We start from the raw sequence: 72,089 nt of genomic DNA on the forward strand, positions 1-72,089 counted from the left end.
CAGCAAGTTGAGGTCCGCCTCCTTCATCTCGAAACCTGTATAAATCATTTACACATTTAGAGCCAGATTCAAAGCTGGTGTCAATCAGTGTAGGTCTACTGAAGTCAGGCTCCATTAGGTCAAGGGAAGTAGGCTGATTTACACCAGCTCAGGGTCTGGCACTTGACACTCCAGGGCATATAGTTAAAAGAACATCTTTTGCCCAAGGCTGCAAAGCTCACCTGAATTGCTGAAACCATGTGGTCTCTAGTTCACATTTCCCTAAAATGGAATATGGCAAACCTGTTAACTTTGCACCCTTCAAAATAGTACATGGATTTCTGAAGAGGCAGAAACAACACATTTAAGCCCTTGGGAGGACAGGATGCCTCATTATCACACCGAAACATATCCATAAATAAAAGTATGGACTGAAATCTCCCTTCTTAAGAGAACAAACAGTGAGCATTTAGCCTTGCTTTGTGTGAGCACAGCACCAGGGATGCCTTTTACACCTGGGCTGAATTTTGGCCAAGTGTCTCCTGGAGGAAAAAACCTCTCCATTGAGATAGAGGAGGCAATTCAGGAATTAAAACTCGCCCAGCTTTATGCCTGTTAGCTCCTCCTTAAAATCAGCTGGATTGAGTGAAGTACTGTGACACACAAAATCAGGAGTTTGCAAGCTGGGAAGCAATGAGCAATAAAGCAGTTCTTTGTTCTTTCTTAAATCTATTCACATTGCTATTCTGGATTCTCAGCTAATCCAAATGGAACTTGGTACTATTTCTCTGTGGCTTTTAGGATTTTAGAGCATGCCCAGAGAGAGTGGCCCAAATTCTGCTCCTAGCTGAAGTCTTGGGGTAAAGATGAGAGCAGAATTTGGCCCTTTAACCTCCAGTTGTTTGTGTGTTTGGACTGTTAGAGCTGTAGCCAGTTTGACCTCACAGGCCAAATTCTGCCCCCAGTCACACCAGTGCAGCCCGAATGAAGCCCAGGGCCATATGTTCATGTAAATGAGATCTGAAACTGGCCATACAACTCCAGTTTGCCCAGGCCTGTCAAACGCATAGTGCCTTGCTAACTGAGGCTTACTTACATTCAGGTAATCCAGTAGACCCAAGTGGTACCTTTATGGGAGTTGAAGCCTCAAGTCTGGATATTTAGATATATCCAAGGAAACATACATTTTTCTCCTTTTCAGACTGATACCATTGCTCATGCAGTACCAATTACAAATAGAGATAGATACCTGCATTTTTATAACAAATCCCTTGTCGAGTCTACTGTTCTCATTCCAGCACTCATAGTCAAATTCCTTCTGTTCCACTGCTACCTACTTCAAAACATTCTTATTTGGGGAAAAGGCACATTCTCACTGATTCTCAGTCCTCTCTCCATTTACTACATGCTACAACCTTTTCTTAAGCTAACATTCTAGAAGCAAACTAGTCTCCACTCTCAGATACATGCTAATAAGCAAGGCGGCACCATTTGCTGACAGTGAAAGTGACTGAAATCTGGGTCTTGTGCTTAATTAACCCTTGAGAGAATGTGATAAACACACCCCTTCCTAGGCATTTGTTTGGCTGGCAATCTGGAAAATGTCACAAACCTAGTAAATATGTTGGAGGGTGCGGGGCAGAAATCAACTAGCCATTTGCAATGGTCAACTTTTTCTAGCTCAAGCTATGGTTTCAGTTCTTGTATTTTTTCACTATTAGTACTGATGGTCAGATACGAATCTGTGCCCCTTGCTAGTGAGGAGAATGATATGGTAGATGGAAGATGTGAATTTGTAGCCTCAAATTTTCTAGGCACATCACACTAAGTGTGACTATTTAAAACTACCCTTCCTAAAGCAAATTCAGAGACTTTTAAAGCCAGAAGGGACCATTGTGAACATCTAGTCTGGCCTCCAGTATAACACAGGCCATAGATATTTCACCCCATAATTCTTGCATCAAGTCAAATAACTTCAGGATGAACTAGAGTATATCTTTTAGAAAGACATCCAATATTGAGAAAGATTTAAGTGATGAAGAATCCACCACCTCCCTTGGGAAAGTTGCTCTACTAGTAAACTACACTTACTATTAAAAATACCTGCCTTATTTCCAATCTGAATTTGTCTACATTATGCCTTTGTCTGCCAGATTCTGGTATTATTATTTATTTATTTATACAATCGCAGCACTTAGAAATCCCAATCATGGACCGGGACCCCACTGTGTTAGGCGCTGTATGTTTGCATCACATATGTATGTTTTCTTTGGGCAACTAGGTAATACTTTAATAAAGCAAACTAAAAGAGTTTGCATAATGCTCAAGAGAATTCTTTGGGGTTTTTACACATCTCAAGGTTTTCAGCTGAGTATGCGCATTCAACCCCATTTTGATGATCCTACCACTGTCAGCAAATTGGTAACCAGGCTAACTCCATCATAAAGGTACACATGACAATTCCCTTCCCTTCCCACCCTCTCCACTGTGCTAGTTGAGCTTGTTGCAGATCTCCAGAGCTTTCTTGTAGACCTGAGTCACATCATCCATGTCCGTGAGAAGGGAAAAACTGCTGTCCCCCAGCCGATTTCGATAACGTTTCAAATGCTGTGGGCGTGGGCGGTTCTGGAGTCCTTCAAAATCTTGGATCTGGAGGAAGTTTTCAGCAGAGACACAACTCCGTATCCTTTGCCTGTTTGGCCTGCTCTCTCGCAAATCTAGCAAGTCAAAGGAGTCACTGGACAAAATACTGTCATCACTAATCACACTAGAAGGGCGACTGTAACTTCGAGATAATCTATCCCCAGGCAGGTCCCCTTCTTCCATGGCTTCCACCATCGGTGTTTCAGGACTGACCAAAGCAGAGTCAATGCTGCTGGTGGAATACTTGCTGTTGTGTTTTAAGATGCCCTTACGTCTATAGGAATGGCTATGAGACCCAATTCTTGATGTTTCAGTGATGCCTGGGGATGTATCACTGTTTTCTGTCTCATCCTTATTGTCCAACAATTCAGAAGATTCACTTCGTTCTGGAGAAGAGTAGTAGCCAGACTCTCTCTGCTGAGTCTTCTTTAAGATTCCTTTTTTTGGCATGAGGGAAGATGCTTTAGTGCCGTATTTACTTGCTATCTCTCCCTCCATGGCACTCTTAATGACTACACCAGTCCTACACAGTTCTTGCTCTATCTTAAAAGTGGAGGGTAACGCTGGGTTGACCACTCCTTCAATGAATCCTGCACTGTGAGACCGATGCTCACTGTTGCTCCTTTTCTTCAAGATGCCCTTGGGCCTCTTGGAGGTTGGTTTGGATGCATTCTCAGCCCCTCCTTCCTGGATCGATTGCACAATGTCATTTTCCTTCTTTGATTTTTTCAGGGACCTCTGTCGCTCCAGCGTAACTTCAGAACCTTTGGGTTTAGAAAGGCACTTCATTTTGGTATCAGTCTCTGGCTGTAGACCTGTCGAACGGTGATGCCAATCAATAAACCTAGCCAGCAGCGGGGACTCTGAATCTTTCAAGACATCACAGTCACAAACGCTGCTCTTGTAGCCCCAATTAACCCACCAGTGATTGGCTATGTCTTCGATGGTTGCTCGTCGCTCAGGGTTCACCATCAGCATCCACCTGATCAGACCACGAGCATCTATGGTCAAAGAATGACATTTAAAATAGTCAAAATATAGACATGGAAATATGGGCAAGACAGATGAACAGATGCTTCTCAAAACAGGTGAAGTGAATGTGCTATGTGGGAAGACTTTGACCATCAAGTCAACTTCAGGAAATGAAATTAAGTGCTATTTCATATCTGAAGCCACATGATACATCCAAACAAATGTACCACTGGCTTGTCAAGTAGATGAGTATTTTTCCATATTAGTGAAGAAATCTGGTGTAGACACTGAACTTTACATCAACCAGATGTAAGCATATAAGCCTTAGAGGAAAACAAAAGGGCACTCAGGTATTTCAAATGATGTACATTATTAATTTTGCATCTTTGTTTTTTTTTAAAGAGGGGGAGAGAAAGTAAAATGCAATTATAATATAGTCTGTTATATATTTTTAAAGGTAAATTTCCACAAAGCAAATTAGGTAGGAATAACCAGGAGGGAGAATATGAAAAATGGTGGCAAACAAATGATGCAAAATAAATGACTAGTGAAATTTATTGATAGATTCATAGATTTCATGGCCAGGGACCATTATGATCATGTAGCTTGACTAGAATTCTTCAGTGCCTTTCTATCAGAGTTCTAATCACGGTGGCATCCCCTTGTGTAATAATAATTGTGAACATATTGGTATTGACTTCAGACTTCAGAATGGGTTCTTGGGCCAAGTGGTTGCTTCCCCATGACTATTCCTCTTCTTTCTGCTTTTGATATATATCGCACAATGTAGTAAGACTAGAAGACTGATCTGTATCAGGACCTTGTATCAATTTACAGCTTGTCTGAACAATTTCACTTGCAATAGCTAACAGACTTTCCACTGTCATAGATCTAGTTAAAAGACCCTGTTAAAGCTTCCACAAGGCAATAAAATCTATCTGCTGTAAAACTTTCATTTAAAAAGGGCTTTTGGTAAGGGCTCTATCCAGATGGAAACTGAGGGCAGATGATGTTTTGAGAGGGGATGGGAGATCCTTTTACTTGTCATTCTAAAGTGACACTCCAGAAAATGCTGGTAGAGGCCAAGTCAGCCAGCCGTTCTGAACTCCTGTCATCTCAACGCATTACACCAGCTCTTTTTTTTATACCTGAGGGCTGTGTTGGCTCACGATATTCTCCGCTGCTGATCTGCCTGATCAGATTTTTGTGATCAAAGCCATCAAAGGGCATCGTTCCATAAACCAGAGTGTAAAGCAATACACCAAGGGCCCAGCTGTCAACCTAAAAATACATAGACAAGAAGCGTAAAGGCTAGAAAAGCCGATTCCTGCAGTCTTCCAGACCATTAGCACCACAAAAGCAATGGAACATCCAGCTGTGCTTGGTTACCGGCATGCAGGTATTTAACAACTGACAAAATGTAAGCAAAGCAAATGAAAGTAACGGAAGGCAGCTTGAATACTTCCAACCTAGGAGAGGCCCAACATAGTCTATGTGTGAGATACTGTCAGGACAGAACTAATGTTCATGCTTATTATTACCAAGTACAGATCGTATACGTGCCACCAACATAAGATTAATTTTAATTTCACTTTCCTTCTCCCCTGTGTCCCCTTACCTCTGGGCCTCGATAGGGTCTTCCATTAACAATTTCTGGGGAAGCATACAGTGGGCTCCCACAAAAGGTCTGCAGAAACTTGTCTTTGTGATAGAGGTTGGAAAGACCAAAGTCTGCAATCTGTAAAGACAAAAGGGTTCTGTAGTACTGACATTTACCTTATGAAAAAATAGGGATGGAGTGAGATCTACTGGTTAAATCTTCAGGATTAGGCGCCAGGACTCTTGGTTTCTATTCACAGCTCAGTCTCTGGTTCCCTGGGCAGCCATCAGTAAGTCATTTAATCTTGGATACCTCACATATCTTTGCAAGGATAACTGGAAGAACCTGGACCTTACTGTCCTCTGGTTGCCCTGCACCATGGGTAGTCATTTACCCCAGTGCAAAGTGAGCATAAAGTGGTGGCACTGGTCTAAAAGCCTACACAAGGTGCAGGCAAACTGAGAGTCAGGCCCTTAGAACTCAACAGGAGAAGTGAGGCAGTGGTGTCCTGGGAACCCGGGGATAAGGTTCCAGAAGGAAGTGGCATCTGAAGTCACTTGGAGCCAATTATAGTAGGGAGAGAAAGAGAGTGATGCACTGTCTAACCTTTCCAGGTTCAATAGACTTTCATCAATTATGCCATTATGGATTTGAATGATCAACCAAATCCTGCATTCCTACATTTCCCAGCACAGACAAAATGCCCCTGGAGTTTGTTGGGACATTTATTTATTTCTTCTAGTCCAGCAGCTCTCAACCAGGGCTCTGAGGACCCCTGGGGGGCCACAAGCAGGTTTCAGGGGGTCCACCAAGCAGGGCCAGCGTTAGACTCACTGGAGCCCAGGGCAGAAAGCCGAAGCCCCGCTGTACAAAGCTGCAGCCCGGGGCCCTGAGCTCTGCCACCTGGGGCTGAAGTTGAAGTCTGAGTAACTTAGCTTTGCGGGGCCCGTTGTGGCGTGGGGCCCCAGGCAACTGCCCTGATTGCTACCCCCTAACACCAGCCCTGGCTTTTTTATCTGCAGAAAACCAGTGGTGGCAGCACAGGTGAGCCATGGAGTTTTTATACCATATTGGGGGGGCCTCAGGAAGAAAAGGGTTGAGAACCCCTGGTCTAGTCGCTGCTCTTGTTCTTATCAAACAAAAGTTGAGGATTTGTGACACTGTGGCTTAAAAACTCACATCCCTTACATTTTCATTGTTTCCCCAGAACAAGGCCACGTAGCTCACAATTTTATCTGGTTTTTGACCCAAATGTCTGTGTCACAGAGATCCACTTTTTTATTAACGTACACTATTGACACAAAAATGGACACAAAAATGCTGGCTCACAAAACTTAGAATTGGTGATATGCACAGTAGCTTTCTGTGCAGTTACCCCAGAAGTCCCCTGAGCCACACTGCAGCTGCGAGCACAGTCAAGCTATCCCTTCATGAGACAAATTCTGCTCACCTTATTATCGTGGCTTCACTGGGACTATCATGTGAGTCAGGGGTGTGGCTTCCTTTGAGAACCTGGCGGGGGGAGTAGTTGCCAACCCGTATGAGATTCTGTAGAGGCGGTGGATTACCATCTAGGATTATGTTGCTAGCAATTACATTGCTGGGGTTTTGCTGGGTTTAAATGTCTTGACATTTTTTCTTACTTAGTTGTTATTTAAATTACATTATAAAAATTAACCCAACATAGTAGCAGGGTAGCAGAAGCTGCTTCCTCTTCTCCTTCTGCAAATCTTTGGGAAATGGAGGCACAGAAGCTGAGCCTCCCACAATAGTAGAAAAATAGTATAGCAAAAAATGGGGCAAAGGGTTGGGACCATATAATGCAAAAGCCCGATCAGCCAGCAGGAGATGGTTTAGGGGAGCAGTGGAGTGGAGCTGATAAACACACACAACAATGGCTGCCAGTGCTGCAAGAAGGGTAGAAAGCATGCAGAGAAGACATGAGGCTAGTCTGACAACTTGTATCATGGTTCTTGCCATGATAATAGATGGCTTAAACAATATAATAGAGAAACAATAGATTGGGTTTGCCCGTTTTTGCTTCTTTATGATGTATACAGGAAGCTTCAAAAGTATTTTTCAGACCAAAACCAAAAAAACTAAAAAGGAAGGAGTTTTCTGTTGAGTTTTTTTTCCCCCACCTTATAAATGCAGGCCTTTTCTACCACAAAAAAATAGTGATATTATGACACCATAAAAGACAAAAAAGTAAAAGCAGAGTACTGTAATCAGAAGGCAAAGAGGATTTTTTTTACAGTGTTTAAAACGTTTTGTTGTTGTTTGCTATTGCAAATACCGACATAATGGCAATGTCTAATCAGCATTTAGGAAAAAGGATGTCCTTGTTAAACATTTTTGACACCCCTCACTCTTTTGCCTTTCTCCGAAACACTCCCCACCCCCAAATGTTCTGCAGCAAAACTAGGGAATGCCAGACTAAAAACCAAAAATAAGCAGCAGGGTGGGGGAGAACGTCCAGGTTTTCTTGATATATCATAAAGGAAAAAAATGGGGGGGTCATGTCCATTTTTTGCTTAAATCCTTGGTCACCTTTAAAATCATATCTATCCCATTTCAAGCTCCCACCTCTAATATTTTGCTGGGGTGTGTGTGTGTGTGAGAGAGAGAGAGAGCAAGAGTCCTGCAGATATTTGCAGCTCCTAAGGTAGTGCTGAAGGAGTAGCTGATTTCTGTTCATTAATAGTACTTTATCCCATTCCAATATAACGATCATTTGAATTTACTCAATATCCCAACTAGTGTATTATCCATCTGTTATAGCAAAATCAACCCTTAAATAAGTGTGTTTTGTAAAATCTTCATTGGGTGGCTGGAATACCATTGAATGGGGTGTACTACTGCAATCTGCAGACGTAGTCTCATGGCTCAAATTGCACTTAATTGTCCTAAATTCCACTTTCTTATCATGTCACCCTGACTGGCTTACAGGAAGTTGGTTTTAAGTCTTAAGAAGTGTGTCCTGTCAATCAGAAGAAGAGTGGAACCAATTCAGTGTTAAAACTTTCCTGCTAGTCCCTGAGCTTTGGTTTAGTTCAGGATACAGTTAAGACAGGGGCAGACACTGCACAGTATGCTTCCTTAAGAAAATACATTCCCTTAAGGCCATGGAATGTATAAAATGTGTGTATATGTGCATTGACATATATAGGATACACATACCACTTTTCACACCAAGGAACTCCTAGACTTGGGCATTCATGTTTTCATTTTGGCCATTCAGGAAAAGGGTATTTATATTACAATCCACTCCCATAGTCACAGACTGATATTTATCAGCTTTTCCCGTAAAAGCTGTAGTGCCCCCCAAAACAAGATTAATAGAAGCCAAGATTACTTCATGTTCTTGGCACTTAAATGGAGCTAAAACATTAAGTCAAAAAACCTTCAAAACTGGGAGGTGCTGGCAGCAGGCTTTTCTTCCCTTAGCTTCAGGAGGTGTGTGTTACATGTTTACTGTTAACTACAATAAGCTAGATGTAATTTATTGGTTGATTATAAGTATGGATTGTAAATTCCATGAAGTGTGCATTCATTTAAAGAACTTGGAACAGGTCTTCAGCAGGTATAAATTAGCATGGCTCCAACGACTTCAATGGAGCTATTCTGATTGACATCACATGAGGATCTGGCTCTTTGTATTTCAATGCAGACTAAAATATATTTGGTCCACTGAAGCAGATGAATGACCGAAGAATTTACATGCTAGGGGTGAAATTTTCAAGAATTACATGTATCTACTGTGAACAAACTGCCTGTTCTGCATATATGTAATCCCCATGGGTTACCAACACTTATTCTGACTTGTTTCCATTTTAAAGCCCAATAGAAGGTGCAGTTAGCAGCTTCTTGTCACTACTACACTTACATTTTTCTCTCCTGCTGTCACTCTGTGTCATTTTAAGTTTACCATATCAACAGGAGTTTTGGTCTTTTGGTGCTGCCTTAGCTCTACTGTCTTTCTAGACATTTATTGCACAGGCACATATGGGGGATGATTGTGAAAGAGGGTGACCCCCTCCCTATTGGTACAAAAGGCATTGGTGGGAGAGCTAAGGGGAGCAGCAGAAGGGGTAGCTGATTGGGAAGATCTATGTATACAGTAAAAAGAAAAGGAGTACTTGTGGCACCTTAGAGACTAACCAATTTATTTGAGCATGAGCTTTCGTGAGCTACAGCTCACTTCATCAGATGCATACCGTGGAAACTGCAGCAGACTTTATATATAAACAGAGAATATGAAACAATACCTCCTCCCACCCCACTGTCCTGCTGGGGACTGTTTACCAGCAGGACAGTGGGGTGGGAGGAGGTATTGTTTCATATTCTCTGTGTATATATAAAGTCTGCTGCAGTTTCCACGGTATGCATCTGATGAAGTGAGCTGTAGCTCACGAAAGCTCATGCTCAAATAAATTGGTTAGTCTCTAAGGTGCCACAAGTACTCCTTTTCTTTTTGTGAATACAGACTAACACGGCTGTTACCCTGAAACCTATGTATACAGTGTTATTGCAGCCATGTTGGTCCCAGGATGTTAGAGAGACAAAGTTGGTGAGGATTAATTGTTTATTGGACCAACTTCTGTTGGTGAGAGAGACAAATTTCGAGCTAGACAGAGCTGAAGAAGAGCTCTGTGTAGCTCAGAAGTTTATCTGACTCATCCACAGAAGTTGATCCAATAAAAGATAGATCCTCGCAAGGTGGGTGATGTCATATGACATACAGAGGCTCTCAGGTCCCAACATTCCACACAACGTTCAAATTAATGAGAGCTGGAGGAGCAGCAGTGAGAGGGAGGGAGCTCTGTTATTTGGACCAAGGTCTGAAGCCCAAAGTAGTAATAAAGTCATTTTAAAGTAAATTGTATTGCTAGCAGCTGGGAAGTGAGTCAGAACAGGGAGAGGCTAATATTTGTTGCACGAACTCACGCTTCATTACCACGTGACTTAAAGTGACTACTGCTTTATGTATATCACACGGTATACAATGCAATAAAGATTGTAAAATAATTTCAACATAGCAGACTGTGCTGACTTGGGAAGTCCTGGGTGGGATCAACTCATGGGATTCCACCCCATTTTTCTGCTCCAGGATGCAGATGGTCAATATCCTGGGAGAACCCTTTTTGAGCATGGACCTGTGACTCTGTTCCAGAGGCAGGGAAGTTCAGTGGTCAATTTGCTGGTAACACTTTGGTGAAATCTGACAGGTTTCATCATTATCAGTTTCCTTGCTTAGTTTATATATATATATATATATATATATATTTCCTGACATAACAGACTGTCCATATTTGTTATGATCATTTATTGGTACTGTGGTAGTGTCTAAGGGCCTCATTCATGGATCTGGACTGCCGCTGTGCTAGGCGATGTCAGCACCATTATTGACATGCAGAATAGTAACACTTTGGGTCCAAATAACACTGTGGTTCAGTTCAGAGGTCTTAGCATCATCATACTTCACAGAGTTATGTGATTTCTCCATGAGATTCTGTGGTAAGGCACAATTTACCAAGAAACTGATTATGCAGCCATTTGCTCCGAAAATGCAACATAATACTGACTGCAAAGGACATTAAGTACTAAGCTATAGGACTGCACTGGTCAGTTCTAAGACAAAACTAGTAAGGTTGTTTTTCTTTACTTCCAAAGGATCTGAGCACACAATCCTTCTCATGAGTGACTGAACCAAGACATTATTTATGATTTAATATGTATCAGCTCCCCCCATTTCAGGGAGTGTTCAAGAAATGGTTTTCAGGGAACACCACCACCTCAGAAAGTCCTTTGGTAATCTAACCACATAATTTAGACCAGAGGCCCCTACACACTCTGGTCTGTGGAACAGTGGGGATCTTCCCAACAGTCTGCACTCCAGTGATTTGTCAATCTTCAAACATTGATGCTTCCTGTTTGTTGTACTTCAGTCCACGACTCTTAAGTTTCCAGAGACTTTACTAGCTAATTAAACTCAAAAACCCAATTACCTCTATGCACACTGTTCATCTGCCTCATGACTTAAATTTAATCAGATCAAATTTAAGGATGGCTCCAAAGTTGGCAGCGTATCAAATGGAAAGGATAGAATAAAATAGCTAAGTGACTCCTTGAGCTCAGAGAGTAATTTCTAATAGATAAAATGTTCTTCACTTCCTGTCCTAAAAGCACTGTAGGGTGCTACTGTACATTGTTCTGGTTTCTTATAATGACATTTTATTAGATGTAAGCTGTTAACATAATGGATGAATAGGACGATTGTGTAATCTGCACTATATGTGTCACTAGTTATTTGAAAAGTTTATACTTTGCAACCCCGTGAACAAAGTGGTTCCTTTTTATATACATTTCTTACAACCAATTAGTAAAATTTGTGAAGTGCTTTGGGATCTACTGATGAAATAAAAAATATAAATATTAGTTCATGAGGATGGGCGTCTTAGAAAGACAGAAAACAGTAAGTCTCATCCCATTTTAGTAGACGTGTTTCCACTGAGCATCCAAAACCAGCTGCCCCTTCCTAAAGCCCCAAACTGCACATTTCTCTCTTTCTGCATAAATCATGTATAAATATTTTCAGAATCAGGGCCTGTTAGAGTGACTCAACTGAAAATAAATAATTTACAGCTCCAGATGTGTTTCCTTGCCAACAAACATTGTTTATGAAACAGAAAAAAAAGGGGAAATAAAACCCTGTGTCACTAACATAGAAACCACAATAACAAATTCTAACCCCAAAGTATCAAAGCAAATAGCAACTGTCTGTTTTACATCAAGTACTGGAAGTAGTTTTCAATGTGGTAGGTAAGGTACAAAAAACCCTCCCTCAGAGGAATCCAAATTCAAACACCATTGATAGTGGGATTGTGAAATATAAACCGTTTCCAAATCCCAATCCTTAAACCTCAAGAGCTTCTTTGTTTAAATATAGGCACCATGAGAAAGCAAGACAGCTTATAGCCACCTGTGTGTATAATCATGCCCATGCATATTTGCACATATAGAGATGTGCATTACTTTTAGCAAAGGAATGAGTGAGGAAGAACTGAAAATATGCAAAAGGCACACAGATGGTAGGCTAAACAGAATCTAATCCAACAAAGGGGGTCCTTGAGAAAACAGGCTATGAATACCCCAAGTTGTTCTTTACTGGGAGCTGTAGGAAATTATTAAAAGATTCATCAGCTACTAACATTTCTTCAGGTATTCTATGAACACAAGATTTATGTTAAAGCACCACTGCGGTATTTGACATGTCTGGAGCCCCAGCGTGAAATCCTGGCCACAAGTTTTTCCACTGACACTAGTGGGGCTAGGATTTCACCCCCACCCTGCAAACTCTTGCTCACAAGAGCAGCCCTGACTCATACCCATCAAAGTCAACAGGATGATTCATGTCAGTGAGGACTTGCAGGATCAGGCCCCTATTTACTTTCTGACTAGCATCTATCCAGCTTCCAAAAATAGCATCAACCACTGTAGTATCTGAGGAAAAAAATCTGTGATTTTGAAGTGCTTTGATCACACTGAGTTTGGGTATTATTCACCTCTCACTGGGGTGTAAATCAGGATTAAGTCTCTTGAAATCAGAAGAGTTGAAGTGGTATAAAACAGACATAAAGAGAGAATCAGGCCTTTTGTCTTGATGCAATTTCCTACAGACTTGAGAAAATGACTGTTTTGTATGGGATGAACCCAGCCCACCCCATTTAACAAATTCCCCAAATTCTTCTTCTCTCTCAAAAAATCAGTGATGAGCTGGGAAGATAGTTTGGTACGTAATGCTGAAAGAGAGGCCATCCTGCATGCAGAAGCCTGGACCACATGCAATGTCCTAGAAAGGCTATTTTTTGTTTTCAGTACTATTAAAAGGGGTGGTGGGGCTGCCAGCATTGGGGACACTATTGGTGCATAATGGGACAGACTGACTCGAGCACGACAACCCTGATGTTAACAACAAACGTTCAAGTGTTGCATAGGACGTGCCCTCTGTAAAATACTATTTTTAGAAACTGCATATTTATGTGTCTTTAATCCACCCGTTGATCCAAGGTAGCTTCTGTCATCAGTTTTACACAGATGGTAACTACCATATGTTATTGTCTATTTCCATTTCCATTGTGCATACATTTAAACTGAATAGGGTCTCTTCAGTATGATGCACAAAAGGCAGAGCAGGGAGCACAGTGACAATCAGTAGAGAGACAGGACAGAGAACTGACGAAGACAAAACTTGAGCTGTTGGGATAGTAGGCTGTGTAGATGGCTTCCTGATTGCTTCATTTTGTTAATTAAGCCATAAGGCACAACAGCCAGTGGGCAGTATCTATCATCTGCCTCTCTGTTTGTCCATAGATCTATACACCTAACCAATCTATGCTGCATCAGGAGAGGACGGTGACTGTATGCCTCATGCATGTGAACTGACACCAAGCTGAAGGTGAAACAGGTTCACCATCTGGGAACTTCGCTAATCTCTCAGAACTGCATTACTTATCTTGTCTTATGGCTATTATTAAAAAGAAGAAGAAAGGAAAGAAGGTCATTCCCATGCTTTCACTGGGGATTATTGACATGGATATGACATCACTGGTCGCCAGTCAAAAAGCTACATTTGTGTCTGGAGTTCTAAGACCATTTCCTAATGAAGCACATGTGCTTTACTAGGTTTATTTTGAAACTCTTATTTGCTTATTTTCCAGACGTGATCAAAAGGACATTCGGAGTGTTCTGTAGGAGGTACTTGAACCCTCTAGGCTAAGAAAGTTTTTTCGAGCCTTAGCAGCAGCCAGCAATAATACCATTTGTAATGTAAACTGTACTGCTTTAAACACTCTGCCGTCTTCCACTGGCAAATTAATATTGCTTTGGGAACTGAGCCCCTTGAGTGGCAAGAAGGGTTTCTCCGCAAAATTATCCAAAACTCCATTTAGCACTTCAGGCTAACCATACACAGTACTCTCTCTCCTCAACCTCCCATCTGCTCAGTTACTTGCCAGTTGCTGTTGCTATAATACTGGACTCTATCACACCTTGGATAAAAATTGCTATGGAACTTGCAAATCCATTCAGAGAAGAGGACAGAAAGAACCTTACCTTAATGTTAAAATTGTCATCAAGAAGGATGTTTTCCAGTTTTAAATCCCTATGGACAACACCGTTCTGAAATGAAGAACAAAAAAAAAAAAAAAAAGGGTTGGGGGGAGAGAATATTGGACAGGTTAAAGAACTGAATCATCAGGGTGGTCTTTGTATCTACAATTCAGGGCTGAGTTTGCTGTCATAACACTCACGGCCCAGTGACTAGTGACAGGAGATGTATTAGTCACTTGCTGTGTGGTTAAGAGAAGAATGACTGGAATCTGTCCTCCCACAAAGCCTGTAAAACAGCAGGGGGATTCTTTTCGGAACTTAATTCCAACTCCTATCCTACCCCCACTGTGTGAAAGAAATATATTCTTCCCAGGCACCAGAAAAAAGAATCTGTCAATGACATTAGTCCTTAGAAAAGCTCTAATTCCTCCAGTGTGCAGCCATTTGGGCAAGGGGAGTTATAACCCTCTGAATGCATCCGATGAAGTGAGCTGTAGCTCACGAAAGCTTACGCTCAAATACATTTGTTAGTCTTTAAGGTGCCACAAGTCTTTAAGGTGCCTCCTTTTCTTTTTGCGAATCCTCAAAGACTGCTACTGCCTGCAAATGTTAGGGATGGAAATTAACAAAAAGGATTTAAGTCACAGCATCTTATTCCTAAAGTTCTAAAAACTAACCATGCACAAAAGGCTTCAATGTATTTTCTGTGCTGTATAATGTGGATTTTGCAAACCTCCCTTACTTAGCAGAATTCAAAGGGAGATTAAAATGTTTTAAAATTCTAACAAAAAGGCTACACTAACTGCTTGTTGGCTTTAGTATGGTGCATATTTTGGCTCTACACCTCCAAGGCCCACAGGAGGAAGGATGGTCCCATGGTTGGGGCACTGGCCTAGGAGACCCAAGTTCAATTCCTTGTTCTGCTACGCATCTCCTGTGTGACCTTGGGCAAGTCACTTAACCTCTCTGTGCCTCAGTTCCCCATCTGTAAAAATGGGGGTGATAATGCTTCCCTGCCTCAGTAGGTTCCGGAGAGGAGATGGGCACTGCTGAGATAAAAGCAACACCCGCTGAAATGTCATGAACATAACATCCTTATGACTGTATCAGTCACAGGGTATGTGGACAACCAGGGCCTGTAAGGGAAGATGAAGGGCCCATGAAGTTAATCAGCCTGATGCTTGTTTTCATGGCTTAAATTGTCCTTCAGAGGCATGCCATGAAGGATAAAGGCAAGAACAAAGGGAATCCTTCTGATGCTCCTGTTATATCTGGAGCAGTTACTTTTGGGTAACTTAAATGACTCCATGACAGGTATTCTCACTTTCTTCCCCTCTCAAAAGAGTTTCCTTGTTCTGAAGTTGCACATTTACACCTCTGCTCTGCGTTTGTTTGTTTTTTTAATTGTATATATTGTACCTTATTCTTCTGTCAAAAATTGTTCTGAATTCAATTTACAGGAAAACTATCCATCCTTTTCTATGAGCTGTGTCACTAAGTGGTCTTTCTTCTACAGAAAGCTAGTGGAGTATTCTGTTACCTAAGGAGAAAATCTTCAAAAGCGCCAATGGGAGTTAGGCTTGGTGTAAGGGAGTTAGCTGGTGGAAATGGACCTAGGTGCGGATATGGCCTTTAGTCTCTAAACATGTGTGGTGAACTAGTGAAATATTTACACTTGTGATATCTTTTGCTGTACACATAAAATACCTGCTGCTGGACTCTCCCACTTCAGCAGCTGAACATTTTTACCTCACTGGTCCTTTTAAGCATGAGAGTCACTGTTAAAGCCTCAAATAGTTACGTTAACACCAAATGCTGTGCTCACCTTGTGACAGTAATGTACAGCAGAGACAATCTGCCGGAAGAAGTGTCTTGTCTCCCTCTCACTCAGCCTCCGCCTCTCGCTGATGTAATCATACAACTCCCCTTTGCTTGCATACTCCATGATTATCACAATCTTATCTTTATTTTCAAACACTGCAGAGGCAATAAAAAAGACAATAAACTGTTCATTTGATAGATTTAAAATTGACACTTAAAAGGGGGAAGAGAATACAAATGATCTGGGGTATCTGATGCACCGTCACTGGAGCATGGAGAGGTTTCCAATATACTGCCACCAACATGCTTGGCAAAGGTATGGACTAGTCAAGTGCATTGGTTCTCAACTTGGAGGTCACAATCCTGAGGGGATCATGAACAGGTCAAGGGAAGGAGGGTTGTAACTACCCTCACTGTCTCTACAGCTAGATGGGAGGAGGATCCTGACACTGTAATATGGGGTATGAACAAGACCACTAGGCTCTATCAGTCTGAGCAAAGTATTAGAGCCAGCAACTCCTGACTTCTAATCCCAGGTTTGACAATGACATTCTGTATCCATGTGAAACACACTTAACCCATTTGCAAGATTGGTATTGCACATCTTTTGAAGAACCCAAATTATGTGGCATGCTAGAGAAACAAGGCAGAACTGAAATGCAAGTGATGAGCCCACAGAACTACCTTCATGCCCGGACATCTTCCGTGAGCCAACACTGCACCAGATTCAACCCTTGCCTAAATTATCTTTTCAAATGCTTACCCAAACAAATCATGTAACTCCAGGAGCTGCCTAGGGAGAGAGGCTGGTTCACAGGGCTAGGAGTCAGGAATTCCTGGCATTAGAGTCCCAGCTCTGACCATAAGTCTCACTGTGGCCCTGAGCATTTGCTTAGGGACAAATAATTCTCAACTCACTGGCACTGATGTAAATCCCAGAATAACTCCACTAAAGACAGAAACAATACCCACCTCAGAGGGGTGTCATAAAGATTAGTTACTGCTTGTAGAGATACAGTGTAAATCACTCATCATTACTATGATTATTCAAAAATACAGATCACTTAAGACACATATATTAAGTATTAGTTAAACAACAAGAAAGATTAGGTCTGAGCTGTTTGCTGCAGGCATAATTAAAGGACCTGTGATAAAGGCAAAGGCACTTAATGTTCTACACTTGTTCATCTTATAAATCATTACTGCTACTAGGTATCATTTTGTTCAGTTAAAGCAAGCTTTTTCCCTACTATTACTATTGTGTACTAACAGTGCCATTGAATAGCACATAAAGATAAAAGGGCCTGATTCTGTTTCCCTGCACCATGTGTCATCAATTACAGCAATGCAAAATGAGTGAGTGTAAAGCCATTCCAGTTTGGCAGTGAAGAATCAGGCCCAAAGAGTTCTAGGAGTCATATCTTTAACCAAAAAGAGTTCTGCAAACAGGTTTCTATTTATTTCCAGTAGTAATACAGTCCAGACCCCTCAGTCACACTATCAATCTGTTGCTTTCCTGGTCTGAAAGAAGTCTTTTGTAACCATGACTCATAATATGCTTAGAGACTATTGGATATGTGATTTTATAAATCAAACAATACATAAATAACCAGTTAGGTCTTAAATGTGTCAAATTCATGAAAAATTATTTTACTGCCTCTATTTACCATAAATATTTCATATGTTTGATGTTTTTCATTAGAATTGAAAACAGCCACGCTAGCACACATTTAAAGGCCACTTCAAAGGGGTTTTGAAGTTATACTGTTAACTTTTATTAGATACATTACAGTAGTGAGCCAGGGCCGCATTGCACTAGGTGCTGTACAAACACAGACAGACAAAGACCTGGCTCTTGTCCTAAAGAGCTCACAGTCACAAAGAAACATGCCCTCCTCCACTTGTTTAAATTGGTGAAATCAATGGACCAATGCCAGTTTCCATCAGCTGAAGCTCTGGCCTTAAGGGTTTATGTATAATGTAGAAATATTTTTGTTTAACAATTGTATTACATATTTAGCATACAGGGGGAGTCTGGGATGTCTGCAGGAGGGGTTCATTTCCTTACTGTTGCCTGTCCTTCTCCCAGGAAGAGGCTATGCCTGTGACTGACTTTACTATCACAATTCTAGGTTTTGTTAATTATTACTTAATTGCATGTGTGCACTATTCTGAACTTCAGTGGGAGGGCTGGCTGCTCAGCACCTACAGCTCTCACACATACAGCATGCGTATGTGTGTGTGTGGGGGGGAGGTTGGCTATCAAATATTTGTGACTGCCTTGAAACTCAACATTCTGTAAAGGCAAATGCATGGCCACTGATAAGAACTCCAGAAAGCTTATCTTCATGGACATAAAAGTTTACAAAGGACTAGATTGTGCCTTTAGTGATCAGCTCTGTACTGGGTGTGAGTTAGGAGCTGCCACACAGCCCTGGAAGGGATTCTGGCTGACTCAGCTAGGACATCTCCTGGGGCCTTGGGGAAGGTGAAAATAGGAGCTCTGCCACCCTTTGAAAGCTCTGCCATCCTGTGTGCACTTCTCTCTAGGCCCATCCAGCTCCTTTGGCTGGTACGGAACAGGCACATGGCTACGGTTCTGCTTTCACCCATTCTTCCCTGCCTCCTCTGTGTGAATGCCACCGGCACTAGCCTCAAGCAATGCCTGTGCTCACCATCCTGCAAGTCGGGTTTGTGCCACCTTTGTCTCTTGTGCACCTGTGCAGGGCCAACTGCAGTCTGGCCCACAGTGTATACTATCACACCTGTATGTTCACTGTAGTATGTGACATGACTGCTCCTTCAGAGCTCAATCCTGTAAGGTCCTGTGCTGTGTGCCATCGACTGCCACTGACTCCACTGAGAGTTCATGAAAACTAAACATTTAAACTAACAAAACAGGCCGTGACTAGTTTCAAATTGCCACACTGCTTTGGCTGATACATAAAATTTCCTCTGACTCTGACAATCTACTGTACACGCAGGAAACACTGTATCTGGCCTAGATAACCACAGTTCACTTTAGAAGGTATTGAATTTCCTTTTATATCATACTATGGGGCAAGACCACGCTGGCAGTGAAACTTCCTCCAAAGTAACGAGGTTACAGGGGGTCTTCCAAACCAATGCTATTCTGGACCCGTACAACTCAAATGTTGTCTTCCAACATGGCCATTAGTATTTTAAGGAAGAGACTTCAGCTTTTGCAGCTCAGTGTGAAGCTGCAGCTCCCAACACACAGATAGTTTTTATTCTTGGGCTTTGTCTCTTGTCCCCTCACACCTTGTCATTAAATTCTACAAGCCAAAACCTCTCTGCAGTTCTTTCTAAATCCCCCTAGACTTCAGCCAAATGGCTCTGATAAAAGGGAAAGGGAACTGCCAGATAAAATTGGCCACTGACTTGTCTGCTGGCCTTACAGTACCCTGAAGCATAGACTCCTGCCAGTGATTACATCCTACATGCATCCTCATTAACAATAACCTTCGGAAACTAGAAGAGCTGTCTCTGGATGGATTATACTACAATATCCTCTCCAAGAATGACAGACTGATAGTCTCTGGAAAGGACCCAACATAATATGTGTTCTATACAAAAGCATTCTGACGTGTTATTGATACAGCATTAATGAGTGCACCCATATCTCTAAGCACAGAGACAGTTGCTAACTAATCACTATTCAGCCCAGGAAGGGAGAAAAGAATCATCCTTTACGCTTAGATAATACACTAAAAATACATGAATTCAACATTTTGAATCAGAAGTCAGTTCACAAACGGCTATTGAACAATGTACCAGGCTTTACTGTGTACTACATGTACAATTAGACTGGCCAAATTCACCACTGATATAAGTGGGCCAAGATCCACTGATCTCCATGGAGTTTCACTCAAAACAAGAGTGAATTCTGCCCATGAATGTGCAAGCATACAATGAGGCTTGATTAATCCCAATGGGTTTGCAACTTTTTTCTGACTAATAATATTGAATCGAACAGATTGTTGTGCATACATGCTGCTTGAGGGCTAGCAGCTCTGAGTAGGGGGTGGTTTGTAGCTGTACTGCCTCCAGGAAGCATTGTGGGCACCCCTTTGTGAGCAGCCAGCTAGCATGTGTCTGAGGGGCATGCACTCCAAGGGAATTAGCAGGCAGAACACTGAGCCCAGGAGAATGTTAACCATGGCACAGGGGCATAAGTGGAAAGACTCCTTTTGCCTTGGGACACCCTCCACTGTGACTCAGGATGTCACAAATGCGGTTTGATGCCACTAAACATGGTAACTTCCTGGTGTCTCATGGCTGATCTTTTGATACATGGATTTATTGAAGTTGTGCCTTAGCAACTTGACCATTTAAGTTTTGTCAAATTTTCCTTTACATTCAGGTTTCAGATATTTCTAATTCCATGACCAAATTTCCCTCTCAACTAAAATTTGACATCCAGTTTGAGTCTTGGTCCAAGAATATTTCCCTGTAATTACACAGAAGCACATATAGACGGTCTTTGGTTTGAGAAAGGCACATTATTATTTATATAACATTTTAAATGCTTTTTATTCTTCTCTAGCAAGCAGAGCTTATATTTTAAAAGCTAAATTTGGGAAATACTAAATCTCTACTATGAATTTCTGCCTTGGGAGGAAAAACATATTGGATTCAATCTATATATGAGCATTTCAATACCTAGCATCCTGGATTCACTGCACTGTCTTCTGAAGGATGTGTTGATGCATATCATTTATCTCCATGAAGGAGACTTTTCATAGGGACATAACCCTTTGACTTACATTGACACTGTAGAAGCTCTCTCAACAAAACCAAAACGGAATAAGCACAGAATAGGCAGCAGTACCTCTCTGCACCGTGGCATCAGTACATCAAGGACTCTCCACTGCAACACAGAGGAAACCTTTCAAGCACAGATTCCTTGGCATACAGACCTTTCCATCCCACCTGGGACATCCCTGCATGCATCCTTGCCCCCCCCCCCCCATGCATCCTTGGCCTCCACATCTTTACTCACACCTTGGCCCTCACATCCTTATTCTCCCCCTGCATTCAGATTTCAATGCTCTAATTTCTACATAAAAAATTATTACCAGTTTAGAACAATCACCAACACATATCACCCATTTGCATAAGTTCTCCTGAACGTTACAGAGAAGCATAGCACCTTCTTGGCCCCATGCTCCATTTGCAGTCTGCCACTGTACTTTATTGCTTACATACACCAATACACAGTCCTATACAGTGTAATGAAAGCCACACCTACCCTACATTAATCACCAAAACACCTGAGCACATACCCAATAAACAGGAGTGTACAATGGTAGCTCTGGATGAGGGTGGAGATGGTGGGAGAAAGGACATAGCTAGATTGAGAAGGGGAAGTAATCAGTGGAACGGAAATGCATGGCTTTGTTACTTATTTCCTTACTTTCTAGGGTTCACATGAGTGCGATATGCAATCTGAACTCAGAGATAAAGAGTCCAACATTAAACATTCTCTGAAAGTAGTGTTTGTATGGGAATATCTATCTAGATATTTACATGTATCTTCATACATGATACAACATTGGGTGTGTGGGTGTGTGCACGCACATGCACCAAATGTAGTTTTAGAAATATATGCCCCAAGAAAATAATGTGATTGTGAGTTGGGGGAAGGGAGGAGGGCATTAACTAAATGCAGGATTTATTTACTGCAAATAATAATGAGGTAATAAATATGCTACCCTGTTAACACCTGGGCTGTGACTTGCAAGCTGATGGACTGATTGCCTCTGCATAGCTCCTGTGAATGTTTGGTGCACAATGTGTTTTCACTGTGTTTGATTTATTATCTGCCATCCTCTGCCATTCTGAAGCTCACTCCACTTCTGAAGTGCTTCTGCACTTGTGCTGCAGCTGGCAATTTCAGGGAAGCGGGTTTAGCTAGGACAGATTGCTCCAGGAATGCTCCATGGATTGCTATTGAGGAGGAGGCCCGTTCATGAAAGGCTGCCCTGGACTGCTCCTCAACTGCTGATGAGGGTCACGGAGCATGAAAGGTTATTTATTCATAACAGCAGTGGGACAGCTACGCATAAGTTCTTTGAAGGAAACAATGCAAGCAGTGCAAGTTAATCAAGAGCAAAAAACGGAGAATTGTCAATATCAACAGGTGGACTGGGGAGATAAGTTGTCAATAAGAAACCAAGAGACATGATTTGTGTAGAGAGAAGCGAGGGGCCCCGTTGTTATAGGACAGAAGGAAGAAATACTTGTTAGAACCTGTTTGTCATTTTTATTTTTGAGTCACTGACTTTGCATTTATTTAGTTCCAACACCTTGTAGGCTGGGTGATGTTGGGGGGGAGGGATAGTTCAGTGGTTTGAGCATTGGCCTGCTAAACCCAGGGTTGTGAGTTCAATCCTTGAGGGGGCCATTTAGGGAACTGGGGCAAAAATTGGGGATTGGTCCTGCTTTGAGCAGGGGGTTGGACTAGATGACCTCCTGAGGTCCCTTCCAACCCTGATATTCTATGTTGGGAGAGATGTAGCAAGGCCTCAGGAAATGGTGGAGAGAGCGCCACAGTAGGTAGGGGAAAGGGCCACAGTAACGTATCGGTAGGTGGAGGGAGCACTGCAGTAACATATAAGGAGGGCGGGGGGGAAGTTCTACAGTAATGTATCAGGAGGGGGCAGGAGCACTGGAGTAACACGCCAGGAGGGACAAGCTATGTATCGGGAGGTGGAGGGAGCGCTGCAGTAATGTATCAGGAGGTGAGAAGAATTATTTTTCACTGAGCTATACATTTGTTTCAGTCTTCCCACTCCAAAGAGCCTTTCCTAAAAGTAAGAGCGGAATTGTGCACAACGAGCAAAAAGTGCTTAAGTTCAAATATTCAAATATGTGTTGCAGCTTCTCGTTCTCTCTTCTTTAATTTTCCTGTTAATTCTAAGGGAAAGGTTTGTTTGCTAAAAAGAAAGCTCCATGTTTCTGGGCAGATAATTGAAACCAAATCCCTTGGCTTGGGAGCTCACTGAAGAATACAAACGTAAAACTGGACATATACTTAACTTCTCAATACCAAAGATATATTTGAGCTGAAATACATTTTGTAACAACAACAATCGTTCTCCATCACACTCTGTACTACTATAGCAATAATTCCTGGACGTAATCTCTCTACTTAGGGCTTGAAATGATGACCTCAGCTTCTATTCAGAGCTTTACAACTCCCAGATAGGACTGGCAGTGCAGAGACCTCTCTCTGCTCAGAGCACTGGGAGTCTATTACACCCAAAGTGATCAATATTCCCCTCTAGGAACACAAGAGTTACATTTCTACAGAAACCCTATGGGCCAAATTCTATTGGATGAACACAATTCACTATTCATTTAAAGAAATGGGAGTTACACAAAATTCTACCTGAGTGTAGAATTTAGCCCTAGATATGTGAAACATAAGAATATGCCTTTGCAAAGACTGGTCAAAAGGACTCAGTGACGTTGTGGACATTTTTTTATTAGGATAGTTTTCCTTGGACTTGTTTGACTAATTTAAAAAAAAACCTTGATCCCTTTGTTCCTGTGTTTACCGAATGCTAATTCAGGCTCAGCAGGAGTTTGTTTGTTTGTTTGTTTTAAATGGACTACCTCCTCATGGGCTGATTCCTTTTGTTTTATATGTAACCTTGGGGTAAGATTTTTAGTTTGTTGGTTTAAGAGGGGCAGCCAATCTCCCTTCCACTGGAACCATTTGAATTCTCCTCATGCCTTTGCTCTCTATCAGAGCAATCTCCTAAATTAGTTCCAGTATGTTGACATTCCTTCCATCTGGTGTCTTTCCATTCCACGGTATTTTTATTACTCTCCTAACAGCCGCAGACAGAAGTACCTTTCCTCTGCTACAAAGTGCTCTTTTATTAAAGGTCAGCCAAATCAAAAGAACAAGCAAGTTTATCTTTAATTTTAGGCACATGGGCTGAAATAACCTTTCATTCAATAAAATCATTTAAAGTCCAATTGGTACACTCATGTTATAAAGGACAAATTATTCCTCAGAAAGACACCTGAATAATGGGAAATAACTTCTAAGAATTATAGCCTAACATATCTCATCAGTTCATGACTATTTGGAAAAACAATGTGTAGCTCTTTGTTCTAAAGCCCCAAATCAGTATCTTCAAGATTCAGAGTAGCAGCCGTGTTAGTCTGTATTCGCAAAAAGAAAAGGAGTACTTGTGGCACCTTAGAGATTAACAAATTTATTTGAGCGTAAGCTTTCGTGAGCTGTAGCTCACGAAAGCTTATGCTCAAATTTGTTAGTCTCTAAGGTGTTAGAAGTACTCCTTTTCTTTTTATCTTCAAGATGTTATTTATTAGTTTATTGCTATATAATTTTTAAAAATAAAGAACATGGTGGGCTTGGGTAGCCTTCCTCTTTCAGGGTCCAATTCAGCGAAGTATTTATGCACATGTTTAACTTTAAACATAAGCTTAATTACCATTGAAGTCAATGGGATTTAAAGCATATGCTTTAAAGTTAAGCATGTTCTAAACTGCTTTTCTAAATCACAGCTGTATACAGTGGAAATGCAATGCATTTCTTCTTAAATTAAAGGAATGTAGTTAAGATCCTGTGATAATCGTTTTAAATCAGTCTGTGGGTTAAAAATTAATCCCCACTGAGTGGATTAAATCAAAATGAGAAACATACGCCTTGCTGATATCAATTGTATGTATACATGGATGAAGAAACATAGAATTTGATGTTTCACCATTTAAAAAGAAGCGGAGAAAAATGTGAGAATCACTAAATCAGCCATAACGTTTAAGCTCTCTGTTACACTATTTTATCCCAATTTTGCCTGAGTGAAGAAGAGACTTGCTAATTACATTTTTAAATTATGATCGCTTTGTAACCTCAGACAAGCAAGCATATGCCATGAGGTGGCAGTTAGAAATTTGTTTTTATTTTTTAAACATAATGTAGCCTGAGACCATGTTAGAATGTGATTTGAAATTGCCAGTGTTCTCAGGAACCTGAGGGTTCATCTCACAAGTGGTGGTGTTTAGGTGTTAAACCATACTCAATGCAAGGAAATTCATGTGGGTGGAGTATGATAACCTAGGAGTTAAGTTTGTTTATACTTGTTTCATTACTAATCACTAGACTATAGAAAAATCACTTTATATTCTTGGATGTTATCAAAAGAAAACAATGGAAATAATATACTTGAAGGTCAAAAAGCTATATAAATAGAGGAAGCCAATTAGCAATGTGGTTAAATGGTGTCACCGTTGAAATACTTTCCTTGGTTAAATTTTAAAAATCTCAGCTTTCTAGCTTTTATCATTCATGTTAAGCGCCCAGTCCCACGTGTGCTTCACGCTACAGGACACCTATTGACTTCACTGAATTCTCCACACAGAGGCTCACATGATCTTGCACTCAGTTCCATTTTGATTCTGTCTGTAAAAATGCAAGGTGGAATTGACTGGCAATGACTGAAAACTAACCGATCATGTCCTGTTACTGTTGCAGAGGCATGATATGAAATGTTAGATTTAACATGTATTTGTAAATAAGACAACTATTATAACTAGGCAACATACACCATCTTTGTAAATATATGTTAGATTTAAAAGGTTTTACATTGAAGTTAAAAGGTTTAAAAGAACTAAACTTATTTCGTGATTAGCAAAGGTAGGAAACCTAATTCAAGTCAGTTTCCATTTGTAACTTACACTTTGTGGAGATGTGGGAAGAATCTTTTTATTCATCAATAAAATGCAATTGCAAAGAACTAAGGAAGTGTGTTTTTTAAGGGAAATGCAATTTTAGTACTCTGATGTTTTAAAGGAGCTTGACTCTTCAAGGTGCTGAGTGCCTTGGCCCCAACCCAGCAAAGCACTTAATACATGCTTTACTTTACGTACAGGAGTAACCAATGCTATTGACTTCAATGGGCTTTGCATTGGGTTCATAATCTTATATTTCAGTAGGGAAAATCTTTGTTAAATAATTTCCCCGGTGTTTGCAAACAATGTGTTTACTTTTTTTAAAGTAACCTGTCCTTTTCATAAATGGAGGAACTTCTCTGTTTGTATTTACTGAAACCCGGGACAACACCCGGGACACGCAATGGAAACTCTTACACAAACACCGTACATCACCATGTAGAGACCCATGGGCCTGATCCTGTGCATAACGTTACCCCCATGAACAGTTTTACACATGTGTAAGTGTTTACAGGATTGGGCCCTATACGCTCCCCATGTTTTAACTTTTATAAAATAAAGTATTGCCAGATGGGATTTTTTTTTCACTCAGGCTACCCATGGAATAATATGTTTGCTCTCAAAGGCTTTAGATACCAAGTCCTGGAGTTTGCAAGGGGGAGAAAAGGGGGTGGAGGGCGCTTTGCTTTCTGAGTTAAAATTTATGCCCTGAAATCAGAACACTTCTGGCAAAGTCAGCTTCATCTATTCAGTCCTTTTCAAGGAATTTAAAGTCACTCAAAAGAACACTTCCCTTCCAGCTGCACTCTAAAGATTGCCAATTACAGTCCTGCTTGAGAGGATGGAATTTCTTCTGACTCAGAACTGGAGGTCTACCTCTTGCAAATAGCACATGAGATAAATTCATTTTGATTTGGGTACAAAATGTATCATTAAACCAGAAAGCCTGTTTACATGCATTTGGATTTGCTTAGCATTAAAAACCAATGGCTCATGTTTATATTGAGTTGACAAATTCAGAGGTTAATCACCTTTAGCCAACAAGGTCAAAAGGATACCAAAACATGGATCCCATTTCAGGAAAACATGTGTTTTTGTAAGTACAATTCAAAGATCTTTTAAAGATCTTCCAGACAGACAGAGCAGTACTCATTCTAGCCAGACTCCGTGCAGCCCTGCACCTCTGTTTATGGATTTTAGGGCGTTTGATGGCAGTTCAAATCGCTTCTTGAATACACACAGCAAAAGAGAAATTATAAATAGACAACATAGAACTAAAACTAACCTTTATATATATAACAATATAACTATAATCACTTTTATGGCTTATTCATGAAGATGGCTTTGTAATCTAGGCCCTGATACAGCAAGCTACAGTACCAGCCTAATCTCGAACATGGAAGTAGTCCCATTAACTTCATTGGAACCACCTCTTATTCTTAAAGTGAGACACATGAAGAGGTACCTTTCTGACTTGGGATCCTAATTATTCTGCAGTATGTAACTATTCCCCTGGTGAATATGGCTATGTCTCAGCTGGTCTGCCCTGCACTTCAGTACCCATGGTATGATGTCAGGTGTTGGAGAATATTTATTTTGGCCTCCTGGAGTTTGTGAGGCTACAGCTGCCATGCCTCTGTTCCCAGTGCCACATGATTGATTTTATAATGGATAGGATCACACTGTCCATCTGAATTCCCATTGCCCATCTCCACAGGCCATGACTGAAATACAGAGGGTCATGCCAGACTGCTTTAGTTTCTCAATAATTATTTTGTTTCAATAACAGAGTAGCTATTTCACCACGAATAGAAGCAAATGGTAATGGAATGAACACCTTGAAAACCTATAAAGACGAGAGGAAAGCTGCCTCCAGCTTCCATGTAGAAAAGAGTCACTCATGCTTAAGGAATCACAACAGAATAAACAGCATGGGATCTCACTGAGGGTAACACTGTCATGTGCCATATGCACTTTCACTGGGAAGGAAGGGGTGAAAAACCCTGAACTAAAAACCTGTCTTGGTTCTGCTGTGGGAAGAGATCATCTTCAGCTAGAGCCAAGGAACTGAGGGTTGTAGGGGAAGGTTTTGCTTCAAGGTAACTTTAAGTTATTTTCTACTTTTTAAAATCTTTCTAACTCTTTAAAATGTTTTAACTCAGTAAAATTATTTAAAGCAGAGCAGGGGACATAAGAAGGCCACTTGGTCAAAGCACTGTAGCATACCTAATTTTTTTTAGTTCCAGTGCACACTGGAAATAACTTTTGCTCCATTTGCAACCCACATGCTGACACAGCATCCCTCCCCTTTTCTGTTCCCAGATCCTGTTACGAGTTTATTCCATAAAAAGACAGATGAATTCATCTCCTTTCAAGTAAAAGAACATGCTTTTGAATAACTCAATATGTGATATTGTAACATTATTCCAAGCCGGACCTTGTTTTAATCAGTCAGATCAACTCTCAGAATGGAGTTGCCATATACCTATCATCACCTAGCCTGTACAGCGGGTGTGTAGAGTTAATACTTAGGGCCAAATTCAGGTGCCTCTTCCCAATATAAGCATGTGAGAAAAGAAGAGTGACTAAGTGGGGCAAAGCTCCCTCAACACATTTGGAGTTTGCACTCTACAGGTCCTCTGCGGCTCAATTCCTACTCAGGACCAGACAGCATGTACACTTCCGAACCTGTTTAGCTCTGGCCAGGACGTCACAGCCGAAGGAAGGAAGGAAGGAGGAGCTTCCACTAGAGGCCACTATTCTAGGCTGCCTTTTACTTCCAGCTCCTCCCCAGAGTCAGTAGCAGCCCTGGAGCCAGGAACCATAAGCTGGAGAAAGCTACCAGCCCCATTGCCATATGCTGCAGGGAAAGGAGCTAGGGAGCAGGAATGCAGAGCCAAGGGAAGGAGTTGGGACTGGACTGGGAGACAGGAGTGATGAGCTAGTGACTGGGTTGGGAGCAAGGCTTGAGAAGTCAGGGGGAAGGTGAACCTTGGATTCAGGGAGGAACGGGGCCTGGGAAGATAGCCGTCAAGAGGGGCTGGCAGCAATGAAGGAAACGGTGTGAGGAGACTAAGAATGACCAGGTGGGCTCCAAGGAAGTTAAAGCAATGAACTATGTGGGGAATGGTTGGGGGTTTCAAAGAGTTTAAGACCAGAAAGGATGATCAGATCATCTAGTTTGACTTTCTATGTGGTTGAGGGGCATGAACTGAAATTGATTTTATTTTGTTGGGGGGAGGAAATGAATTGGAGTGGGAGGGGGGAAATGAAATTGATTTTCTGGTTTGGGACAGGGAAAATTGGATGGTTTGTGTGACAGCTCTCCTCACACTTAGACAGAAGCATTTCAGCCACACATTAACAACTTCCCCCACGCAAGGAATTCCTGTGGTTGCTAGAGAGGTGGTGTACATTTGCAAAGTGGAATACGATTTGAAGGGGAATTGGTGCACAAAACTAAGAGATGGCATAAGACCTAACCTAAAAGCATATGAAAACTAGGTCTGAGACAACAAACAGTACAGATGGTGAAAAGAATCGCAGTCACTAACCTTCAAATATAGTGATGATATGAGGATGGCTGAGGGATGACATGATTTCAATCTCCCGTCTGATATGAACCATATCTTGTTCATCCTTAATTTTGTCCTTACGAATGGATTTTATTGCAACCTATAAATTCAGGAAATCGAGCATTACTCTTGGAACTGAACAGATGCAAATAATCTATTAGGAGAGTTCTGAAAATAAATACAGATGTCAGATGCTGGCCGAATGTGGAATGACCAAAACAAAGTTTTAAAATACATACCCCATGCCCCCTCCACTTCATTACAACGCGTACACTCTCATTACTGCAGTGAATCACATTAAGTTTTGAGACTTTTATTTGTACAGCTTTATCCTTCAAAAAAGGGTGGGGTTTTCAAAAGGACTCAGCATTGGCCTAAATCTGAAGTCAATGGTAAAGCCCCCCATTGATTTCAATGAGAACAGCATTTGGTCAGAGTTGATTGTTTTTGACAATCTCACACAAAAGCTTTAGCCCATTCCCCTTACAAATCCTATTAGTTTTTCAGAGAAACTTTAGGGTACCGATATTTTAGGGTACTGATAACAAAATATATTGGGCCAAGCTCACACAATAAGCACGATATTAATACAAGTTATTACATGATGAGCTACAATACAAGTCCTAAGTCCTGAGCAGGCCTAAGTAAAAAATAAAGAAATCCTTAATATTTGCAGCCACTGCCTTGAAAATCGCTCTTGTATAAATCCTGTACTTTCATGTCCTATACAGCACTTATGCAATCACTCCAAAACCATATCCTTCCTGCATCCTTCCTCAATCAGCTACCTTTCACAAGCACATCGTGTGACTGGGTATCTTTCCAAAAAGCTGGGTGGGAACAGAGGAAGTGATAGGTGAACTTGCAGCACAAATTCAGATTCAAAAAGCCCTAGCAAGTGTGTGAGTTGCCTGTGAAAGAGAGGATTTATATGAGCAAGCTCATAAATAATTGCTGAGGTCAGATCATGCTACAGAAAAAAAGCATAAATCAACAATGGGAAGACCCTGATAGGGGGAATATGCATTTTGAATAACAGCAAATGGCAACACTGACTTTATGATCACAGATACTTACCCCAAATGGTTTTTTTTATTTAAAGCCAGGGCACAAGGAATACATTATCAGCTAGTTTAAAATCAAACATTAGCCTTTTGTCTAACATCATTATTCTCCAGTGCTCCTCCAATGACCTTGTTCCTACTATGGAGACCACCCTTTTGTGGGTGAATAACACTTTTGTTATTCCACAAGCTTATTATAACATGGAACTTTCCTGAGAAAGCATTTTGCCTTGCGAAGAAGTATTTAGGTTTACAGTGCTCCAGTCTACTGTGAAACACTGTTTGCATGTATCAATAATTGGGAATGGCATTATTGGTGCCTTTTTAATTATTATGTGTAGCATCAAGGACATTGGAGGGAAAGGGAAAAATATTAAAGAATATTAACATGAACTGTGCTTAAATGGGAACTACAGAGTCCCCAAATTGGGAAGGCATCCCTATTCAGCAAAAACTTAAGCACATGCTTAATTTTAAGCATGATCCTAAATCCCTCTGAAGTCAATGGGACTTAAACTCATGCTCAACTTTAAGCATGTGCTTACATGCTATCCTGATTCAGGGCCTGAGTGAACAACAGAACACAGCAGGCAGTAAAGGATGAGGGGAGTCATATCTAAAAGCTAAACAATTCTTTTCTGCTGCTTGACCCAAACATTTGGGATCGAAGTTCGAAAAGTAACAGTGCAAAGCAACGTTTTCATCTCGGATTCACACCTTTCCAGTAAAGGTAAGAAGAAAAAGTCCTCATCAAAGATATTCCAAGCAGAGGGCTAAAGCGGCTAACACTAGCAGACATTGCATGATTTTTCTCTCTTTCAATTTTTCTGCACTTGGGCAGGCTGTAAGTGCATACCTTGTTTACAAGGAGGATGTGGGTGGCTCTTGGAGCAGCACACGCATTCCTGAAAGTAAATTTAGACACGGGTAGAAACATGCCTTTTATCAGTGGTTCTCAAACCAGGGCCGCCGCTTGTTCAGGGAGAGCCCCTGGTGGGCCGGGCTCCCACTGGCTGCGGTTCGCCGCTCCAGGCCAATGGGCGCCGCGGGAAGGGCGGCCAGCACATCCTTCAGCCTGCGCCGCTTCCCGCAGCCCCCATTGGCCTGGAGAGGCAAACCGCAGCCAGTGGGAGCCACGATCGGCCGAACTTGCAGACGCGGCAGGTAAACAAACCGGCCCGGCCCGCCAGAGGCTTTCCCTAAACAAGCGGCAGGCCTAGTTTGAGAACCATTGCCTTTTATTATAAGACAGTCTTGCACTTGGCTCTCAAGAAGAATTTAAGAAGGATTTTATTGTCAAGCATATAACAGGTAGCAAATTCTTCATGGGATGATGATTTAATTGAGGATTGGTCCTGCTTTGAGCAGGGGGTTGGACTAGATGACCGCCTGAGGTCCCTTCCAACCCTCATATTCTATGATTCTTCACCATTCTGGGTCAGGAAAGGAATAATGGCATCCAGGAGAGCATGACAGCCTGCCAGCATCCTAACTCTATACTTGACAAACAGTAAAATTAACTCTCATAATTAGTTTCTATTTTAAACATGGAAGTATATGCTTTTTATATGAAAAATACACAACAGTGGTTCAAATTATAAAATCATCGGACTGGAAGGGACTGCGAGGGGTCATCTAGTCCAGTCCCCTGCATTCATGGCAGGACTAAGTATTATGGTTGCATATAGACATTAAAATGTATCTTTGAACTTGCCTTGGAATACAGTGAGATGTGCTTCCTGTGGCTAAATTTTTCAAAAGCACGTAAGTGACTTAGAATCCTAAATCCAATTTCCAAAAGAGTCTTAGGCACTTAGGAGCCTATCTCACTGACTATCACTTTCTTTCCTAAGTGCTTGTCACTTTTGAAAATGGGAATTGGGGTCCTAAGGCTTAGGCTCTCTTGAAAATTTTACCCTGTATGTTTAAGTCTTAGACCCATTGAAGTCAATGGGAGTTTTGCCACTGACTTCTTAGGTCCAGGAGTTCACCCCATATGAGGGAAGAAACATCTCTTATGCAAATCAGTAACACAGACTTTGACTTCTTCACCTGTCCCTCAGGCTCTTTTGGTCTCAGTGACTGATACTCAGGAATACAGGGACAGCTCCTCAGCTGGTATAAATTGTTATTGCTCCACTGAAGTCAGCTGATGATCTTTTCTCAGAGTATTTATGCACATTTTGGGTCATATTCTGCAATTATTAAAGTGAGCATTAGCTTATTGGATACTACCTGTGGAGTGAGGTACTTCCCCTTAATGGGACTCTATGCATATTCCGGTACTATTCAGTGTGAGTGAGGGTGGCAGAATCTAGACTCTTATGCTAAGTAGGAATAATATTGATTAGAATTTACATATCACTTTACATGTTCAAAGTGCTGTGCAGATATTACCTAGTTAAGCCTCATAACACTCCTGAGAGATAAGAGGGTAAGATTTATTTTCCCCATTTTAACATATAATGAAACTGAGACTGAAAGGTGGCGTGCCTCTCCCAAGAACAGGTACTCCACAATGTGGATCATGACACTCATTCTGTCTCAGACATGGAAGTCTACTTTCCCGCCCAAACTGCTGTGTTAAGAGGAATGGATTGCTCAGGGAATTGGGGGATTATTAGATTCTGACACCCTCACCCACTGTGAGTTTCACTTTCCTCCATGAGGAGCTCCGCTGAGATGAATAGGGCTACTCTACATGAGTAAAGGCGTCAAAACCTGGCTCTAATAGAATAAGGAACATTTCACTTGTAGGTCATTGGATCAAATACAGCCTAGGTTGATAATGATTGAATACTGTTGCCATCTGACAGGTTTCAGAGTAACACCCGTGTTAGTCTGTATTCGCAAAAAGAAAAGGAGTACTTGTGGCACCTTAGAGACTAACCAATTTATTTGAGCATAAGCTTTCGTGAGCTACAGCTCCACAGTATGCATCCGATGAAGTGAGCTGTAGCTCACGAAAGCTTATGCTCAAATAAATTGGTTAGTCTCTAAGGTGCCACAAGTACTCCTTTTCTTGTTACCATCTGATGTCTGTTTGGTGTCCTATACAAGTATGGTTGTCTGCCCAATTCCAAGTGGATAGACTCAATATCACAAAGACTAGCAATCTTGTCAGCAATCTCATCTTAAAGACCAAGTATTGACTGGGCGTGGACACGGATCTTTCCCCCACAGAGGCAGTATCCCAAGTCGAGACTGCACACTTCAGACTTACAGTGTTCAGAAGGTTATATTGACATCCATGGCGTTGCTTTTTTGTGGATAGAGAAAACTTCAGTCTCCAAAACTGTCACTTTCACCAGCACCAAATTCACACAGATAGGATCAGATCGTCAGCTGGTATGAACTGGCACAGTTCCACTGACTTGAAAGAATCAACACAGATGAGGATCTGGCCCAATATCTTTCAGTTCTATTGTTTTTGAAGTATTTCATTGCAACATGTTCAATGGTTTCTCTTAAGTGCCATGATGGCATTTTAGGAAATTATAGTATATGTCACTGTTTTGGTCTCAGTGAACAAAACAAGATCTCTATCTGCTTGTTACAGTATCAAAATGTAAAACATGTCTTTTCTAAGCACTCTAAATGCTGCTAACGGATTTCTGTTTATGAAATTTATTTTACACAAAAATACGTTCAGGAAAAAAGCAGCTTTTCTAAAATGTGTTTATTCTTTTAGCATTAGAGGTATTGTAGGCTGCATTTGTCAGAATCTTAATTATAGGACTGATGCCAGAGACTGTACATGAAGAACCTGAAAAACTTAGGCCTAAGAAGTTATTATCTTAATTGAAAAATACATTTTAAAAAGCACTTATTTGTTCATCCTGCAGATGCCTTTCTTTGAAAGCAACAGATCTATTCTGTTCATCATCACAACATGTTAAGTGTCAAAGTACATGAAATTTGGCAGGATAAAATACAATATGCATTTTATGCCAACCTTATCAACAGGACAACCCAGTTCTAGTTCTGACTGCAGAAGTGTGATTAGCCCCTATGGTAATCCCAGAAAACGGTACATGATTCTTACCACACTTTTTGTTTGTGTTTTGCTGATTTTAAAACATTTCTAGCTTTATAGCTCAGGATATGTAATTATGGTATTTTTGGTAACTTTACTATCAGAGCAGTTTAATTTTTCCCAGCCTCCTGAACTGATGAGATGTGTTGGGTAACTAAGAACCCTAGTTGCAGACACAATAACATATCTGGTTTGTAATAGAGAGATACAAAGTCTTTCATTCCTATGTCACAGGTTCAAGATCAATAGAGACAAAGGCCCTGATCTTGCAAACACTTAAGCACATGGTCAGGGCCGTCCCTAGGGGAGTACGGGGCCCGGGAAGGAAGTGACGAATCTGTCACTTCCGGGGCTGACCCGGCACTTCTGGGACCGACTGCGCCAGCCAATCGCACCAGCCCGTGGGGCCCCCCAAAGCGCAGAGTCGGAGCAGTCACCTCAATTCGCCATACACAAGGGACAGCTCTGCATATGGCTATCTTTATGCACGTAAGTGCTCCCACTGACTTCAGTGGAACTATTCACAAGTGCAAAGTTAAGCATGTGCATTTCCAGAACTGGGTCCAAAAGCAGTTGCCACAAGATGGCTTTTTTGGGGACCACAGTAGGATGATTTGGTCTTAGTTCATTTCCTAGAGGACAGGTGTCCGTTGCACATATGCACACAAAAGGATCACAAGTAGCACTAACTAGAATCTTTGTTAGTCACACACTGAGGCCAAGGATTATATGAGCATAGAATCTGAACTTTCCTTTCAGTCCTACAATTGGTCAGGATTGAGTTCATTTGTGGGGAGGAGCTGGAAAAATCCCCCCCCCCCCCCCCCGCATTCTGAGGATAGCCAGAAGTAAACAGAATAAATCCTGCACTCTTCAGAAACACAAAGTAACAACAGAGACAAAAACATCTAACCAACGGTGAACCTTTTTTCAGGGAAGTAGCTAACTCCAATTTTAAGTGTTAATAATTTGCCCACTCTTTGCTGATCTACTGACAGGAAAAGAAAATGTATCTAAAAGTATAACTTTAAAGTAGAAACTTCTGCACTGTGGCGGTCTACAAGATAACCCCGCATTTGGAAATGAAGCTTTCAATTATAAAAATACCACAACACCCCACTTTACTGTTTAAACATTTTGGGTTAGATTGTCACTAACCCCCACATGGCCCTGCAAGGAAATACAGTCCCCTCAACAGTCTGGTGCAATTGTGCCACCAGCGATCACATCATGACACTGGGTCCTGTCACCGATTGTTCCCTCTCCAATAAACAAGAAGGCAAAGATGGGGCAGAGCCATGGCAGCACTCCTCCAAGCAATGGCTAGCAAAGTTGGATGGGCATGAAGTGTGGGGAAGAAAGTTACTCCCTTTGCAGGCCTACAATAAATTACCTGTCTGAGTTTGCTGGAAAGAGGATTTATACTCACTCTCTGGGCCTGCCTGGAGGGATGATGGAGAATTTCCCAAGTATGTTTCATACTTATTTGGCTTTTGTTTGTTGCAAATACTTTGTATCGAGTTATATTTCATAGATGGTTCATGATAGTTACAAAGGTTTCTGTACGTTCAGTGCTATCTTCATGAGAAATGTTTCACTTTTTCCAGACTTCTGGGCAAAGCAAAATGGATGGAATTTTCCATAAAGATACAGTAAAAGCGTTGTGCACAGCAAAATATGACATATTATAAACACTTGGTAAAGAGTACAAGTAGGTAGTAGGTGTCCACCTCCTGGGCACTCATTGGTTTGTGGGACCAATCTGGCCATCAGGTTATTGGCAGGTGAGGGTGGAGAAAAAGCTGTAGAGACTTAATCTTGAACAATAAAGCTATATTTTCCTGAAAGAATCAAACATTTCCTTTTGGCTGTTTCTAACTGATTTTTAAAGACAATGTGCCAAATTCTGACACATTCCCCATTGGGATTGCAAGAATGTAAACAGAGGCAGAATTTGCCCTATGGCATAGATTTATAAATTTTTAAGGCCAGCAGGAGCCATTATGATTATGTAGCCTGTCCTCCTTCATAACAGGCCATAGAATCTCCCCCCGTAATTTCTGTAGATAATATGTGTTTTCTTATCAGCCAAACTTATCTTCTATTCTGTAGAATATTTTTGTGTTTGAAAAATAAACAAAGAAAGATCCATCTGTGTGCTCACAAGCTGTTCCATTTCATTGTGGAGGCTGGGAATTTTAAGCTGATTCAACCTCTTAGGCGTCCCAGTTAGGCTGTGGAGCAAATTCCAATTTATTACTGCAACAGCATTCTAAGAGTGCAGGGGAAATGACATCAGGGAGAGAATGCAATCCCCTGAGGGAGGAAGACCAACTACTGTCACTAGGAAATATGTTAAAAATGCAGCTTAAAAGGGTTATTTAAAGCAGAATAGGGTTTGCTTCTTTTTTGGGGTCTGTGGGTGGGTGGGCGGTGTTTTAAAGTATACACTGGCCACCACTTCCTCAAATCTGTGATCAGAGGGGGATCATCACTGTGTGATGGGAAGTAGTCAGGTCCAGCCAGTTCTGTGGCTCTGTTTCCCCTCCTCTGGACTTCATGGAAGATGTAGGTCAAGAGCCAGTGCTGACTGCCAGATGCTGGGACTGGGTGACAGGGGATGGATCACTTGATGATTGCCCTGTTCTGTTCATTCCCTTGGAAGCCCCTGGCATTGACCACTGTCAGATGCCAGGATACTGGGCTAGTTTACTTCTGGGGGAATTCTGTGCTACTGCGCGTGTGCATAATTAATGAGCTATGCATATTTTTAAGTTTTTGCGCACAAAAAAGCTTCTGCCGAAATGTTGCTGCAGTTCTGCCTTTTGCCCACCAGAGGTGATACACCGCAGCAGCAGCTCCCAGCCAGCTAGGGAAGAGAAAAGGCCTGCCCTCTACTCAGCTCCTGTCAGGCCAGGCCAGGAGACAGGGGCTACTGGGTGACAGACAGTGTGGGGCTGCTGGGGGGTCGGACAGGGGCTCATAAGGGCTAGTGGGGGAGGACAAACTGGGACAGGAGCTGAAAGGGAATGGAGGCACAGGGCCACAGTGGGGAGGGAGGTGCAGGGCCACATGGTGATTGGGGAGAGGGTTCAGAGCTACACAGGGACAGAAGGTGTCTGAGCGGGGGCACAGAAACTCATGGGGACAGGGAGAAGGGGGACAGGGACACATAGGGACAGGGGAGTGGCTGGGTGGGAGTACTAAGTTGGACCATTGGTCTGACCCAGCATGGCCGTTCTTATGTTCTGTGTGTGGAGTTATAGATTGGGTGGACCAAATGCAAGGAGGTGGACCAGGAGCAGAGCCAGTGTGTGTGGGAGGGGGAGGGAGGAGGAGACATGTTCCTCCCCCAGCCCCCTGGAGCTTAGTCAGAAAAAATAATAAAGGTTGGGACTGTATTATATTTTTCATGGAGCCTCCCCCCGCTCCCCCCCAGGGAAGCTGCAGTCGATTGGGGTGGAAGGGGCCCTTGCAAGTGTGATTCCATTGGAGTTGCTCTGCCAGGGTCCAGGGAGGCACCAGGGATCAGAGCTAGGTAAAGGGCTTTTTTGGATCTGCTAGGTTTGGGGGCAGATCCCTTGGGTTATTCCATGGGGAAGGTGAACAATCAGGAAAGAACTCCACAAGGGCATCCTTGTGGAGATCTCCTCTCCTAGAGCCCCCTCCTGTGTGTCTTCCCAAACTCCTGGGCCATACTCCTGCTCTTAGCCAGAGATGCAGAAGTACAGCTCTCTTGGCAATCTGACTTCAAGCCATATTCAATATAAACGAAAAACTGTTTTACAAGAGGCTTCTGCAGAGACACAGAAACCATTTCATGTGCTGAGTGGAAAGTCGGATAAAAAGACATTATATGATTTGCTGTAAAATTAGTGCCTGGCCTTGTACGTTGGACAGATACATCTCCGAGTGTTCTCCTTTTGCAGGGCAGAGAGAGTGAGGCCATCACAGTACCATCATCTTGGAGTCTGTTACTTTTCAGATCCTGCAAGCTAAATCATCTCCATGGAGATTACCGCCTGGGAGACAATCATGCAGCAAAATCCTAATTAATTATTTATAAGCTACCCAACTCTATTGTTTAGCAGATTGGCAAACTGTGTCATAATCAGGGAAGTTGCTTAAATTCTTTCCTCTAAGCAAGCAATGGTGCAATCTGTACCCAATGGAACCCTGCTGATTTAAACCTCAGGGCTTTTGCTTTTTTTTTTTTTTTTTTTATTTGCGTGTTTGTTCATGTCATTACATGGATGTTTCCAAAGACGAATGCTGTTGTTTGAGAGCCAGCAGCTGCATCAACAATCCCAGAAGGGCAAGCATGCACGTGCCAATCAAAGGTTATGTAGGCACCTTTGATTTCTCTCTCTTAAAAGGTGAGGTAACTTTTACAGAAACCTCATTCAGTATGGTAAAAACAGAACATCTGTAACCATCTGCTTCAATCTTCTACATCCCAATGTGTCATATAAAAAGATTCTATTTTCCAAATCTGAAGCTGATTTACGGCTACCATATCTCCGCCTGTCGAGAAACTCTCTCTTGCTCAGGCACTGGAAGTCCTGGGTCTAGATGATAAATGTCAAATCAAAATTTTTTTTGCATAAGATGAGACATTGTGTGCCTGTGCCTTTAGAGAGAGCCAGGATACTTTTATCTGTGTTTTACTTCTTCGTTTCCAATTTTGTTGGCTGTAAATGCCATTATCATATCATGAGTGGTGACTCAGCAATAGAAGAGGAATTGTGACTCACAAATATTAGGTTGATTTTCATTGCCTTTATCATGCCTCTTTTATTCACAGACTCAAAAAACTGCCTGTGTAAGTAACCAGGTATACTGAACACTAGAAGCAATCAGACCAAGAGATTTATGCTATACATTTACAAAGTGGGTGACAGGAGGCATATTGTGCAACACCCTTCCTCCCCTTCTGCCCTCATCCTTGTCCATGGTACATGTTAACAGGATTTATGTGCGTATTTCCTGAGTAATGCCCTGCTGGAAAATTTACATCCCTTCATTGTTTGGTACCTGTTGTCCTCAGTCTGCTGTGTAAATGCTGCTTGGCATATTTTTACTGTGCATTCTCGAATAAAATTCCCTGGACAGACCCATTCTTTTGGCATTCGGAAGGAGCCCTGCCTTGTCTTTTCATTATTTCTAACTGGAAATGACAGCTCTGCATCAACCATTTCAAGATTGATTTACCCTCAGAAATAAAAGGCAATTCATCTGGTCTGGCATAAATCTTCTTCCCAACAGGACTTAAAATATGGGTTAGCAGTTTGATTACTCGTGTTCCATCCCTATGTAGTGGATCTTGGAAAAGGGTGTCCGGAGGGCTCAGTCAACAAGCAGTAAAACCTTCTATTTCTAGATTATTGCTGGTTCAAATCCAGCCTAAATCAGTTACCATCTGATAGCTCTTAAATTTGGTAGTCTCAATCCAGTTGCCACAGAAGACTTCACATCCCAAAACCAACATATAAATTGATGGACCTTACAACTCTAAAGAAAGCCACCTTCCCCCAAAAAGTATTATTTTAAATATGGCAATAATACACTTCTATATTGTAGTAGTTATGTTCAAAAGAAAGAATAAATATATCATAAACATTCTTAGGACTGAAGTGTTATCCAATTTTTCAAATGTTGGATCAACATTAATCCGTCCTCTCGATATCCACCCATGTTATATCAGTTATAGTATACCACTGCAGTTCCAGAAACACTCCACTCTGGCACAGTCAACAGTGAAGCAAGTTTGCCGTGGTACCTACAGAAGACACAGTTCCTGCCATTTTCCTTTTTTTCCCTTGAACTCTGTAATACCCATCCCACCTCATTCACAAAGACTCCGTCTCCCCAAGAGGGAGTGGTGGAGAGCAATGACAGTTCAGGAACTGGGGAAGTTACTTTCTCTAAGTGTAATTGTGTGGGGAGCTACTGAAGAGCAGAGATCCAACATTACCTGTGCCGTCTTTAGTGAGGAAGGTGTGAGCTGACAGGGGCGATAACTCAAGGTAGGTGCCCTGGAGCTGATGACTGTAAGATGAATTCTGAAGCCTAGTTTCCTAATAAAAACGGCTGGATTTTTTTTTTTAAATGAATTCTTACATTAGCTGGAATGAAACCTGTACCTGTTGCCAAGACCTGTCAGAACATCCAAAAATGCTACTTCTAATACCTAAAACCTTGTGCACTCCAGCCTGAAAAAAAGTCATATGCTATACTTCCTAAGGAGATTAGTTTAAAAAAAATGAGTTTGAAGTTTTATATCCAGTTGTTTTTAGGCTGAGAATGGACAAAATAACAGAACAATTTCTAAAAAGTGAATAACCACCTCATTTCCATAGTCTCATAACTCAAAAACATCCTGTTCAACTACCTTCAAACTTTCAAAGAAAGTTCACCTCTGGACACGTGAAAGCCTTGTAAAAAAGATGGGGGGAGAGGGTTTGGTTTTTTTTTCTGGTAAGCACCATAGGTCCGTAATTGGAATTAAAATAAAAACTGTCTTACAACCTTAATGACACAGTCACTACTCCTTAAGAAATGTTAACCAATACTGAATGCCATTTTCATTGAAAGGATAAAAACTGCATTTATATTAACTTCTGGTGAAGTTGCCAAGCAAATGTTTATTTTTGGCTTCCACATTTACTAAAGCCAAACGCAACAAGGAATTGGGATTCCACAATGTCTAACTGCTTTCCTTCCAGGTTACAATTTTGTTGGAACAAAAAAAAGCTGACTTTACTTATAAGTAGGAAAAAAACCTAGTAGCATCTGTTTCAATGTCTGTTTATATCATAGTTTGAATAAGGTTACAATTGTGAAATCTTTGTTATTGATCAGCTTCCAAACACAGCACAGCACCATCCAGAACATGTGCAAGGGAGGAAAACTTACTTCAAGTGTCTCATGTGCCAGTCCTTTAAGGTCTGCAAGTCCACGTGCAGAATGTTTATTACTAATTTAAAATACTGGCAAATCAGGGAAAAGGGGAGTGAAATAATTCACAAGTCCCATGATCACTGTGCTCAGTTTTGCATGGTTACTAAAGATTCCTCCTCCAAATACTGGAAGACAGTTTTCAAATTAATTTTGAGGCTTGATTTTTCAGCTACCATAGCCAATGATACAATGAAAAATGCCAAACTGAAGCAGTAGAAAGGATCTTTAGTGATTCAGGAGGCAACATCTTCATTGTGAATTGGTCTTGAAGCATAGTGTTAGAGGGCACTCTCCCTTTGGAGGTGCTGATTTGGGATGAAATGTAAAAGCAAGATGCTGGTCACTTGTGGTCATTAAAAAAATCCCTTCACTTTTTTCAAGCACAAGGGTCCTAGTCTTGGTGTTTTGGCAAAACTCCAGTTTGAGTATATTCTCCTTGTCTACTACTCATCCCCCCTCCGCCTCACCCCATAATTTAAACGCAAATATTGTTCACATCCTCTTAGAAACTTGCATCCTGTTGTTGTGTGTGTTAAACAGTTGCAACAATGCACTCCATCAGTTAGCAATGTCTGTAACATACGTTGGCTTATGTTTAGGTGAAAGACGCTGGATAAATGACACACAAAACGAGAAGCGTTTTGGATGATTTTAAAACTCTTTCTTACAATTAACTAGAATCTTCCAAGGACCTAGCTGCAGGTACATTTTCCTTTCAACCATAAGGTCCAGTTGATGATGATGATATGGATCAACAAGTTTAACACTGCTTACATTAAGGGAACTCTTCACCCTGTTTTCTCTTTCTACTGTATACTGCCACTAAGATCATTAAACCTATCTTAATAATAAGGCCCATTACATGGGCATGGGCATGATGATAAAAATACTTGGCTTTCTGTGACAGAACGATAACAAAGGAGTAATCTACAAAGCATTCTCTCAGAATAAAGACAGCAGGGGAGAAGCACTGAATGCTCCTCTAAACAATCAAAATCTAGCTCCCATTGAAGTCAGTAGGAGTTTTGCCCTTGACTTCAATGGGAGCAGGACCACTGAGAGGAAAAACATACTCCCTGAAGACACTACTAAGAGAAGAGGTCTGCCATCCTCCCCTCAGTATGTCACAAAGAGGGAAACGTGTCTATTGGCCACACCCCTAATGCACTAAAGAGGGCCTGCAGCAGCCTAAGGTTTACCATAAGGCCCCACAGCAGGTAGAATGGCGTGAGAAGATAATGGACCCAAGGCCCTTTTTGGGGCATGTCATGGGGTGTATAGACCCCATGCTGGCCTGGCAACGAATGAGTTAATGCAGGAACTACCAGCCAATGCTGATTGGCAGCCTCACAGCAGCTGGGAGAAGAAAAGAGCTGAGAAGCACAGGGGTGGGGTGGCTGCCAGAGGAGGCTGTAGACCAGAGAAAGTAGGTCCTGCTAGCAAGCTGGTGAGAAGCTGTCCCAGAGGGACAACACCCTAGAGAAGAGATGACCACAGGCTGCAGAAACCGATAGAACCAAGGTAGGATGGAGCTCAGGGTACAGGAGAAGAATTGTTGAGGGTTGATTCTGCCTGCCAGGGCTGAGGGCCCTGAGCTGGAACCCAATTGAGTGGGTGAGCTTGGGTTTTCCAACCTATCCCTCCACAGAAACTTAAGAACCAAAGGGGATTCCAGTCCTCTTGAGGACAAGGACCAGCTAACCCCTGCCAAACATAAGGGGAAACCCATACACTCCAGTGAGACAGAATTTAATGTCTTTGCCTGCGGGGTAGGACTATAGAGATTCAGACAAGAAGGGTGGACTGATTGCCCCGCTGAACTGAACAGACTACGTGCAACACTCCATCTGACCAAAAGGAGGTGCTGGTGCAATAGGGCACCAGTTCACAGGGCCTCTATAGCTTCAGAGAAGCATCAGGACTGCTGTATGCTCATCAAACCACAGACTTTTGGGGGTTCTCTTCTCCACCATTAATGAGAGGTAATTTTACAGTATAAATGCCAAGGGGTGGTTATGTGCTCATGCATACACTTTTACAATGCTCATCCTGGGTTTTATATGGATTTTGTTTTATTCCCCCGGCACTGTTCTTCTTAGAAGCAGGATGAGAATTAATTAAGAGGGAAAAGAGATTAATATTTCAGTCTGAGCGCCACAGCATGGAGAAGTTTTCTTTGGAAAGTTTATTTTTAAAGAATCCATATTCCTGGGATATGATTGTGCTAATCAAGGCCCAGACCTATATTTCGTGAGCATCTAAAATTTCCAGTTAGGTCAATAGGAGTTTTGGATGTGCAGGAAATTCAGGCTTTAGGATTGCCAATTGTGGGTAGCAATTATGATACAAAGGGTGTACAGGGAATATAATATAAGGTACACAAAGGTATGTAATGGAGAGGGAGGGGTAGGGGCTTCAGTTTATCACACAGGAGTATCAACTCTGAGGCCCTGATGGCTAAATTATTATAATTTTCTAAAATAATCTAAAATGGACCAGGCTGCAGATACAATCCTCTATTGGGGGCCTAGTAACCCACAGTCCCCCATCCTGTTTGGAGAACTGACCCTGGAAAATATTTTCAAATGTTGGCAACTTTGTCAGTTAAACCTCACCCAGTTTCCTTTTGTTTTAGGTCTGCAGATCATTCTGTAATATTAAACTCCCCTCTTGTTTTTGTAATAATTCTACTTTGGTTTCATCTTGTTCAGCCTGAATGGTATTAATTTAATTGCCCTTTTTGGTTATGGACCATCCTGGAAATTATTACAGAGTTCCATGGAATTATTACAGAGGGAGGAAGGGAATTGCTAACATTTTTTTCCATCCTTCTCTGATTTCTAAGAAATATCTGTATCCCTGAAAGCAGAGGGACCTGCTGCTGCTCCTTTCTATTTATCAAAAGTAAATAAGAGGGGCCACCTAATGGCTCGGTGGGAAGGGTAATACAGAAACAACCAAGCTCAGGTTTTCCTGGAACAGTAGAACTGGAGTGGACAAAGATGTGACAGGGAGGGTGAAGAATGAATTGTTCTTTCACAAGATCTAGCAGCTGGTTACCAAGCAATTTTACAGCCACAGAGAAGGGTACCTATTCTCCCTGTTCAGAAATCAAGGTGGTTGTTCTGAACAGTTCGGGGAGAATGAAATTTGAAAAAGAGGCAACCCAGAACAAAGGAACGGGTAAAAAAGCCTTTGGCAATGTAGTCACTCGGACTGTGTAATCTCACTCAGACTGTAGCCCCCACCCCCATCACACGCACACCCCCTTTTCTTGGCAGCTGCCTTAGCCAGAGTCAATTGAACAAGGGAGAGTCCGTACTCAGATTTCTGGAATCCTTTTGCCAAAAAGTTAGGTAGAGCACCAGCAGCAACGCAGGCTTCCCACTTCACCCTGCCAGTGACCTTAACACAGACTTGGATGTACCACGGTCCCCAGAGTGGAGAACAATTCCCTCTCATTCTACTTGGTCCAGAATTTCATCTCAGCAAATACCACAAATCATGTCATACTGTGTAGAACTATTTAAGTGGTGCTGTGCAATGTGAATTGCTGTCCATGAGGGACTGAGCTAGCCACTGCCTAACCCATTTTATTTAACTTTTTACTTAAACTTCCCTGAAGGAGGAGGTTGCATTTTGCTACTCTGGAGCTCAGAACTGCTTTCATCTCATTTGAGCCAGGCATTCCTTTGCTAAGTGGCAGAAATAATTTAATTTTTAAAACAGATCCTAAATAAAAACATTTGTGACATTTTCTGCATAAATTATTGGCTCCATGTCCTAGAAATATACTAATCCTGATTTAGCTAAAATAAAACCAAATACATTACATTCACTGGAATTACACCAGCAATTAAGTCCATTTTTTTAGCCCCTGGATAAAACCATGCATTGTATTAAATTATGTGTTTTCCTAGTTTTGCATTTTTACATTCCTAAAAACAAGAATGCACATGGCTACCACTATAATACTGATAACTTCCAGCTCAATCCTATATTAACTTGTGCAAGAACAGCATTAACCTCTCAATTGCATCAGATAATCCATGACAAGGATTAACAGAGCTGCCTTGTTGAAAATGAAGCAATTTTAGCCCTCCTTTTACTGTGACTGCTTTCTGAAGTGTGCTTTAATGTGCATGCCATAGTTCAGAATGAGCCAACATTTAAATTAGCTTATATAATAGGCTGTTAAAGTGTCATAGAGGGCTTTGTTGGGCAGATAATGAGAAGAATTTGGGTGTACAGTGAAACAAAGACACAGCTGCCTGTGCCAAACATTCAGTTTATGGCAATACTTCATACAAATTATTCCCTATAACAACTGAACTGTCATATCCTACAACCACATCCCAGGCAACCTCCCAACTGAGCTTGCTAAGGCTGCAGTCTGATGTGCTGTACACACAAACACCAGTAATACCCAGATGTTCTCTATGTAAAACATTTGGTTTGAAACACATAGCACTTCTTTCCAAAAAGCCATTACATTTGTTTAATGGACTCATACAGCTCAACTAAAATATCCTGGAGCAGACATTTGACTGCAATTCTACTCTATAAGCCCCATCTGCAAAAAAGAGAAAAAGCAAATGAGAATGCTTTACATGATTTATGCTGCCTTTATGATCAGCCAGTTCATAAAACACAAGCTCTGCTCTACAGACAATAACACAGATTTCTTTCAAGTGTGTCATTTAGCCCTTGCCTGCATTAAACAAATACATCAACTGAAAAAAAGGGCCAAAATTCTTCAGCTTACGAGTGTAACCAAGGGCAGAATTTGGCCCAAAGCTGTCTCGAGGAATGTGATTTTCTGTTTTACATTCAGGGAGAGGGAATAATGATAACTGGTAACATTCATAACTACATAGTTTTCTTTGCATCGGAGGAAGGCTGGAAGGAGGGAGGTTAAAGTACATAATGAAATTCTTTTCTCTAATGAATTCCTCTATGGTAATATTCACTCCACAATGAAGCATTTCATGGTCCTGTTAGAACACATTTTTATAATGAAATGCTAGACAGGATGAACTGAGACGATACTTATGTCACTGACATAAAGAGACGCATAGAAAACTCTTGGATCATACTCAGAATAAGACTGTTGCTGAAAAAGAGGGCCAGCCAATCACTTGGCTGCCAATATGTTGTACAACTTTTTTTGCTGAAGGCCCCTTGTTCATTACGAGTCTTAACAACTTAAGCAGATAATGGGGTAGGGTGTGGGCATGAAGAAGAGGAGACAGTCCGTGAGTGGAAGAAAAGCTAACATCTGCAGTGCTCAGGGGATACAACTACAGCCTCAAAGGAAGATACTCACTTTTCCTTGTCACAGAGGAAGTGCAGCCTTTTCCTAGGATGTACGAAGCTGCCACATACAGTCAAGTAGAAGAAGGCTAAGCTCATGATTAAGGCACTGGAGTGGCACTTGGGAGTTTGGGCTTCTGTTTCTTGCTCTGCCACAAATTTCTCATGTGACCTTGGGCAAGTCACTTAATCTCTCACTGCCTGCAGCCTTGTCTTCACTAGAAAGGGTTTGTCAGTATACCTAAACCAGTATCGCTATACCATCAAACCCTCCTATGGAGACGCAGCTTATGCCAGCAAAAAAAAACCTCTTGACAGTATGGCTCAGTCCAGTTCCCCCAAATGAAATAAGCTATACCAGCAAACAGACTTTTTTTGCTAGTATAACTGTGTTTACTGTAGGGCTTTTGCTGGCATAGCAGTGTGAATTAAGGGTATGTTTTTATTTTTTCATACTGCTAACTGATAGAGCTGTGCTGGCAAAACTTTTCAGTACAAACCAGACCTCATTTCCCCTTCTGTAACACAGGGGAAATAATCCTTCCTATCTCAAAGGGATGTAGCAAGGCTATGTTAATGGTTGTGGGGTGCTCCGACATTATGGTGATGACAAGCACCACAGAAAAAGCCCATACATAAAAATGAAGGAAGAAAAGTTGGGTTATATAAAGAAAAGGCTGCTCAGGAAAACGCAATGGAGACAAGGTTCAAATATTCTTTGCTTGTGGGAGGGAGGAGAGTACCCCCCTCATGTACACCCTTATCTGGGTTAATTAAGGCCAACTAAAGCTCATTCTCAGATGACTGGGACCAACGAACCATAAAAATAGCCCAGACGTCAAACAAACAAATGTTTAGCTAACCACTGCTATCACAATAGAGTTATCAAATGTTTTTACCCATTGGTGTAGGTCCAACTGTACTGCTTTCTAATGTATTTTAAATACTCTTGTGGTAAGGTAGTAGTACTGTATTTTAGCTGGTATTTTTACAGGCTATAATATTTCATATCGGTATGCAACTACTTCAAGCCTCAGGGAGTGTAGTGTTAGTCAATCTACCCTCCTGCTGAGCATTCAGCTACCAAGGAGGTTTCACTCTTCAGTATTCTCCCAATGGTCACTTTTTCCTATGCCAAAATGTTCCACTTGGAACAACAAACCGCAGAACACTGCTAAGGTGATTATGAGGTATGTCTTCATTTCAGATTTAACTACAGATGCAAGGGTTCTAAATTCCAGGACTACACTATTTACGCTATTTTAAGCATGTCATTCCTTGTGACAAACATAATTAAAAACCCCAATATGGAACCAAAACACATTATGACTTTATTTCTGCAAAGCCCAACAAAAACAAAACAAATTCCAAATGTGTATGATAGTGGGTTGTTTTTTTTAAACAAATGATGCATGGTCATTTTTCTTTTATCTTTTGCTTAAATAGGGATAATCATTTGCATCAATAACAAACAAAACAGTTCTTTTCAATTATTATCATTAGCAAACACTAATCCTAAAGTTCATGCTGCCTTGCAGAGATGTTTTTATCTAAACTCATTGCTAGATTATGAAGTAGGTGCTACAAGGAAAATATTCAGACTCATTTTTAAATTAAACAAATCTCTTCCAAATACAGTGAATATTATGGAGGTGTCTCTAGAATGTCCACCATTAGGATTGTGTCAAGATTGGTAGTTATATTAGGGATTAGATCCCTTTTCTGTGTATGGGAAATATAGTCTGGAGGTGTCAGTAGCAACTCCATTGTCAAAACTGCACTGTGATTTCCACCTAAAGCAGGACCAAAATCTCTCTGCTCTATATCTTAATGACTGAATTTAGTCTCCAACTTTGGCACAATAATCCTTTGTAGGACAAACAAATGTTCTATTTTTTTCAGTCAAGTATGTACAAATCACTGTGTCTGTGCCAAGGCATTGGTGCTTAAAGACACCCTGCCCTCTTCCCCCCCCACCCCCCCCAAACACTGCTGACTCAGCTCTCCAACACACTGAAGCACTCGCACCATGGGGAGTCTTTCAAGCACCAGTGCCTCAGCTCAGGCACTTGGCTCCTCCAGTACTACTGCCTGAGCTCTCCAGTATGCCAGCAGCAGTGCCAAGGTCACTACAGGCCTCTATGCCAAAATACCAGCACATCAAGGGCTTACCCAGTGCTGCTGACTTGGTCTACCAGGTAGCCAAGGTAACAGGCCTGAGGGAGCCCTTGAAGCACTGATGCCTTATCACAGAGACAGTGGGATCCCTAGTCACTCTCCTGCCTCCCATCGAATCTTCAATCACCATCAAGCTCCCCCACATCGCACCTCTTGTCCTCCTTGGTTCCCCAGTGCACTATACAACTGCCCCACTGGGAGTGAGGAGGTGGTGAATGGCCCATTTAAGGAGACCATGAGAGGCTGAGCAGGGATGTGGGAGACAACATGGAAGGTGAAAAAATGTGGGGTGTGCAGTGGGCGACGGGGCTGTGGAGGGAAGAGTGCTGTGGTGTGGATGTTGCTGAAGTAACATGGACAAGGAACAACTGTTGTAGGTTGCGAGGGATGACTGGGGAATTATCTAGGGATTAATTGTTGTATTAATGGAAGATTAACTCTTTATTAAAAAAGCTTTTGGTCTGGGATAGAAGGATGATGGTCATGTGATCATTTTCGCCAAGGAATGGACTGTGGCCATGAAATAAGCTACAAACCATGGAATGAACTGCACTTAATTTGCAATTTTGAGTTTACCTACAGTTGGCTCACAAATCTAATTCCACCAGGACGGCTCCTAACATTCCAATCCTGTCAAGCACTTTTCCCACAGCAGCCATTTTTTTAAAATAAAAGGACCTAACCATAAAAATATTTTATTCCTTTCCTCCGTGTGTCAGGACAGGACTTGAAAAATCACACTCAAGCAAGATCCAGGACTTGTATTCAATCCTGGACCAGTGGCAGTTACAAGGTCTGATATCTTGGGAACAATCAAAACTAGTAGCAGTGCTATCTGTCCTTGGAGAGCAGGGATATTACAAATATCAATAATCCATATTAGTTTAATGGCATGACTTGGGGATTGTTTAATTTGTACACATGGTGATTGGTATAAAAATCATATTTAGCTGCAATTAGAAATTAGACAGCACCACAGCAAGGGACGACTGCATTCAGGCATTTTTTCCCCATTTGAACATGTAGTTAAAGGTGATGGGAGGGCCTCTACATGAATTAAACATCTGGTATTTTTGGTGTGAGTCCAGGATGTTTGATCAGTATGGCCAGACGCTGTACTCTCATGGAATACCTCACCCAGCCCCCTAGTGTTCAAAGGTCTAGGATCTTCTAATTTATACAATGTACAATGTTGTCTGTGCAGACATGGTGATAAATATAATCTGTTTAAAAAGCAGATCCTTCTCAAATCATAACTCACAGATGCTTAAAGGCTTTCATGTGGGTAAGACAAATGAGAGCCACAGTGCCTGATTCTATAGCCAGGGAGTACAGGAAGCAACAGCAGGAGAACACTATTGAAAGCCTGGATACACTTATGGCTTTAGTGAATTGGTCATAAAATATAACAACACACAGATGCAGTTTTTACCTTGCTCTGTAGTTTTTTCACTGTTGGCCATATATCTAGCAAATTGTGGAAACAGTTTTTGGTTTTGTTTGTTAAATAGACACATATGGTATCCCTGTCTGTTAAAAGATAGCTAAAAGATGCATCAACCAATTAATTTGCATATCTAGTATTACACTTCTGATTGGTCAGTATATGGGGTATACTTGGAGTTGCAAAGAAGTGTGTCTCAAACAAAGAAGTAGAACAAGAATTTTTTTTTTAAAGAGTCAGGTGCATGCCCTGGCAATGTAGGGCCAAATTCTGCCTTCTGGGGGAAAAGAACAAGAGAAAAATGTCAACAGATCTGTGTGTGCTATAAGGGCACTATAATGTTTCCCACATTCTCTCTCCTTTTGATTTTCATGGATCTGTGCATGTGGATCTGGCTGTGGCCGAGGTTTACCAAATATTGTCAGTGTTTTTTAACCCATGTATGACTTTCTCCTCTGGTATTTTGTGGCTACCACCTGCTGCTTATTGGCTCTACAATCTAGCAAAAACTTTCTAGTTATTTACCAAAAAACAAAAAAAACCAGACTCACAGAGTAACTGTGATTAGAATTCTATAACGAATAAACAATCTTTAGCATGAACTGCAAGTTCCAGACATCTTTATCCAACATAGATGAGCTCAAACTAGAATATGTATGAAAACACTCTCCACATGTCATATCATAATTGTAATTCTTAGGCAAAAATAAAATCACACACAGCCGAACACCACAATACATTTGAACAATATGTGCCAAAAGAGATTTTGTACAGTTTTCATTCTGTTGGGTTCTCTCACACATGGTGTTTTGAAACCATTTGTAACAACACTTGTAGCATGTTTTAACTGAGAGTTCCTTTATAAACAGTAGGCCAAATTCTATCATGAATTTCACTTCAGTGCGGTTGCATGGGGTGTAAATCAGGGCTGAATTTGGCCCATAAATTAACACAACTTCTCTGAGTGGCAAAGTAGCAGTATCCCTATTTTATAATGGGCAAGCTGAGGCACAGAGAAGTTAACTGAACTGCCCCAAATCACACAGCAAGTCAGCAGAAGAGCCAGAAATAGGATCCCAGAGCCTAGAAATCCATTCACTTGTTTATAGATCCAAAGTCCTCCAGTAAATGCCACCCACCAGACGTCCACCCAGGAATCAGAATGAGCATCTGCCTCTGACTGAGTTAAAAGAGCTAAAAGATTTGTGAAAACTAACATATTTAGACAACTCTGAGTCCTTACTCGCAACTCATTGACGCAGACTTTTACAGAATATTTACTTCACCAAACTAACTTGCTTCTACATTTTTCAGCCATTTGTTTAAATTATTTTTAGGTAGGAGCACCCCTTCTGATCTAATCTCTCTAGTTTGAGGATCTGGAGAGCTGTGCTTTAGGAAGGATGGCAGAATACAGGACAATCAATTTCCGCTTTCAGTTCCTGAAACTCAACCCCTTCCTGCACATTTCAGATACTCAAGTGAGGGTTAGATGTAGCCATTTGACACTTACCTCATGATATTTCCCACTGTAATAAATTTGTGGTACTTTCTAAGAAGGACTTTAAGCAAAAATAAACCACACACCATTGGATTTAATTAGGAAATATTTATACCACTGTTTTAGAACAAAGTTATGTAATAAATAGGGATGGAACAAAACAACAAAAATCAGTCCCCAAAGCCAATTTGCTTAGGCTTATTCTAGGCACTGCAGGTAGCAATTCCCAGAGTTAATGCCGGACACTTTCTGTTATAAGGTTCCGTTTTCAGTTACTTATATCTTTGCCAAATTTTAATTGTTTGGACTGCCAATTTTTTCCATGCGGGGTATCTGCCTCAGGATGAATATTGCTGGAAAGTTTTAGCAGTTCAGCCATTTCCAAGAAGGAGGTTATGAAAAATGTTGTTTTGCCCATGTTAAAAAAAAAACCTTAACTTTTTCACTAAGCTCTAACACCTCCATGCTTTGGAGCAGGAACTTGAAATTTAGCAGGGGGTCTCCCTGGTGTCAGGAATGTACCTTCTCTCATCTCCATGGAACCTTGCCCAAATTTATCAAAGTCATAAGCCTCTGAAAAATCAGTTTGCATATGCTCAATAGAATGTTGTTAGAGTTTGGAGCTAAATTTGCCAAAGATTCCATCTGCACAGAGCATGCTGCAACCCCTCGCAGCTCTTGTGTGATAACTGGAGCGTGTATGCACTGTCTCCGCAGAAAGACTGAGCATGCTCCATCCTGGGACTGCAGGAGCTCAGACCTTCCCTGCAATTGCTTCACTCAACTGCTAGGTGCCCATTGTGGCACCAGACACAGGAACTGAGAGCAGGAAGACTCTCTCTCCTGCACTCTCAATGCTCCCCCAGCTTGTTCCCCATCAGTATAGAAGAGGAGAGTACAGCTTGACTGGAATGCAGATGGGGGGTTTTCACAACAAAATTTTTGGTGGTCTCTAAGTGTGGCCACCAACTCTTGCTGGTGGCTGCTCTGACAAATTTTCCTAACATACTTAATTAACTTTAGGCAAAACAAATAAATATGCACATATACTTGTCCAAATCATTGTAATTTATTTACGTAAGGTGGGTTTTTTTTTTCCAGATTTAATAAGGTATAGTTGTATTTTGATGCCCCTGGTCCCTGCTGCCTCCCCCCGCCCTCCATGGATGTCCCTGGCCCCTACTGCTTCCCACCCCACATTGCCCCAAGCTCCTTTCTGTGGCCTCACACCCCAGGCTCAGCCCGAACCATGCCTCTTTACCATGGTGCCTTGTAAGATCAGCCTTGCTAATGCCCAAAGCCGGAGCCCCACAGCTGGAGCCAAGGGTGGGGGAGGCTGAAGCTTGGTGCCCTGCTGCCACCCCAGGAAGCTGAAGCCCGGAGCCAGCTGAAACGGGGGGGGGGAGGGGGGGCTGAAGCACGATGCTCACTGCCAGAGCCCCAAGGCTGAAGAAGGGAGGGAGGGGGATTAAGCCCATCCCCAGAGTCCTGAGGCTGAAGGGGGGGAGGGGCTGAAGTCCCCTGGAGTCCCTGGACCCTGCAGGGAGGGGCCACTGCTTTGCCCTCTCCCCCAGAAGGCTGTCATGGCCACAGGAAACCCCCCTGGTGGCTGCATGCGGCCATAGCGGCCACATTTGAGAAATGTGTAAGGAACAGGGACAGGAGAAGGAAGAGGTGTGAGGCGCAGGAGCCAAGTGGGAGAGAGACTGCTCTAGGAATGAATCAGGGTTGAGTAGTAAAGGGGGTTGTCTGTTGGATCCCTGCCTCATTTGTTGCAGAAGTTGTAAGGTACATACTGAAAGAGGCAGGGAACTGCAAGAAAAGAAAGGATGATCGCATGGCTAAGGCACTTGAATGCTGCCTTGGGGACCTGGATTCTATCCCTGCCTCTGCCACAGAGTTCCTGTGTGATGCTGGGCAAGTCAGTGAAGCCAAAACATTTACAGGTGGCCACTGTGTGTTCCTCATTTTCTAGGTGCTTGACTTGAGATATTAGGGTCTGATTTGCAGAAGTGCTGAGCACTCAGAACAGCAACAGAAGTCTACAGGAGATCTACTCTGAACATACAAAGTGCTATAAAATGCTAAGTACTCTGAAAAAGTCAGGTCCCAGCATCTCAAAGTGGGCACCCAAAGTATGTTGACACTTTTGGATTTAACCTCTGCTCCATGCGTAAAATGGGAATAATAATCATACCACTTCACATCACAACAGTGTTCCACAGACACATTAATGAATGTTTGTCATGAACTAAGTTACTACAATGAGAGCATTATAGAAAAGTTATAAGGAAATTTATAATTCTGTATTTGGTTTGAATAATGTGTAGTAAATAATGCATAGGGCCTCACAGGAACAATGAGAATACAAATAAATATTGACCTGCCCATTCACTGTATGAGGGAGGAGTCCTGTGGATAAAACAGTACTTGATCACATAATTAAAATAAAGCATACAAGAGAGCTGAATTAAGGTTCCACAGACAACTTTACCACTGATATTTCCTAACTTTTGAGTCCTTGACTTTTCAACATTAACTTGCTTTTAATGTAGATTTTTTTCCTCTGGCTACCCCTAAAGGGCTCAATTATGGGTTGTCTGACAGACACGTTATGTAATTTGCTGATGTAAAAGTTCCATAAACTGGACCTGCCATAAAGTGGTTCCCCACTTGCCACAGAGCTCTACTGGAACTGCTAAGCACCAGACCCTTCTCAGTTCCCTGTGTATGGGGCATGCCAGAAGACAGAAGGAAGAGTGGGCGCTGTGAGTCTCAGCCTACAGCCACTGCAACCAGAGCACAGTGTACGTTAGAGCAGCCCTATAGCCCTAAGGACTGGGCAGAATGTTGACTGAGCCAAGAATACTGGAAGGCTTGGAAGTGGTGCACAACCCCTTTACTCCCACCCTTCCATTCCTACACTGAGATCAACTCAGCAGAATGGAGAATCGGGGCACTACTCCTTGTGATCTGCACAACCGCTCTTATCTTGTTAATTGGGACACACTCCACTTAAAAAATCTTGTTGTAAACAAACAAATGTATCTGTGTTACAAATAAGACCCTAACTATTAAAATGACCAAACTTTAAAAAAAAATCCAATTTACTTGTCACTATTTATGTTTTTCACTTCTCTCTGTCAGGGCAATGACAATCAATGAAGCCAGTTTCCCTTTGTTTACACCATTTCACTTTCAGGTTCTCAAAAGCAATGTCTGAGTTTCCAACACCACAGGGGAATGCTGATTTGTTTTGAAACGAGGTTTTTTCATTGGAATTTTTTCAACTGTGCAAATGTTTCAAACAATCTAAAATTTTGCAAGAGATTGCTTTTATATGATGTAAATTTGGGGCCAAATTTAATTTGGCAGCATCCCTATGATTGAGAGCTGCATAGTGCACTTTTATACATAAGTGTAAATAAGATATAAACGAGAAATGCCTGTGTTTTATGTTGTGCTGCACCTTGTCATCAGTTCTCAGACTAATAAGCCTGTCTTAGGGGTAGGGAGAGAAGAACTAGGTGGTTTGCCCTCTGTTGGCCAGGAGGAAGATAAAAGCCCTGACTCTCAGGAGGGGACCAGAGAAAAAATTACCTGCTGCTGCTCCCACTCCCCTAGCCCACCCCTGGCCCCTGCAGAAAGAAAAATCTGTCCAGTGAGTGAATGCTGAAGGGGTCAGACACTGGGTGCTTAGAGAGTGGGTGCGTGAGAAATTGTTACATACAATATATAGTGTTGTTAATAATTGGGACATTGGGGTATGGAGCGGGGATTGAATGATGACACAAGAGGGAACCCCTATATGAGTGGACCTGCAGGGGGCTCTGGATGTGCCTCCTTTTAAAAAAATCAAGTTCTGCTCTGCTTTGAGTGCATCGTGCAACGTAACAGGCTTTCATCTGGATTCTTGCCATGTTTCACAATACTAGACCTTCTTTTGCCAATATTAACCAAAACATACACCGTATCAGCAGAATACCATTTACTGGCTTATATGTAATCCCAGAAAAAAACTACTTAAAGATGGAGTTAAGGTTGAAAGGCCCTATCAGCAATTTAGGGTAATTATCCTCAAACCAAGCATTTTCTAGCATGAGCATCTTGCAGGATTTCCTTTCATTATGCACCGTGTATTGTACAGGCACATATGACCATTACCTAGCATGCCTTGCACTTATATGATTGTAACTATGGATTCCTTGGCTAACCCGTACTGATTATAGTACATGAGCAAAGTTTTGTTCTGCTGCTTTCATGTGCAAGAGGACAAGCGGAAAAAGCACCTACAGGAATTTCAATGTACATGCTACTTCACAGTCTTTCTATATCCTCCTATATCACCCTTATACTTATAGGAACTTTCACTTAAGATATCATAAGGTGTGAATTTTATACCCAACCAGTACTAAATAAGGAAATCTTGTTTGGAAAACAGCGTGCCCCAAAACATCATATTGGGATATTAATTTATCTGTTTCATGGAACACACAACGTTGTATGTAGTAACTGTCGTAACTAGTACACATTCAAATAAGTTGTTTTTAGCAACAAACTAAACATATCATACAATCCACCTAGCAGTTTTTACTTTCAGAACACTTTGTGAACATGTTTCAGTGCAAAATGGTAAAAAAAAAAAAAAAAAAAAAAAAAAAAAAGAAACTGAATACACATAGACTGTTAAATCAAAGCCAAATACTATTCCCACTGAAGTCAATACAGACTTGCTGTTGACTTTAGTTGGGGCAGGATTGAGCCATTTATAGGACTCAATTCTCCTCTCATGCTGGTTTTGTACTGATGTTACTCCATTGACTTCGGTGGTGTTACTTCTCATTTACAGCAATGTGAGATCAGAATCAGACTCTTAGCCTGTCAAACCTGTCGACTGACTTTGTTGTTAAGTTGTTTATTACAGTTAGAAACAATTGAATGCAAAATTCAAAGCTTACATTTTATATTAAAGTCTGGCTACTCATGCAATAATCTTTAGCAAAATGTTGTATAGCTAAATTGCTTGTTGGCTAATAAATTTTAAAGGCCAAATATGTTAGCGCAGATCACTTGGACAGGGCTAATAACTGGGAATGTAATGTTGTTTCCAAGGTTCAGGTTTGCAATCTGTTGCCATACAGCTTGAACTATTTACATACTGCTGAGTGAAAAAAGATGACTGGAAGCAAACAACCAGGTTAGAGAGTGACCTTGGGACTCTTGAAACCTAGCTTCTGGTTATTGGACAATTTGTGCTTAAGACATAATGGAATGGTGCCTGCCACACTGCTCTCTGTGCATCCCCTGCTGGTCACAGTATGAATCTATTCAAGCCTTTTCAAAGATGCCATAAATACTGATGACTAATGAGAACAGAAGGGAAGAAAGAAATGAGAATGAAAAAAAGTTGAATGAAAACCCTGTGTCTCTCCTGACCCAGCCCCCTTTTGCTGCATTCTCCTCTTGTGGGTGAAGTGGTCTGTGAGATAAATTAGTGCTCGAAGTACGAGAGTCGGGGGTGGAAACTGAAAAAAAAAAAGTAATTTCTATTAACTTCATGTCTGGTTGGGTTCAGGGCCACTAGCTCTAATTCTTTAGAACCGACAAAATGCAGATATTTCACATGTGCTCAAACAGGAGAGTTCAAGCAAAAACATTATATTGTAATTGAATGTAGCTTAATTAATAAAAATAAATGCCATATGGCAAGGATTAAGTTTTATAATATAAAATTAAGCTATAATATACTCCAGTAAGTATTCTAAATACCGGTAGACAGATTGCATGCAACATTTTTATTTCATTTAAGAATCCAGCTGTATTTTGATTTTCATCCTTTCTCCCTATTTCCCCAAGCTTTGCTACCTCAGCCACAAAGATTCAGATCAGACTGAAATTTGAAATACTTCATCTCTTTTCAGAAGAGGACTTTCCCCTAAACAAATCTGATTAAAGCCCATTCAACATCTTTCTTTAAGTTATTCAAGTTTAAAAAATAGATGTTTCTTACTTTTTTGCAACTAAAAAACATCAGACTTTAAAAAAATCAGTCTCCATAATAGAGATCATTAGCTTCTGTTAGTCTGAAATTTTAGACCAGCCAAGACAGCAAACATTAAAAATCTTGTACTTGAAGTGAGCATGTGCAGAGATGTTCATCTCTGGTTTCTGTTTAGCCAGCCTCCAAATGAGCTAGTAAAATGAAAGAACACATAATGTAATTGTACAGCTTGGTTGAAACTCTCATTTTAACTGTTGACACATAGCTCTAGTTGTAAAGTAAATGTCCCTTATTCAAGCCACCTCACTGGCAGTTTCTGTTTCTTCCTCTGGGTATGTGCTAGGTTTGCAGCCAACCAAAACAAAAACAGCAATGAAACAAAACTTGTATGTCACTAGGGCAATGTCTTGCTTTTGTACAGTCTGCTGAAAATCAGTCAACCTCAAATGAAATTTATGTTAAGGTGTCTTCAGAAAAGCATTTATGTCTCTGAGCAGTCAATCGCTAATGCACTCCCCGCATCTTGTACCATCACTCTACTACTGGAGATGTATTTCAACTGAAAATCAAATGGCAATGTGTGTGTGTTAATTCAGATGCATTACAAGTCCCCCTGTATATGAGGCTGAAGGAGATGTGGGAGGACTTGCTGGATTCCAGTTATTATAGGGTGGCCTCTGGGCTGTGTTAGGTCTTGAGCCATCCCACAAAACTGAGCCATGAACTGGACTGTAAAAATCAATGGGGCTGGATTGCAGTCCCAGCATTTTTTAGGTGTCAGCCAAGTTCAGATCACAAAAGTTAACTGCAACAAATCACTGCACTGTATCACTTAAAAATAACACTTAATCTTCTGACACCATTCTGAAGGTCACTTCAATTAGCTAGGGAACACTGCAAGTTGCACTGCACTATACATTTCCACCCTTAGAAATAAAGGTAAGGTTACTGGTGAAGACGGCCACATCTGTGAAGGCCAACAAAAACACACATTTTATTCCAATCATAAATATCATTTGGCGCCAGGTAAATATGCCCAAGTATATAACTGCCTCATCCTAAGTATTTGGCTGGAGTCAAAACACTGGTTCCAAAGGCACTTGGAGGCTATTCCGATCAAGTCCCAAACTCCATAGCTAGCTGTATAATGGGTACCAGTACCGCCAAAGAGCTGGGTTCTTCTTACAGCTGGAAGCTTTGTGGCTTGGGCACCTCTTGAATGCCACAGCTTCCTTTCTACCTCCTCTGAGATAACGCTCAGGGGCCTGATCTCTAACAAGCTCCTGGGAGGATGCACCCGAGGAGCGGTGTTCCCCCTGGGAAGCTATAAGAAAAACGGCTCAGGCTGCCTTACCACTCTGCCCGAAAACCTCTCGATGGCCCTCTTGACTTTGCCATACGTGCCCTTGCCCAGGGTCTCCTGCAGCTCGTAGCGGTGCTTCAGGTTGTGCTTGTGATGATGCCTCTTCACCCCTTGCTGCTTCCTCAGCTCCGGCGCCGCTGTCACCTCGGAGGATGGAGCCTCTTCCGCCGGCTCCTCCAGGGCCGCGGCTCCCTTGCCGGCGGCGCCCGGCTGGGAGCCGCACGAGAGGCAGCGCTGAGGAGCGGGGCCGCGGCCAGCATCCAGCTCAGCGCCCTCCATCTCCGGCGGCGGCACGGCGCGGGGGGCACTCGCCGGAGCGCAGCCGCCGCCTCTCCGCTCTGCCCACATCTGCTGGGCACCAGCCCTTGCGCCGCTGGGGTGGGGACCCGCAGCGCCCCCGACCCCCTCCCTCCCCTCTCCTTCCTCCTCCTCCTCCTCACCCCCCTCTCCGGCTGCTGAGGCACATTTGGCACTCGGGGAACAGGCGCCGCTGCAGCCCCGCTTGGCAAGTCCCCCCTCCGCCCCCCCGGGACGAAGCGAGCCGAAGCTACCCCGCTCCGCCCCGCCTAGGGGCAGGCAAGGCTCGGGGACAGCGGGCACCCGCTGGCGGGGAGCCCCTGGCTGGAGCTGTGCTGGGCAGCCCCTTCCTGGCCGGTGGCCCCGGGCTGGGAAGCGGCTCTGGCCGGGGGTGGCGGGGAGACCAGCCCCGTCTTTGTGCGGCCGCCGAGGAGACTGGCCCCGCCTGGCCCCTCACTCAGCCGGGCTGCCCGGCCTGGGGGGGGGGTCGGTATTTACAGCCCGCGGGCCCCGAGCTGGCTGCCCCTGCCGCCGGCCCCGCCGCACATGTGCGGCTGGAAGGTGCCCTTCTGCTCCAGGCTATATTTGGTGGCGGAGGGTGCCCGGGCTGGGGCCGGAGCCAGCGGCGGGGCTAAGCGGCCGAGCCGCTCTCTCTGCGCAGAGCAGGCGCCGGAGCCTCCTCCTCATGTTCCCTTCAGCCCGGCCCTGGCTGTGGCGAGCAGCCGCTTTGCCGCGGCCGTGAGCGGAAGCCACAGTCCCTCCTCCGCCCCAGCTCCGCACATGCCCCGGGCAGCTCGCCGCCTGCCTCGCTCGCCTCCCTGCGGGCTCGGCTGGGTTTGGGAAGGGGCGGGCAGCGCCTAGCGGATTTGCAGACGGGAGCCGCCCCTCTCCAGTGCAGGCGCTGAACGGGGGCGGGAAGCAGGCAGCCAGGCGTGGGGGGCGGTGGCTAGCCCCGCAGGTCACAAAGCGGGACTCACGCTGCTCGCAGGGTGCGGTTGGCAATGCCCAGCCAGCCACTCAGCTGGCAGCCCAGCAGCCGGCATGAAGCGAGGCAAGGACAAAAGCATGGCACAAAAGGGAGTCAGCTGCAGCCTGCTGCTAAGGAAACTGAGATGAGGGGGCAGATGGACGGATACCAGAACAGACAGATAGGACAATGGAGGAACAGACAGATGCCACAGGCAGAGAGTGGGACAATAGAAGGACAGATCCCATGGACAGACAGGTACCCTAAAGGTGGATAGACAGGGTGCTATTAATTTTACTTTCATATAAGGATCTCTAGGCATTTACAAATTGGGTTCTAGTAAGAGAACTAGCTAGATTAGGCAGAGTACTGTGGCCCACAGTTTCAAACACAAGGCATTTGAAGATTGCCTGTGCTATACAGGTGCAAACACATGCACATACAATTTAAATGGACTTACACCAAAGCATGCATAAGTGTTCAAATTTGACACTGCAAAAACTTGTGCGTGCACAGGTATTGGATTATTTAAAATGTGCACACCAATGTCAAAATTTTTATAGCACATCTTAGTGTTTGCACCCGCAACGTGCAGGCATAAATGTGTGCGTGCACAATTTTGTGTGCACAAATGCACCACACACAGGCTTGAGAGAGGCCCAGAAGAAAATGTACCCATTTATGTCTAGCAGGCTTTTCCAAACAACTATTATATTCCCCAGTATCCTAACAGCTCTATATGATTTCTGTGTAACTGGAACTTTTAGAAAAACACTGGGCACACCCATCAGCTTTCTGCATTGGCGTTGTGCAGCACATATAATCCCTCTTATGATCCAGGCTAGTGTTTTTCACCTTTAACAAAAATCTTTGGTTTCTGTACCCAAATTTTCCATGCAACCAGAGCCAATCTTTGGACCTGCAGAGCCCTCACCCCTGGTTTGGGGCACCTAGAAATATAAAGGAGAAAATCAACTTTCTTTTCTTTTTTAAGTAAGTTTCTAGGTCCTTTCCCTTGCAAAGATAGCCTAGAAAACGTAAACCAAAATAGATATGTCAACTGATTGCCAGGGTTGAAATTTTATCACTTATCTTTCCAAAAAATTGCATGTCCCCTGAAGCCTGGAGAGGATGGGGGGCACCTCCTGCTTTTAGCAGAGGTGGGGGAGCTGTGTTGGCCCCTTACTTTATCCTCTGTTCAGCATGACTAGTTTGCTGGGCAGATACAAAGACCCAGGCCTCTCTGAGGTTACTGGCTCAGCATTTTCATCTTGCTGGCTGACAATAAGGTTCAGGCCTTTTCGAGGTTACCAGCTAAGTACCTCTACTTTGCTAGAATAATCACAAGGCACAGGCCTTTTGAATTTGCTGGTTCAGTAGCATTGTCTTGCTAAACTGGTGTCAATGTCTGTAACTTTGTGAAGTCACTAACTCAACTCTTCTTGCTTGATGGGATGATGTTAAGGCACAGCTCTCTGTGCATGTACTGGCTCCACTTGTGTAATTGGCTGGGCTAATGCAAAAGCTCAGGACACTAGCTCAGCAGTGTTAGAATGCTGGGATGATGTCAAGGCACAGGGCTCTGTGAGGTTTCGGGATCAGCACCTCCAGCTTGCTGGGCTTATGTGAGAGCTTAGCTTTCTGTGAAGTCTGCCGATGCATCTCTAGCTTGCCGAGATAATGACAAGGAACGGGTCTTGGTGATGTTAATGACTCTGCACCCATAGTTTAATGGACTGATGTGAAAGCACAGGTCTCTATGAGGTTATTGGCTCTGCAGCTTCATCTTAGGAGCAAAGGAATTGCCAGACTGGATCAGACTTGAGGTCCATCTAATTCAGTATCCTGTCTCTGACAATAGCCTGTACCAGATGCTTCAGCGGAAAGTATAAAAACCCCACAGCAGGCAGATATAGAATAATGTGCCCCCTCTCATTGGGTCTCAGCCTCATCTCTAATGGTTAGAGACTGGTTTAAGCCCTGATACATGAGGTTTAATATCCCTTCCACAAAATTTATCATTAACAACAATAATAGTATGCTCTTGATATCCATATAAATGCCCGGTCCCTTTTGGAATCTTAAATTCTTGGCCTCATCAACTTCGGGTGGTAATCACACATTACACAACATATATTTCCTTTTATCATTTTTTTTAATTTCCCACCTTTTATTTAATTGAACAGCCCGTTGTCCTGTGCTATGAGACAGGGAGAACAGAACCCCTGATCTACCTCCTGTAGATGAATCATTTTATGGATTTTATCATGTCTCCTCTTATTTCTCTCCTTTCTAAGGTGAACAATTCCAATCTTTTCAATCTCTCTTCATAAGAGAGTTTTTCTATACCCTAGATCATTCTTGTCAACATTCTTTTAACCCTATCTAGTGCAGAAGGCTGATGGTAAAGAACAGGCCTTTTTGAGGTTACTGGCTCAACACTTCACATTGCTTGGCTAGTATCAAGTAAAAGGACTTGTGAGCTCACTGGCTTAGGACCTCTAGCTTTCTTGGCTGATGATAAGGCTGAGCCCTCTGTGAGGTCACTAGCTCACTGACTTTAACAAACCGGGCAGATGTGAACGCACAAATCTCTGTGAGATCACTAGCTCAACACCAATGGTTAAAGAAGATCAGTATAGCAGAGGAAGCTCAAAGTTGTGGTGATGGTATGTTTTGAGTATTGACATCATGTGGAATAGTGACATTACATCATCTAGTGTGATGGGACATGGTGAAGAGAACGGGGGCAAAATAAATAAAAGTATCTGACTGGAGTCCATATCTCCGAGCAGGCCCTTAGCCAACCAAATAAATGTGAATGTGCACATGCCAAATGTGGCTCTGTGCAAGGGAACCCTTGTGCTCCAATCCACCCTCGATACCCTGCCTGGATGCCCTACTATGGAGTGTCAGGAGAGGAGAGGAAACTGACAGGACCATTACCCTAGATTCTTTCTATGGGAATGGGGAGGCAAGTGACACAGTCTCCCTTTTCCTCTGGAGGCAGGAGGAGGGAGAGGAGGAGGCTGTAGACTCTCTCTTTTTCCTGCTCTGCCCCCTGGCCAACAGGGGCAGAGATTTGCCTGTAGAAATAAGGAAACAGGTAGGGGACTGACTCCCAGCAGGAAACAATTCATCCCATCATTTGTCATGTTGGTGCTATACCACACATAGGCAGTAAAAGCTCCACAAATTCCCTCACCAGCCACCAGCTCCTCCTGCTTCTCCAACTTCAAATTCTCCAACATGCTGAGTCCTCACTTCATTTGCCAGTGAGGAATCAAGAGGAGAGGGGATGGCTGAGCTCCCACAAGATCAGGAGAGAAAAAGAAAGGGAATGGGAACTCACTCTCTTCTTTGAGCAGAGAAGGAGGAGCTATGTTCCTAACTGGAATCCCTAGGAGGATGAAAATTCAATGGCCTGTGTTATTTGGATCAGACCATAATGGTCTCTTCTGGCTTTAAAATCTATCAGCGTACAGGTTCCTCTCACACAAACTTTTAAGTAAAATAAGTTAGCTAAGTCGGAGAAGAACTTCCAGCAAATCCTATTTTTGGGGCTATGCATAGTGGCCTGGACATGAGCTGATTATGTTTGAGAAGGTGTGGGAAGAAGTAAAAAATTGTTTTGCATGCCTGCCCCAAAATTCTTGGCCAACTTGGTGCAACCTCATTTGAAGCGGAATGGACCAAGATATGTATTTCTGGCATAGTTTGGAGGAAAATAAGTTAATAACAAAGTTTAGAAAAATTGGGTCAGGTTCTCTCCTGCATCAAACTTTGCTGAGTGCAGGAGAGAGGGCAGGCTATTAGGGAGCAATTACAACTCTCTGACTGTTCTTCCCTGTGCAGCGCCAGCCCTGGCTCTGCTAAAAGTTACCGCAGTCTAGGGCTTGTCTGCCAGCTGAAAATTGCTGGAGGCAGGCAAGAAGCACTCCAGGCATACCTCCTCCCACCACTGGCATGCTTCTTAGGGCCAGGAGGGCAGGCTGGCATAGGAACTAGCTATGCCAGTCTCAGACTGACTGGGTGAATTCTTAGCTAACCAGATTCAGGGCAGTATCCAGAGCCTTTACACATCTTGAGCAGCACAGAGAGGCCAATTCCAGGGGAGAGAATCTGCCCATTGTGTTTTGCTCCTGGAGGGTTATTAATCTTCACAAGAAAATGTTCTCTTTGACCTTCCCATAAGTATACACCATAATCACACTTATATGACTTCATATGTCATCAATAATTGTTATTTATTCTGAATGGACAGATATAAAATGTAATAATGCTCCAAACTAAAACTCCAAATTAAAAAATGTCTTTTCTTAATGGCATAATTAGATACAGTATATACAATCATAAATACTATTCTCTGCTTTAAATTTCCACCCTATTGAACAAAAAGCTAGAGGGGCATTGAACAAATCAGATATGTAAATTACAGCTAAGATGTGGTGTACTGAATCTATCCACATGTAATAGCAATGACGATAGAGAATATGCCTTTCTATTATGGAATAAATATATAGCATGAGAGACACGAAGGTACCCATAAAAGATGAAGAATATCACAATATGACAATATTTCCTTTCTGTTGTGGAAGTATTGTCAGCTTTATGGTCAATTTTACATTTATGTCATTGTCAAAATTGAAAGTAATGAAGCAACAGCAAATCACTGTTCAGCAGCAGCAGCTGGTGTGAGGATACTGCCAGAGCCAGGTCACAGGCAGCCTGTGGGCATGCGGTGAGCTGCTTAGTATCTGGGTTGCACAGACAAAGATCAGTCTGTGGCAGCTCATCTCAAAACCACAGAGTCAGAGTCCATTACCAAATTGAGAGTGTGAGGCGAGAATCCAGGTCAGGCCGGACCAGGATCTTGCAGCATGGTCAGCAATGGTCCTACACCAAAGATGTTATACCAAGGTCAGGGTCAGGAACAAGGCCAAAGTTGGGAGTCTGGGATTCAGGTGAGTTACAACAAGTGGGGTCTGAGGCATTGCTAGACAAACCCCAGAAAGGGCTTTCTGATTTATATGGACTGTGCCAGCCAGTATCACAGAGAGCTGTCACTCATCCCCTTTAGGGCATGACTTCCTGCAGGGCTTAGCTTCTCAGTATTTCTCAGAGGCAACCCTACCTGGGTCCTTGGTAGTAATGAGGAAACGGTTGCCCCAGACCCTGCTTTTAGGCCTTTAGGTTGTTATAGATACTGAGAAAGGAAAGCAATAAAATGGGTGTAGAAGATAATCTGAAATTAATGCCTGTTTTAGACACTTTAGACATTCCTGATTATTCAAATAATTATGATTCTGAGTCAAATATGATTCTGCATGATTTTGGCCTTCTGTATCTACAGAAACCAAGAGGGAGTTTTTCCGCATTTGATATTCTGTTATGTACCATCTCCTTATTCTCAAATGGCCGAGTCCTCACCTTCACACCAAAGGAGATCTTGCCATTAACTTCAAAGGGAGTAGGATCAGGGCCCAAATTTGCAAGAAAACAATAGACAACACCCATAAAAGCTTCCATACAAAATGAATATTCTTTAGTGCCTTATAAAATTAAAGAGATTAGCATTTAAGATAATGGGAAAAGAGGAAATGTAAGGAGAGAAATTCCTTTATACTGTCAGCCATGTGGGACAAGAACAGTCTAGCCTAGTGGTAGAGCAGGCATCAGAGCTAGTTGTTGGAGCAAGGCATCAGGCACCAAGGACTAGGTTTGGCGTCAGTAGTCAGATTTTGGAGCCAAGGGTCAAACTAGAAGGCAGGAACTGGCTACCAGAGTCAAGCCAGAGATCAGGAACTGGAGCAAGTAGAGGCAGCAAGAACAAGGTAACACAGGAGCAGTCACAGTGGTGAACATGAGCATTGAGCAGCCCGTAAGCTGCTGCTGGCTTAAGAGCTGGCGTGCTGGTCCCTCCAGCCAATCAGGTGGTGTGGCCAATCAGGCAGCCTGCTGCAGGCTAGCTGTGCTGATGAGGATGCTTGAAGTCACTGATTCCTGACATTCATCCAGGAGAGGATTTGGTAATTCTGTAATGCTAATGGACCAACTTCTGCTCTTAATGGAAGACTTAAGTGGAGTTACTCCACATTTACACTGGTGTGAGAGCAGAATTTGGCCCCAGATCTATCTAAGGGTTTTAGACTGCCACCCATCATCGCAGTATCTGAGAGCCTTCTATGTAAAATCAAAAGCAATAGTAAAGAAGTAGAGACACTACTTGGGGGTGCATTTTTTTGAGGTGTGGGAGGTGTGTATTTGGTGTTTTAGACTGTTAATTTCCTTTGGTTTTGGTGTGTTGGGGTTTACTGGGTAGAAAGGGGTGTCAGTCTTGTTTCATTCTTATGGTGGGAAGGCCTTTTCAAAGAGGAAGGTTTTGCAGCATTTCCTAAAGATGGTTAGACTCTGGATTTGGCTGATCTCCTCTGGGATTTTCTTCTGTAGCCAGATCCCCTGGATCAAACATGCTTTGTGCCCAGGTCTCACACAGCTCATCCTGGGCTTTGTGATCAGCATTGTCCTAGAGGAGCGCAGTTTCTAGAGGATCGCAGTGCCACAACGGTTCATTAATTGAAATTCAGTCTTTGATGCAGCTGGGGTGGGGTCCATCACTTGCTTTGAACGTTATGACCAAAGCATTACACTAGCATTGAAAGCTGACTGGGACTCAGTGGAAGGACTTGGGCATGGGCCTGATGTGCTCACGGCAGCCTAACCATAAAGAAGGCAGGCAGCCACATTCAGCATCAACACTGTGGGTCTGAAGTCTTCTAACAGACCCCAGGAGCTTACAGGAAGACACAGCCTAGACAAGATCCAAACTTCCGGAGCAACATAAGGATACACATACTATTAAAAATAAAAGTGTTGGATTTTATTTAATTTATTTATTTATTAGAAAATAGGGATATCTTACCCAATGGGTATATTACTCCTTTCTACCATTCTGCATGTTAACTTACCCTTCCAGAATGGCCAATGGACACTAATGATACAAAGACATATCAGTGGTAGTTGTGGATGCTCAATACCTCTGAAAATCATCCCACTTATTTTAGTACCTAACTTTAGACACTCAAGTTTGAAAATGTTGGCCTAATGGCTTTCAACCTAATGTTTAAATCCTCTCATAAAAATACAGCATGTGGGTGGAATTATGCCTCTGATGTATAGATTTTGATGTTTAATTCCTCTCATGTATTTCTGTGGGAGGAAATAAACATCAGAACTCAAAGCAATTTCCTACAAATTCTTCTTTTCAACACCGAGTGTTTTCCAATTATGTACATTCTGTACCTTGCAGACCTGTTAAGCAAGTAGGTGTAATTTATACATAATCACTTGTCTGGCCACAATCACAGTTAATGTTTATGAAGCGGTAGGTATTATTATTACGGGAACTCATGGATACAATACAATGTTAGACAAGGATGTGTGTATACCAGAACTGATGGGCTGGTCTTCTACCGTTCAATCCTGCAAGATGCTGAGTACTGTGGTCCTGATCCACAAAAACACTTAGCCATGTGATTAAAATTAATGAGACCATTCATACGCTTAAAGTTAAGCACATGCTCATGAATCATAGAGTTTAAGGCCAGAAGGGAACACTACATCAGCCAGTCTGCCTGCCTGTACATAACAGGCTGCTAAACTCCACTCACTTACTTCTACATATAGGCAAATAACCTGGATTAGACTGAAATACCACTATATTATTTTTGCTGGTTCAGGCTAGAGCTCACCACCAAGCGGGATCAAGCCCCTAAAGAGTTACATGTATGCTAACATGAATATTCTTAATAGGGAAACCTAGCAACACACCTTCATCCTCCATTTAAATGCATTCTAATAAATGGATTTTTGGTAGGATGAAATGAAAACAGGGAAACCTGTTACACTAAAGTAACAGAATATCTCTTGGAAGCAGAGGTAGTTGGCATCTGTCACTTGCTGCAAATTACTGTGTATTATCTGCCCTGACAGGTCATATCCTATCCTGCACTTAAGTTCTTTATATAAATACTTCATAAAAATGATGAGATTCAAGATGAAGGATGTAATGTCAATATTCTTAATAACAATGTGTGTCTATATATATATATAGTGTAAGGATCTATGGTCTTAGAACCCAGCTCTCTCGCACCTGGGACACTACCTATTCCCACACCACTATCTGCAGGCTAAGTCACGTTTTTAGCCTAGGAGCTCTGTAGAGCTGAGACACCACAGACCATACCACCCAAAGGAACCAGAGCACTAGCACCCTGTGACCTTCTGATTGGGCCACTATTTAACCCTGGAGGGTGGCCCTGGAAGTTGGCTGGTAACCATGCAGATACCTGGTTTTCTATGATGCCACACACCTCACCTTGCTGTCTGATTGCCAGTCTCTGACTCCAGCCTGACTCTTGCCTCCTGATTCCAGCCTGGTAACTATCTCTGGTCTCTGACCCTGACTCTTGCCTATTGATCCCAGCTCTAGCAATTATTCTGATCCCTGTTGCTGACTGTAGCCTTCTGGCTCTCTATGACTTTTGGACACCAGCCCAGCTGTGACTGCTTGGCAAGACAGCCTCCACCTGGGTCCCTTACACAGTGCTGCTTTCAGCTATGTCTCAACTGGAATGTTTTGTATTTGTACTGTGTATCTTATTTCACCAATAAAGTAATATTTCAGTGAAATAATAAATGCCTGATCACAGAGATTTATGGGCCGTGAAAGACCACTGATGCTGAGGAGGAGTGGTTATGGGAAGAGGTTGCTGGGAGGCAGGGAGGTCTCTTGGCTATTTAGGCCGTGACTTCCATAGGTGTATAATGGTGCCCACAGAAGATGGAGCCTAACTCCATGAGACATCTTTGAAAGGTCTAGTCTCAGTCTGCTCCATTAGGTTGAAATGGGGGATTAAAATGTGAATATATTATCATTGATTCTGATGAGTAATTGTTTGTTACTATTTTTGTCACAGGTTCTGCATGGGAGAAGCCAGTCATCAGCTGGATTTGGAAGGATCCCATGCCTCAGTATGTACTTATTTATAGTTGTATGAGTGTAGTATCTGGGCACCTCACAACCATTCATGAAGTTAGCCTCACAACAGCCCTGTGAAGAAAGGGATTTTTATCCCCATTTTATAGATGGGAAAACTAAGGTATAGAGAGGTTAAGGCCCCCCAATTTTCAAAAACATTCCCTAATTGTGGGTGCATCTGGTTTTAGGTGCCCTATGAAGATGCACAGAACCTGATTTTCAGAAGTGCTGAGCCCACCCAACTCCAGCGGAAGTCAGTGGGTCTGCCACCTTCTCCCACTCCTCTCAGTGTAGGTGTTCTTTCAATACCTATAAATCTCTATGACGACACAAGGGATTATTACTTTATTTAAATACTATTTTTACAGTGGAAATAAGATATACAGTACAAAGCATAAAACAATCCAAAGGAGTATTAATCCTCAGTGTTAAAGTCATATATATCAGCAGGTTGTAACAGAAAACCAACATTTCATCTTTCATCGTCATTAGCCTTGAGTTCAGGTTGCTAGACTGCAACATCCCATCAATACACAAATGTACAAAGCAAGGAAATCAGCACCCCATTCACACTCCACTCATCACTTCCCTTTCTCATCCTCTATTACCTCCCTTCCATCACCTCCACAGTTCTACCCTTATCCGGAACAACAGGCTGCTTTACCTTCAACCACCAATATAGTACACCAGCACACTCAGTTTGTCATGTTTTTACATTCTGCCTAGTGCATGTGCACAGACTTCAAACCTTTACATTCTGCCTAGATTTGCATACCAAATTTAGAACAATCACTAACAACAGAAATCACCTGTGCACAAAATTGTTCCTAAACATTACGGATAAATTTATTTTACAGTCACCATTTAAAATCTGATGTTGTACCTTGCCTGCTGACAATACAATGCTATATATGGTGAGACTAATGGAAACCATACCAATCCTGTAACTCATGATCATATAACCAGTAAAACCAGGCAGAGTTCAAGGGTGCCTGTGGGTTGTTCCCCATAAGGGTGAAGATAATGTGGCCTATGGGTTGTGGAAAGCAGATAGCTGAGCTCAGAAAGGGAAATGGAGTGCAGCTGAGGTGTCCAATGCCATAATTGCTTATTTCCTTACTCTTTTCTGCTTTGTTTTGGTGGGGTGTGTAGTCTAATAACCTTAACACAAAGTCAGCAAACTACTTTTGTATGGAAATATAATGAGGAAGAGTGAATTTTTGTCATTTTGACCCATGCATCCTGATGACTCATAAATGAGATGAAGCAGACAATCTGGGATTTCCTGGTCAGCCTGATGTAGTCATGATGTCATATCCACTGGGTGGATCCCTGAAGAATCTATGGTCCAGATTCATTTGTGACTCAAACATTGCGCACAGTCCATTCCCTGGGATGCTCGTGGGGTAGTCTAGCAAAGTGCCACCTTTTATTATGGGCTATGTCCTAGGGCAACAGTCCAGCCCTATGAAATCCTCCCTCAACCTTTGCCCACCCCAAATTTTTACTAAAGATACTTTGCACTGATACCTCTGATGGAGAAACTAAAATGTAAATTTTACTCAAACTTTGTTTTGGAAAGGTTGATTTGCCTGTGTACTTTTGTCAGGTTGTATAATTCTTCCACGGCAGGATTCCAGTAATGATATGTATAGCCAATTTTCTTTTAAAATTCAATTGTAGGTCTAGAAAAAGGAGCGACTTTGGTGTAGAAAAGGCATGTTTGCAGCCTTTTCCATCTTTTTTAATTATGTATTTCTTTAGAGGTGAGCACAGAATCTAGCCCTAAAATTCTCTTCACATATGGCACAGCCATTGGATGATAATAGATTTTGGACACAATGGGCAGGGCCATCCTTACTGGTGGGTGACATGGACAACTGCCCAGGGCATCACATTTGGGGGGACACCTGGGGTCAAGAGGCTGCAGAAAAGCCATGCCCACCTGGTAAGTCGGGGGAGAAGATAAAGGGGGCTGTGAGGCGGGAATCTGGCACTCACACACGTCCCCTCTCTGCCCTCCCCTGCAGTGGCTCCACCCATTGCTGCTCTGCCTGCTGAGTGGCTGCCCGCGGCTCAGGGAGCAGTAGGTAAAGAGCGCCAAAGAAAGTTCACCCAGGAAGCTGTGTCGGTGAAGGTCCCACTCCCCGCCTAGCTACACCACCAGGTTGCCAGTTTCCCTAAGGCTGGCCCTGACACCTGACCTAGCTTGTACTTCCTAATGGAACCAGTTGTCTATCCACTGAGCCATCCAGCATATTTTGGTCTATTTGAGACCATCAGCATGTTTTGCATGGATACTGAAAAAGCAACCATGTAAAACATGGAATGTAATGTCCACTGTGACCATATATGGAGAAATTCCAGCATTCCCTATAATTATGTGGTCATATAAGCAACTCCCCGCCCTGCCCCCCCACCTCAATGTGAGCCACCTGGACACTGGACTCTTATGAGTAAGGGACGTCGCACACCTGCTTACTCCTTTTATGGAG

At 42.4% G+C, this 72,089-nt stretch overlaps 1 protein-coding gene across 1 annotated transcript; it reads right to left on the reverse strand.

Annotated features, from left to right (window-relative positions):
* Positions 1–2,469: 2,469 nt before the first annotated feature.
* Positions 2,470–59,638, reverse strand: NUAK1 (NUAK family kinase 1). The gene is made up of 7 exons (XM_077807547.1): positions 59,282–59,638; positions 29,410–29,530; positions 16,131–16,282; positions 14,309–14,374; positions 5,213–5,332; positions 4,743–4,875; positions 2,470–3,623 (listed from the first exon to the last, which is right to left on the reverse strand). Exons 1-7 carry the CDS (start codon positions 59,636–59,638, stop codon positions 2,470–2,472), a joined length of 2,103 nt encoding a protein of 700 aa, XP_077663673.1.
* Between the last annotated feature and the right edge of the window lie 12,451 nt (positions 59,639–72,089).

The sequence above is a fragment of the Eretmochelys imbricata genome, chromosome 1 (genome assembly GCF_965152235.1).
Source record: "Eretmochelys imbricata isolate rEreImb1 chromosome 1, rEreImb1.hap1, whole genome shotgun sequence".
NCBI classification, from domain to species: Eukaryota; Metazoa; Chordata; order Testudines; family Cheloniidae; genus Eretmochelys; species Eretmochelys imbricata.

What these genes read in the sequence shown, in the direction of transcription:
- NUAK1 (XM_077807547.1), bottom strand. Translation starts at nt 59,638, where the DNA reads ATGTGGGCAGAGCGGAGAGGCGGCGGCTGCGCTCCGGCGAGTGCCCCC. An exon ending in AGAGGTTTTCGGGCAGAGTG is followed by an intron (nt 29,531 to 59,281) that starts GTAAGGCAGCCT and finishes CTGAATTTATAG; the next exon opens with GTTGCAATAAAATCCATTCG. An exon ending in GACCCTATCGAGGCCCAGAG is followed by an intron (nt 4,876 to 5,212) that starts GTAAGGGGACAC and finishes ATGTATTTTTAG; the next exon opens with GTTGACAGCTGGGCCCTTGG.